This window comes from Zea mays, chromosome 5 (genome assembly GCF_902167145.1).
Source record: "Zea mays cultivar B73 chromosome 5, Zm-B73-REFERENCE-NAM-5.0, whole genome shotgun sequence".
In the NCBI taxonomy this organism is placed as follows: Eukaryota; Viridiplantae; Streptophyta; class Magnoliopsida; order Poales; family Poaceae; genus Zea; species Zea mays.
Genome location: NC_050100.1, coordinates 67,981,769 through 68,053,251, shown reverse-complemented (window position 1 = coordinate 68,053,251; position 71,483 = coordinate 67,981,769). Strand labels below are relative to the sequence as shown.

The 71,483-nt window shown below is 44.6% G+C and overlaps 3 protein-coding genes across 4 annotated transcripts; 2 read left to right on the top strand and 1 right to left on the bottom strand.

Moving 5' to 3' along the window:
- The first annotated feature begins 30,637 nt into the window (after positions 1 to 30,637).
- LOC606412 (protein disulfide isomerase 4) lies at positions 30,638 to 41,719 on the top strand. Its single transcript, NM_001112287.2, has 11 exons — positions 30,638 to 31,509; positions 37,010 to 37,175; positions 37,273 to 37,391; positions 37,572 to 37,652; positions 38,156 to 38,242; positions 38,327 to 38,401; positions 39,265 to 39,333; positions 39,446 to 39,526; positions 39,818 to 39,952; positions 41,276 to 41,332; positions 41,436 to 41,719. Exons 1-11 carry the CDS (start codon positions 30,832 to 30,834, stop codon positions 41,571 to 41,573), a joined length of 1,686 nt encoding a protein of 561 aa, NP_001105757.1. The 5' UTR covers positions 30,638 to 30,831; the 3' UTR covers positions 41,574 to 41,719.
- LOC103626501 (wings apart-like protein 1) lies at positions 32,309 to 37,003 on the bottom strand. Of its 2 annotated transcripts, XM_008646916.4 has the most exons (4): positions 36,007 to 37,003; positions 35,055 to 35,388; positions 34,682 to 34,794; positions 32,309 to 33,652 (listed from the first exon to the last, which is right to left on the bottom strand). In XM_008646916.4, the coding sequence occupies exons 1-4, from the start codon at positions 36,187 to 36,189 to the stop codon at positions 33,617 to 33,619; spliced, it is 666 nt and encodes a 221-aa protein (XP_008645138.1). In that variant the 5' UTR covers positions 36,190 to 37,003; the 3' UTR covers positions 32,309 to 33,616. The 2 variants fall into 2 exon arrangements, with proteins under 2 accessions (XP_008645138.1, XP_008645136.1); XM_008646914.4 differs by lacking the exon at positions 32,309 to 33,652 and having other exon boundaries at positions 34,444 to 34,794.
- A 1,360-nt stretch (positions 41,720 to 43,079) lies between the features above and the next one.
- Positions 43,080 to 53,170, top strand: LOC103626500 (uridine kinase-like protein 3). The gene is made up of 16 exons (NM_001351769.1): positions 43,080 to 43,246; positions 43,357 to 43,524; positions 43,685 to 43,776; positions 43,945 to 44,014; positions 44,110 to 44,225; positions 44,592 to 44,688; positions 45,223 to 45,302; positions 45,485 to 45,679; positions 49,897 to 49,980; positions 50,059 to 50,119; positions 51,467 to 51,527; positions 51,944 to 52,037; positions 52,107 to 52,179; positions 52,374 to 52,456; positions 52,734 to 52,924; positions 53,000 to 53,170. The coding sequence occupies exons 2-16, from the start codon at positions 43,365 to 43,367 to the stop codon at positions 53,007 to 53,009; spliced, it is 1,467 nt and encodes a 488-aa protein (NP_001338698.1). The 5' UTR covers positions 43,080 to 43,246; positions 43,357 to 43,364; the 3' UTR covers positions 53,010 to 53,170.
- Positions 53,171 to 71,483: the final 18,313 nt, after the last annotated feature.

Here is a 71,483-nt window from a genome sequence, read left to right as displayed (position 1 = left end):
TTGGCTCCCTTTTCATTGTTGGCTTGCTTGTTGGCCTTGATGGTTATCATCTTTCCGCTTTTCTTCTTCTTGATCAAATAAGGTATATCCACCTTTTTGTCCACCTTGTTAGAGTAGGTGTTGGAGATCTTTCTTGTTGGCTTTGCTTTTGCTTTTCCACGGTCTTCACCTTGCATTGGTAAGACTTGTGGCCTTCCTTGTGGCATAGCCAACAAACCATGATTTCTCCATCAACCGGCTTGTTCACTTCCGCAGTGGTGTTATCCGACTGATGTTGGGTTTGTTTAGCCTTGACTTTCTTGTCATACAAGGCCTTACCAAGGCGAGCCACTTCTTGCCTTACTTACTCATTTGCCATTGCAATCTCATACGATGTCACATCTGGTTTCAGAAGGTAAATTGAATGCGACTGATGTAGGTTCTGCGCATGTGTATTTGGTGGTACATCTGAACTGGCCGATTGTGTTCGCTATTATTGGGGCGCCACGCGGTAGCCTTGGTGCGGTCCCGGACTGTCTGGCAGGGGAAGCCGGACGGTCTGCATAAGGGTCGGGCTGTTTGGGCAAAAGCTCAGACGGTCCAACCATGTCCACGGGCGCCGATCTGCCAAGCAGGGACGACAGCGGTGGTATTTGCCCTGGATATGAGTTCATCGGCATACCATATAATGGATGGGGTTGTTAATCTCCATTTGTCACCGATGTATTAGACATAGATATCCTGTTACTAGTTTCATATGATGGAAAACTAGGAGCAACATACTTCTCCAATGTACACGTTAATTTTCTAATTGATTCTTCTAACCCTCCAATCTGTTGTTTCATTTGATTCTGCTGATGATCTACATATTGTTTAATAAATTTGATGTCGTCAGGTTTACTTACGTTGGGGACTTGAAGCGAAGATAGAAGAGATGCGACGTCGGTCTCTCCATATTTGACAACTTTCTGGTGGCGATCCACCGTGTATTGTGACAAGAATTTCTCCTTCGCTTGACGCATGTAGTCCTCGTATTGTTGTTACTCTTCGGCCGTCAGACTTTCAACAACTGGCTTCAGGATATTGTCCAGGGAGATATCGGTGTGATCTTTAGAACCGGCCATTTAAGGGCCTAATTTTTAGTAGATCTAGACACATGTCCCCGGTGGAGTCACCAAAAAGTGTGTTAGCGCCGATTCGGGCGCCAAACACTAGAAAGGACCGCCTAGTGGTGCTCTCTGCGGAAGCGCGGATGGTCCGCGGCACAGGGCCAGACGGTCCGCGACCTGGCGCAGGAGCGACTCCTCCTCTGCGTATGTCCGAACGATCCGTGCCTGGGACTCAGATGGTCCGCGATGGCGTAGAGGGTCTTCTTCGTAGAAGACCTAGATCTTGCCTCATGGGAGGAACCCCGTCGGGGAGGAGATATCGTAGGGCGTGTCTTGGTGTCGGCAGGCCATCCAAGATGCCTCTAGTCGATGTAGGGCCGAAGAGAGGTGAAGATTTGAGGTAGAAGGAGGCTAAACTAGGACTAAACTAGAACTACTCCTGATGCATAAGGTAAAAACGAGAAGTAGACTTGATTTGATCGATTGTGGGGGGTTCAATCGACCATAGCCCTTCATCTATATAAAGGGGAGGTCTGGATCCGCTACAGGTCATTTCCCGAGCTAATTCCGCGATTTTAGCTAACAAATTGAGCAAGAAATTCGAAACTCTAACCGATTCTGCGCACGCGCGGACCGTCCAAACCGCACACCGTCCGGCCTCAAGGCTGGACCATCCACGAGGACGTTTTGTGTGCTCAACAGTTCCTACACTTGGTTTCATGCGTTGCAAGGATTATTTTTCAACTTGGTTAACTGGATGCATGTGCTACATGTTTCAGATCCACAACTACAAGGTCACTTACTGGCGCCTTGTTCTTGTCATTTTTACACGTTCTTTTGAACTGGTGCAGACATCCGCTCATTAGTTTTAAGAGGAACATTAGTTGTCGTAGCTTTGAACTAGTTCTGATGTGCTACCATAATTTTGATGCACCCATTGTGTGCTGCACTTTACGAATCCATGCTTCACTAACGAATTAATGGATTTATAAATCTAGTACATTCATGTAGCGTTGTTGTTGTTTGCAAACGACTAATAGTATTAGATGTACTAATCCGTGCTAATTTGAGTGTTTACATTCAATTTTGTACTCACCACATCACTCAACATCAGATGGATTCGCCTGACTTCGTAGCTGACAAGGCCATAGGCATGATGCAGCAGCTAGGGGAAAACCCTGTCCTGGAAGAGATCTGACCTCTTTTGATGTTGAAAAACATAGCTGGTTTCCTTCCTAGACCATGACTCTTTGATGTGCCAAGAAAAGAATGAACAGAAAAGTGTACATGAGTCATGTCCAGAAACGCTCACTGGTGAATTGTTCGACTTCCACGTCCTTCAGTGATTAGGCTTCCCAATTTAATGTTATTGGAGTTCTTGTAAGTGAAAGGAAAATATGCTCGTGGGCCATTTCTATTATATTTTGGTGATTAAGTGTCCAACACATATTGAGTGAGTAATTATGTACCAAATGATGGATGAAATGCAAATCGACAAAAAGGTATGGTTCTAGACTTAGTACATTGGTTTTTGTGTACTAATATATTTGTCTAAGTGCTAGAATCAAGAAAAGAAAATGATTGAAAAAGAGTTGGCTGTGTACAGCCAACTGCTGCTCAGTCTGGGTGTACCGGACAGTGTCCGGTGGTGCACCGGACAGTGTCCGGTGGTGCAGGCTGGGCTCTGGCGAACTGGCCACTCTCGGGAATTCGTTGGCGGCGTACGGCTATAATTCACCGGACTGTCCGGTGGTGCACCGGACTGTCCGGTGAGCCAATGGCCGCCAGCGCAACGGTCGGTCGCGCAATCCGCGCGCGACGCGTGGCCCCCAACCAACGGTCGGTTAGGGGCATCGGACTGTGTCCGGTGCGCCAACCAGCTCGAAGATCCAACGGTCGGCTGCGCCAGGAATGGAAGGAGATCTGCACCGGACATGCTACAGTGGTTGTCCGGTGCGCCACCCGACAGAAGGCAAGAATTGCCTTCCAAGAATGCCTCCAATGGCTCCTAGCTACCTTGGGGCTATAAAAAGGACCCCTAGTCGCATGGAGGAGGCACCCAAGCATACTTTGAGCATTCTAAATCTTCCACACTTCGTCTCCGCGCACTTGATTGACTTTCTTAGTGATTTGAGCTCCGTTCTAGTGGTGAACTTGTTGCGATTCATTCGAGCTCAAGTCTTGGTTGTGTGTGTGCGTATTGCTGCGGATTTGTGTGTGTTGCTTCCCTCCCTTACTCTAGTGCTTTCACTTTGATCTTTGTTGTAAGGGTGAGAGACTCTAAGTTGTGGAGATTCCTCGCAAACGGGAAAGAGTATAAGAAAGAAAACAACCGTGGTATTCAAGTGGATCATTGGATCACTTGAAAGGGGTTGAGTGCAACCCTCGTCCATTGGGACGCCACAACGTGGAGTAGGCAAGTGTTATACTTGGCCGAATCACGGGATAAATCATCGTGTCTCTTGTGCTTGTTTTCTTTGTGACCATTGTGTTTCACAAGGGCTCGGTCCTTAGCCACTTAATTCCATTGTGCTAACACTTAACCAAATTTTGTGGCTATAAGTTTAAGTTTTTACAGGATCACCTATTCACCCCCCCCCCTCTAGGTGCTCTCAATTGGTATCAGAATCGTTCTCTTCACGAAAGGGACTAATCGCCCGGAGGGATGGATCCTAAGGGAAAGGGGATGGTGGTCAACGACAAGGAGAAGGAGTCCTTCCTCAATGAGCCAAGGGACGACAAGCCCACTGACTCTGGCTCAAGTCATAAGAAGAAGGACGGGAAGAAGAAGAGGTGCATTAAGAAGATTGTCTACTACGACAGCGACGAGTCTTCCTCTTCCCCAAGAGACGACGACGACGAGAAAAAGAAACCGGTTAACTCAAACTTTTTATTTGATTATTCTCGTATTCTGGTTAACTCCAATGCTCATTTACTTTCAAATCCACTTGGGAAACCTCCGCACTTTGATGGAGAAGACTACTCATTTTGGAGTCACAAAATGTGTAGTCACCTATTCTCTCTCCATCCAAGTATTTGGGAGATTGTTGAAAATGGGATGCTTTTTGATAGTACTGACAACCCCATTTTCATTAATGAGCAAATCCATAAAAATGCACAAGCTACCACTGTTTTGCTAGCATCCTTGTGCAGGGACGAGTACCACAAGGTGAGCGGCTTGGATAACGCCAAGTAAATTTGGGATACCCTCAAGATTTCTCATGAGGGGAATGACGCCACCATGATCACCAAGATGGAGTTGGTGGAAGGCGAACTGGGAAGGTTCGCAATGATCATGGGGGAGGAGCCAACCCAAACGTACAACAGGCTCAAGACCCTGGTCAACAAGATCAGGAGCTATGAAAGCACGAGATGGACGGACCACGACGTCGTCCGACTTATGCTCAGGTCCTTCACTGTACTTGATCCTCATCTTGTGAACTCAATCCGTGAGAATCCTACGTACACCAAGATGACGCCCGAGGAAATACTCGGAAAGTTTGTAAGCGGGCGTATGATGATCAAGGAAGCAAGATACGTTGATGAGGCATTGAATGGACCAATGCCCATCTACGAGCCTCAAACTGTTGCTCTCAAAGCAACAAGTAGCAGGGAGGCGCTACCTAGCAAGGTGGCGCAAGTTGAGGCAGCCGGGCTAAACGAGGATGAAATGGCCCTCATTATCAAGCGCTTCAAGACCGCATTGAAGGGACGCAAGGAGTACTCAAACAAGAACAAGGCAAAAGGAAAGCGTTCCTGCTTCAAGTGCGGTAAGACAGGTCATTTTATTGCTCAATGTCCCGATAATGAAAATGACTAGGGAGACGAAAGACATGGGAAGAGGGAGAAAAAGAAGGCCTACAAGAAGGCGAAGGGCGAGGCGCACCTTGGCAAAGAGTGGGACTCGGATTGTTCTTTGTCCGACTCCGACGACGAAGGACTCGCCGCCTCGGCCTTCAACAAATTGTCGCTCTTCCCCAACGAGCGCCATACTTGCCTAATGGCAAAGGAGAAGAAGGTAAACGCTCGAGAAACTCCTAAGTACTCTACTTCTAGTGATGAGGACTCTAGTGATGATGAAGTAGATTACACTAGCTTGTTCAAAGGATTAGATAGAACTAAAGTAGAAAAGATAAATGAGTTGATTGATGCATTGAATGAAAAAGATAGACTGCTAGAGAGGCATGAGGACATCTTGTATGAGGAACATGACAAATTTGTTAGTGTTCAAAAGTCTCTTGCCTTAGAGATTAAAAGGAATGAATTACTATCTTCTGAGTTATCTATTTGCAATGAATCTATTTCTAGCTTGAAGATTTTGAATGATGATTTAAATACTAAGCTAGAAGTAGTTAATAAATCTAGTCCTTGTATAGAGCACGTTGTGATTTGTAATAGGTGTAAGGATTTCAATATTGATGCATGTGTTGAGCACCTTACTTCTATTGCAAAATTAAATGATGAAGTGGCAAGTCTTAATGCCCAACTTAATACTTGCAAAGATAACTTTGACAAATTAAAATTTGCTAGGGATGCCTACACCATTGGTAGACATCCCTCAATTAAGGATGGGCTTGGCTTTCGAAGGGAAGCCAAGAACTTAACAAGTCAAAGGGCTCACATTCTCAATAAGGAGAAAGGGAAGGCTCATATGGATAGTAGTAGTCAAAAGAATCATGCATTTATTTATGATAGAAAATTTTCTAGGAATGCTCATTATAATAGGAGTTATAATGCTTATGATTCACATGCCAGGATTGTTTCAAGTTCTTCTTTTGTGCATAGTAGGAATATGCCTAGAAACAATGTTGTTCATCATGTGCCTAGGAAAATGCAAAATGAATCTGCTACTGTCTTTCATGCCTGCAACACTGATTTTGTACTCTCATGTAAAAATAAGAAAGTGGTTGCTAGGAAATTGGGGGCCAAATGCAAGGGAGACAAGACTTGCATTTGGGTCCCTAAGGCTATTGTTACTAACCTTGTAGGACCCAACAAGAGTTGGGTACCTAAAACCCAAGCCTAATTTGTCTTGCAGGTTTATGCATCCGGGGTCTCAAGCTAGATTATCGACAGCGGATGCACAAACCACATGACGGGGAGAAGATGTTCACCTCCTACGTCAAGAACAAAGATTCCCAAGATTCGATCATCTTTGGAGACGGGAATCAAGGCAAGGTTAAAGGACTAGGAAAAATAGCTATTTCATCTGAGCATTCCATATCTAATGTGTTCTTAGTTGAATCGCTCGGGTATAACTTGTTCTCCGTTAGTCAACTATGTAATATGGATTACAATTGCTTATTTACCAATGTAGATGTGTCTGTCTTTAGAAGGAGTGATGGTTCATTAGCTTTTAAGGGTGTACTAGACGGCAAACTCTATTTAGTTGATTTTTCGAAGGAGGAGGCTGTTCTAGATGCATGCTTAATCACTAAGACTAGCATGGGTTGGTTGTGGCATCACCGTCTAGCACATGTTGGGATGAAGAACCTTCATAAACTTCTAAAGGGAGAACATGTGTTAGGTCTAACCAATGTAACTTTCGAAAAAGATAGACCTTGTGCAGCTTGTCAAGCAGGTAAACAGGTGGGAAGTTCTCATCAAAGCAAGAATGTGATGACCACATCAAGACCGTTGGAGCTACTTCACATGGACCTCTTCGGACCCATCGCCTACCTGAGCATCGGGGGAAGTAAGTATGGTCTTGTTATTGTTGATGATTTTTCCCGCTTCACTTGGGTATTCTTTTTGTAGGATAAAACGGAAACCCAAGGGAACCTAAAGCGCTTCCTAAGGAGAGCTCAAAACGAATTTGAACTCAAGGTGAAAAAGATAAGGAGCGATGTGGCGGAACTGCCCGAATTATTCCGACTTAAGTGCCTAAGTCCCGCCTTAGAGGCTAGACTACACTTAAATGGGAATAACCCGTCAATCCCTCGGATCTAGTCCGACTAGGCCACTAACAGGATCAAGTACCACAATCTCACTCGAAGGTGAGTCACAGAGCAAATCCAATAAAGCATAAAACCATACATGAAGGAGTATTGAATTATTACATCACCATCGGAGTTTCGCAAAAGTAGTCATCATTGTTCGACGTGCAGCGGAATAAAACTAACGGTAAATAAACAGAGAGATGGGGAAGCCTGTCCCGTCACTCCTCATGATCCTCCTCAGCCGAGGTAGGGTCCCACTCGACAGTCCAACCCGGTGGCAAGATGGACGGCCAAGTCACTCCAGCAACCATGTCCTCCAGAGAACCTGTAAAAAATTGTGCCACAAGCAAGGCTGAGTATACTAATACTCAGCTAGACTTACCCGGTGTGAGGAGTCTACTCCTCTACCTCTAGACATGCAGCTGTTTGGCTGTGGGGTTTGGTTGCCAAAAGCACTAGCTGAGTTTCTAAGTCAAGTTTTAACTTTGCCAATTTAAGTGTGACTCTCTTAAGGCTAAATGTGTACATACATAGTAGCAAACATTTTTAGCAATCAACATCTTGTATCGTCTCAGCACAATTCCACTTATTACTCAATGTAGCAGCATGGATCAAGCAGTCTCATTAGCTGCGAGAAGCAGACGATTCGAATCGAATTTTTAAACCTTGCAAGGTAAACCTAAACACACGACATGTAGGGGCACTCCGTCCCCACACACATCAACTGTCCCCATCGATTCCCTGGCAACAGATCAGGGCTTACCGCCTTGGCGTACAATGCCTCACTAACCCCGACTGCCGTCGTGCAGTGACCGCACTTATACCCACCATAACCGGAATGGGAGACCACGTCTCAGGTCGCGTGAGGGGATATGTCTGCGGGCAGGTTCACTCAGGTACTAGGCTTACCGATTTACCATATTTCTCGGTATGTGTTTAGTACGTTCAAACGCTTGACTCACGGTACCACACCTTAATCCTTATTCCAATTTTTATCCCGTGGACAACCAATCCCCATGGATTGTTGTCCACAAACCAGCATCATTATGATAAGAAAGTGGATACAATCAATTTCCTGACCTCGCGCGAGTGCTAGAAAAATCACTCGACTTCTACCGAGATCCTAATTAATAAAGCAGCTACTCGACTTAGCATACTAGTATTCATCTCAATGGGATTCCTGAGATCATGCAACTAGGGTTTCAAACAACTCCTACACTTAAGTGCACATTCAATCCTACAATCAATAAGTGTAGTAAAATAGCATAAATAACAGGTTATGCATAAAACCGGGGCTTGCCTTCCAAAGCTGGGGCAGGCAGCTCCTCTGGTACAGGCTCTGGTGCTGGATCTGGGGCTACCTCCTGAGCAGCTCCTTGCTCCGGCACGAGGACGTACTCTCCGTCAGCAAGGTTACAGTCTATCGAATGCAATGAACATGTATGTCATGACTATGCAGGATTAATAACATTATGCTAAAAAGAAAACTAAGTTAAATAGTAACTTAGGGTTTCTTGGTCATGCGGGGCTTCCAGTGGGTTATGCTTATTACTTTTTAGGCTTAGGTTTTTATTGTTGAAGATAATCATAGGGAATTAGGATTGCCTTTTTATATACTTTCGTGGACAAGTTATAAAGAGTTTTTTAGGATGGCACTAATTTCCTGTTATTCACATTTCCTTTTCTTTATTTTCTACTTATGGTTTCTAGGGTAGGTTTGAACTACGACAGTGGTTTAATATTTCCAAAAATTCTGTAAAAATTACAGTGGGTTTCCATTTGCTATTCTAGCCTGATTTAGGAAATTGAGGCTTAAAATATAGAGGCTATGCTTTAGACAAAAATAACAAGAGTGGTGTAAAATGGGCCACTTTACACTACACCTCCTAATTAGGGGTGGGTTCTGCCCTAAAGGTTATTTTTGCTGGCATCTAATAGCAATAATAGGCTTCTGTGCTACAAATCACAGAAAGCTAAGGGATGGTCATTTAGCTATGATTTTCTAAAGTTAAATGTCAAAAAGGCACTTTGTACTACATTATTATTTGAAAAATGTCAAACAGCAGATTTCATATTTTTCCTAAGTTCTTATTAACAAAACATTAGTTATCCCAAGGGTTGGGGTGTTTTCACCTTGGGGTTATTTTTGTAGGGTTTTTCTAAGTTTTCTTTGTTTTATTAAAATAAAAGGTATCCTACTTATTTTATACTAAACCAGGGTATGATAGATTTTTCCAGTGAACTACATTGAATAAGTACCCTAACAAAAATAGGGGTGCCCTCTGGTTCATTATTTAAATCACATTTTCTATTTTTCTTAACCTTAAGCATATTGTAAAATAAGTGGTAAAAACTAACTTAATGGGGTTGACAGAGAGATTTAGCATTTTTAATTAGGTCAGTAGGTGGACATAAGCTTCTCCAAATTTTTCTAACCCTAGCCAAATAGTACAACTATTTTTCTTTCTATTATTGAGCTTTTGGTCAAAACTATAATTAAATCAGAACTTTAAAGTTTTCTATAGTACATAGGGGTTTTATATTTTTCTTAAGTAGGTTACATTATTTAAAGTCTGACAAAATTGGTTTGACCAAATTTGGATGAACCAAACAGAAGTTATGGATTTTTAAAATTTCTGTTCAATTTAAAATCAGGTTTAATAAGGTTTTCTGAAAAAACAGTTTACACCGAGGTCCCTGGGTTAAAACTAAATCAACCCACTCAAATCTACCCCCGCGCCACTATTCCCCTGAGTCGCTGACAGTTCAAAAAGCCCCCTGACTTTCTATTCCTCTCACCCGCGGTCCTTCTCCCAATGTAAACAGTACCCACGGGAAAGAAAAGGGTGGCGCGGCTTACCGGCGGTGTGAGGGGTCCGGCGAGGGGCGGGGTTGGCTCGGGGAGGTTCTGGCGGTCACAGCGATGTACGGTTCGACGACGGGGATGGCCGGAATCGCTCGGTCCTCGCGTGCAGGCGGGTGTTCTCGTCGGCGGCGGGTGTGCCGGCCAAATCACGGTGATCTGGTTCAATCCAAGGGCACGGTGAGCTTCACGAGGTGACGTAGAGACCGTGTGCACCTGGAATCGGAAAATGGTTCAATGGATTACCCGGTCCACGCACTCCGGCGGGGTTGTGCACTCCGGCGACCGTGGACTGGCTTCTCCGGCGAAGCAGACTTCGATTCCTTGCTCTGGGAGCTTCACTGGGGCGTGCACACTCGTCTTAGAGGGTTGGACAGGGTTGGGAAGGGCTAGGCTGGCCGGTCTACGGCGGCAGTGGCTCGGGTGGCCGCGGACACGCCGCGCACGGGCAAACGGCGGCGAGTTTAGCTCCGGTGAGGTTTGAGCGTGCGCGGAAGAGTGTGGTCGACGCCTGGGGGGCTTTATAGGCGCGGGCGTGGGCCATGGCGTCGGCTGGCCGTTTGGCGCGACGCGGGGCACGCGGGGGCGCGCGCGGGCGTGCTCTGGCGAGCTCAGAGCGCGTCGAACACGTGGCTCGTTGCTTCTGCCCGTGTTCTTCCCTCTGCTGAGCGGCCAAAACGTACGAATCTTGCCCTACCGCCTGTGGGAGATCTCTTCCCTGCACCTAGAGCTACCTAGTTCATGTGAGTTCCAAGAGTAGATGTGGTCGGGTTAGAGAGATATGGGGGTGGGAAGTCGGCTGTGTCAGACATGTCCAAACCAAGACAAAAATGGTGCTAAGTCATGTCAAACGCCCTAGGGTAGGTGTCACCTCTTTCCAGGACATTCTAGGGTTAATTTGGCGCCACTTTGTCAATTGGGTCGAAGTGTTTTGAATTTTGGATTAAGGTGAACATGTGGGATCTTTGTTCAAGGGTTAGTTTTTTTGACTTAGGCAAATTCTGAATTTCCTCTTGTGCTCAACCTTGGGTGAACTATTTGGGGCTTTTCTGAATTCTTTTTGGGGTTACTTTCTTACTACCATTTGTAGGTTATGAAGTATACTACAACTTTTATATTTGGCCCAAGCCATGATCATAAGGTTTACATGACCTTTTGATCCTAGCTTCAAATAGGGTTCCTATTGCCCAAGAGGGGTTTGCTTTAGGGTTTTGGGAAATTCCCCCCTTAGATGTGCATGACAAGCTATGACATGATATCCAAGATGGTTGGCACTTGTTTAGGACCTTGAATTCCAAGTTTGATGCACTTTGCCCAAACCAATCCACATGTGATAATAGGTTAAATGGGGTAGCCCTGGGTGGACACCCTGAGTAACACCTGGGGTGTTACAGCCCTCCCCCCTTAAAGGAATCTCGTCCCGAGATTTGAGGTAGAGTCCCTTGGAGGGGTGCCTGAAGGTGTGTTGGTGCTACTCTTTCTTTATACTCAAGTTTCTCTTATTAACTGCTCTTCGAATGTCATTCTCTTTGCAACTTCAGAAGGAAGCCCTTTTTAAGTTAAATCCACAACTTAGAATATCCTTGTTATCTAAGTTTTTCTTAAAATTGAATTCAAAGGGCAGGTGGGGGTGGGGTCTTTGGGTTACGTACCGACTCCTTTGGGTAGAAAGTCGGGGAAGCGAGAGCGTAGAAAATCCTCAGTCTCCCATGTAGCTTCTTCTGCTGAATGGTGACTCCACTGAACTTTATACATTCTGACTGATCTTGCCCGAGTTGATCTCTCCTTCTGGTCTAATACCTTGACGGGGTACTCTTGATAGGACAAGTCTGGTTCTATCTCAATGTCTGGTTCGGGCAGCACTTCAGTGGGTAGGCGAACACATCTCCGCAGTTGAGATACATGGAACACATTATGAACTGCTGACATGTGAGGTGGCAATCCCAATTGGTAGGCTACGGGTCCACAAGCTTCCTTGATCTCGTAGGGTCCAATGTAACGAGGAGCTAACTTGCCCTTGATCCCGAATCTCTGGACACCCTTGGTGGGTGATACCTTAAGATAAACATGGTCTCCCACCTCAAACTGTAGAGGCTTCCGCCTCTTGTCATGATAGCTCTTTTGCCTGGCCTGAGCAGCTTCTAGGTTCTTCTTGATAATTCTGACCTTTGCTTCTGCTTCAAGTACCAAATCTGGCCCAAAAATTTCCCTCTCTCCTGCTTGAGACCAATTCAATGGGGTCCTACACCTTCTCCCATATAAGGCTTCAAAAGGTGCCATCTTCAGACTGGACTGATAGCTGTTATTGTAAGAAAACTCTGCCAAGGAAAGACACTTGTCTCAATCCTTTCCGTAGTGCAGTGCACATGCTCGCAACATGTCTTCCAAAATCTGGTTCACCCTTTCTGTCTGGCCATCGGTTTGGGGATGATAGGCTGAGCTTCGTATGACCTGGGTCCCAAGTGATTCCTGCAATTGTTCCCAAAATCGTGCCACAAATGGTGCTCCTCTGTCTGAGACTATAGTCCTTGGTATCCCATGCAAACGAACTATCTGGTCAATGTAGATCTCTGCATACTTCTCTGTCCTGTGGGTGGTGTGCACTGGCAAGAAATGAGCAGTCTTAGTTAATCTGTCCACAATAACCCAAATAGAATCATGGTGCCTGGAGGTATTGGGCAATCCCACTATAAAGTCCATGCAAATGTCCTCCCATTTCCAAGATGGTATGGGAAGGGGTTGCAAAGGGCCTGCTGCCTTCAAATGACTAGCTTTGATTCTCTGACAGGTATCGCACTCGGATATGTACTTGGCAATTTCCCTCTTCATTCTGGTCCACCAATATAAAGATCTGAGATCATGGTACATCTTGTTACTACTAGGGTGCATGGAGAATTTGGAAAGGTGAGCTTCATCCAGTATCTTCCTTCTGAGCTTAGGGTCCTTGGGAACAACTAATCGATCTCCAAACCATAGAACTCTCTTGCTGTCCTGACGGAAGCACTTGTATTTTTCTGCCTTTTGCTTGATCATTTCCTTAATCATCTGAGCACCCTTATCGTCAGTCTGTGCCCTGACTATTTGCTCTTGCAATGTGGGCTCTACCGAGATATAACTTAAGTCACCCGAAGAAACAACTTCCAGGTTCAGCTTGCACAGCTCATCACACAGGGTGGTAACTCTCGCATCCATGCTCATGCAATTGCACTGAGCCTTTCTGCTCAAGGCATCTGCCACAACATTGGCTTTGCCAGGATGGTAATGCACTTCCAAATCATAGTCCTTGATTAACTCCAACCATCTCCTCTGCCTCATGTTCAGATCTGCCTGAGTGAAGATGTATTTGAGACTCTTGTGATCAGTGTAGATGTTACAGTGGGCTCCCATCAAGTAGTGTCTCCATATCTTAAGAGCATGAACCACAGCTGCCAATTCCAGATCATGCGTAGGGTAGTTCTGCTCATGGGGTCTGAGTGCTCGGGAAGCATAAGCAATCACTCTATTATCTTGCATCAAGACACATCCCAATCCAGTACCAGAAGCATCACAATAAACTTCAAATGGCTTGGTGTTGTCAGGTTGAGCCAGCACTGGGGATGTTGTCAAATGCTGCCTCAAAGCATGAAAGGCATCTTCGCACTTTTGGCTCCAATCATACTTGACTCCCTTTTTCAACAGTTCAGTCATTGGTTTGGCAATTCTGGAGAAATCCGGAATAAATCGTCGATAATACCCTGCCAATCCCAGAAAACTTCTAATTTGCTTCACTGTAGTCGGGGGTTTCCAATCCATCACCTCTTGTACCTTCTCAGGATCAACTGATATCCCATCCTGGGAAATTGTGTGACCCAAGAATTTAATCTCCTTCAGCCAGAATTCACATTTAGACAACTTGGCATACAACTGATGGTCACGCAGTCTCTGAAGTACAGTATGCAAATGTTTGGTGTGCTCGGATTCATTCTTGGAATAGACCAGGATATCATCAATGAAAACGACCACGAACTTGTCTAACTCTGGCATAAATACTGAGTTCATCAGGTACATGAAATAAGCCAGGGCATTGGTCAGCCCAAAAGACATCACTAAAAACTCATACAGCCCATATCTGGTGGAGAAAGCCGTCTTGAGAATATCACTGGCACGGATCTTGATCTGATGGTAACCTGAGCGAAGGTCTATTTTGGAGAATACCTTGGCTCCCACTAGCTGATCAAACAGAATGTCAATGCGGGGCAATGGGTATTTGTTCTTGATAGTCACCACATTGAGAGGGCGGTAATCAACACACATTCTCAAACTCTCATCCTTTTTCTTCACAAATAATGTTGGGCATCCCCATGGTGAAGTACTTGGGCGAATAAACCCCTTGTCCAACAACTCTTGCAATTGCTTTTTCAGTTCTGCCAATTCCGCGGGAGGCATCCCATAGGGTCTCTTGGAGATAGGAGCAGTCCCGGGTTGCAATTCAATGGCGAACTCAATGTCTCGGTCAGGTGGCATCCCTGGCAATTCATCCGGAAACACATCTGGGTAGTCACAGACCACTGGGATCTTTTCCACTGGGGACTCTATCATAACAAAGGCACAAGAACGGGTGCATCCCTGGTCGGGCAGATATAGCGTGGTTTCACCACAAGTTGGTGAGTGCACCTCAATGGCCCTAGCTGCAATATCCATCACGGCCTGATTTCTGGTCAACCAGTCAGTTCCAATATGATATCCACACTATCCAACCCCAAAATGAGGAGGTTGGTTTTAATTATCAGACTACCAAACTTTATAGGAACATTCTTGTTAATTTGGTAAGTGGCAACCCTGCCTCCTGGTGTTGAAATTGTGATACCCCCATTGGTGTGGTAAAAAGGTAATTGGCACTTGGCACTAAATTTGGCACTGATAAAACTATGTGATGCACCAGAATCAAAAAGAATAATGGCAGGATAATTTAAAACTGTAAAGATACCAGTCATGACAGGTGCTCCCTCGGGGATATCAGTCATGGTGGTGAAGTTCAGCCTGCCCTGCCTCACTTGCACCTTCTGCCTCTTGCCTTGGTTCTGATTAACATTCTGCCCCTGCCTCTGCTGGTTCCTGGGGCAATTCTTGGCATAATGTCCGGTGTTGCCACATGTGAAACACCTGTTATCATTTGCCTGGCGGTACTGCTGCTGCTGCTGGTTGTTCCTCTGAGCTGGAAACTGGGTGCGGTTGGGTGCCTGCTGCTGCTGCTGTGGTCGGATCACCCATCTCCCTTGCTGCTGCTGGGGTCCCCTGCTCTGAGTGTCGGACACAATCCTGAAGCGTTGTGGCTGAGCTGAAGGTCCTGCCATAGGGGTCTTCCTCTTCTTTTCTGCCTGTCGAGCTGTAATGCAGTCCTCCTGGGAGATAGCCATGTTGACCAACTCATTGTAACTGTTGGCCCTGACGGTGTTGAGATGGTCATGGAGCTTAGTGTTGAGCCCCCTCCTGAACCTGTCTCTCTTCTTCTCATCCGTATCTGCGTGATATCCAGCATACTGGCACAAGTCATTAAAAGCCTGGGCATACTGCAACACTGTCCTGTTGCCCTGAGTGAGTGCCAGAAACTCGTTGAGCTTTCGATCCATAATCCCGGCTAGTATGTGGTGCCCCCTGAAAGCTGCCTTGAACTCCCTCCATTCCACCTCTTGATCCTCTGGCTGCATGGCAAGAAAATGGTCCCACCAAGTCCTTGCGGGTCCGCGAAGCTGCTGGGTGGCGAACCTGACTTTAGTGACCTCTGAGCAAGCTCCATGGAGTAGCGGGAATTTGGATTCCACCACTCGCAATCACACATCTGCATCAAGTGGGTCCTCTGCCCTTGTGAACAATGGAGGCTGAGTACTGAGGAACTCCTGGTAGGTAGCTGCCGCGGGGTGACGCTGATGGTCTCCACCACCATAATGCTGAGGTGGTGGCTGACGCTGAGCTAGCTGCCTCAAGATCTCATTCTGCTGAGCCATTAGCTCCTGCAGAGTGGGAGGCGGTGGAGGAACGCGCTCATTCTGGCCACGACGCTGCCTCCTGGCCATCTGAAAAACCACATATATACTTAACACCATATCTCCAAGTTCAAGGTTTAATCGCGGCGAAAAGAGTCAAAAGCAAAATGATAGATTCCAACTTAAACAAAAAGGATTTAAAAAGGCATAAATTTTTCCTTCCAAATTTAAAACTGATAACAGCATCCATCAACATGCTTCCAAGAGAGTTTATCATGGTTACATCATTTGTCCCAAAAAGACTCAACTCTATCTAGCCTAGTACCCCAAGGGTGCAAAAGCTAAGCTAGCTGCGAGGAGCCCTACCATCACCGACTTCTAACTCTGTCCCTGATACCTAGTGAGCAAACGAGGCAACACTCGACTCAGGGGAAGGTGGTCTCCCTGAGCCAGCAGTGTCCACACTAGAGGCAGGCTCCTCTCCTCCCTCGATGTCGACGTCCTCGTTGGCCTCCAAATCCTGGATCTCCTGGTGATGCATATCCAAGTGCTCATTAGCCTCGGCAAGCTGCTGCTGGGTGTTAATGAGCTGATCCTCGAGAACCTCGATGGTGTTCTCTCTGGTCCCTACCAATTCCTCCAACTCTTGGATATCAGTGGATAGCTGCTCCACCTGCAAGTCCTTTTCCACCATTTCAATGGACAAATCAACCACAAGCTCCTCCCTGTTGTCCAATGTAATCTTTGTCGCCTCCAATAGTGCCATCAGATGGGACATCGCCTCACCGCGCATTACTTGCACACGGTACAGAGCATTCATGCACCGTACGGTCAAGTGCGCAGTCTGTCCTGGGTAGATGGCCCAGATATCCTTGGCATGCTCCACCCTATCCTTCCACATTGGGTCGTCCTCCCTTTCGGCGGGGAACAAGCCAATGGGGTGGGTAGCCAGCTCCAAAGGATGGAATCCGCAGAAAGTAGTCAACCCATGCAGAGCGATCGCCTCGATCGTGTCCTCAGCTCGGTATCCAAAAGACTCGGAGTCCAAAGAGCGCCAGCCTGGCTGCAGGGGATGAGGCTCCAAGGTCATCCTCACCCTACAGCGGGGCACTCGGTGCTTCTCGAACTGCTGCACCGCGTACTGAGGGGGTGTCGTGTATCCGGCCCCCTGAAGTACCTCCCACAAAATGCGGGGAAAGCCCTCTCGTGCAAGCCCGTCAGTGTGGGACAGTGCGTTTCCGTCGTCTGAGGATCCGTGGGAAGTCATGTGTGTACGGTTAAGCGTAAGTAAAAGAAAAAGAATTATAAAAAGAACAAGAAAAATAAGACTCGACCTTTCTCTAGTTGAATGAAATGGTACTGGGGAACTTAGTTGGTCATAATTTAAGTCCTTACTACTTTTCCATTTGTTTAATTAAAGGATGCATGCATGCTCGTCCTGAACGATCTCACAACAAGATAAAGGGAATAGGGAAGAACTCCCATCCTGTAAAAGTGGCCTGTAGGGCCTAATCACTTAGCCACCTAGCTACCCTTCTACCATCCTAAGGCTTCACGTCCTAGGTCTACCCTGCTCGTCCTACTATCTATCCAACATTGTTTCTATCAAGTTTTACTTTTGGAAAAAGATGGTATTTACATTTTATTGATTCCTCTGTGGTGGTACAAGCTCCGATACCAGCTGTGGCGGAACTGCCCGAATTATTCCGACTTAAGTGCCTTAATCCCGCCTTAGAGGCTAGACTACACTTAAATGGGAATAACCCGTCAATCCCTCGGATCTAGTCCGACTAGGCCACTAACAGGATCAAGTACCACAATCTCACTCGAAGGTGAGTCACAGAGCAAATCCAATAAAGCATAAAACCATACATGAAGGAGTATTGAATTATTACATCACCATCGGAGTTTCGCAAAAGTAGTCATCATTGTTCGACGTGCAGCGGAATAAAACTAACGGTAAATAAACAGAGAGATGGGGAAGCCTGTCCCATCACTCCTCATGCTCCTCCTCAGCCGAGGTAGGGTCCCACTCGACAGTCCAACCCGGTGGCAAGTTGGACGACCAAGTCACTCCAGCAACCATGTCCTCCAGAGAACCTGTAAAAAATTGTGCCACAAGCAAGGCTGAGTATACTAATACTCAGCTAGACTTACCCGGTGTGAGGAGTCTACTCCTCTACCTCTAGACATGCAGCTGTTTGGCTGTGGGGTTTGGTTGCCAAAAGCACTAGCTGAGTTTCTAAGTCAAGTTTTAACTTTGCCAATTTAAGTGTGACTCTCTTAAGGCTAAATGTGTACATACATAGTAGCAAACATTTTTAGCAATCAACATCTTGTATCGTCTCAGCACAATTCCACTTATTACTCAATGTAGCAGCATGGATCAAGCAGTCTCATTAGCTGCGAGAAGCAGACGATTCGAATCGAATTTTTAAACCTTGCAAGGTAAACCTAAACACACGACATGTAGGGGCACTCCGTCCCCACACACATCAACCGTCCCCATCGATTCCCTGGCAACAGATCAGGGCTCACCGCCTTGGCGTACAATGCCTCACTGACCCCGACTGCCGTCGTGCAGTGACCGCACTTGTACCCACCATAACCGGAATGGGAGACCACGTCTCAGGTCGCGTGAGGGGATATGTCTGCGGGCAGGTTCACTCAGGTACTAGGCTTACCGATTTACCATATTTCTCGGTATGTGTTTAGTACGTTCAAACGCTTGACTCACGGTACCACACCTTAATCCTTATTCCAATTTTTATCCCGTGGACAACCAATCCCCATGGATTGTTGTCCACAAACCAGCATCATTATGATAAGAAAGTGGATACAATCAATTTCCTGACCTCGCGCGAGTGCTAGAAAAATCACTCGACTTCTACCGAGATCCTAATTAATAAAGCAGCTACTCGACTTAGCATACTAGTATTCATCTCAATGGGATTCCTGAGATCATGCAACTAGGGTTTCAAACAACTCCTACACTTGAGTGCACATTCAATCCTACAATCAATAAGTGTAGTAAAATAGCATAAATAACAGGTTATGCATAAAACCGGGGCTTGCCTTCCAAAGCTGGGGCAGGCAGCTCCTCTGGTACAGGCTCTGGTGCTGGATCTGGGGCTACCTCCTGAGCAGCGCCTTGCTCCGGCACGAGGACGTACTCTCCGTCACCAAGGTTACAGTCTATCGAATGCAATGAACATGTATGTCATGACTATGCAGGATTAATAACATTATGCTAAAAAGAAAACTAAGTTAAATAGTAACTTAGGGTTTCTTGTCATGCGGGGCTTCCAGTGGGTTATGCTTATTACTTTTTAGGCTTAGGTTTTTATTGTTGAGGATAATCATAGGGAATTAGGATTGCCTTTTTATATACTTTCGTGGACAAGTTATAAAGAGTTTTTTAGGATGGCACTAATTTCCTGTTATTCACCTTTCCTTTTCTTTATTTTCTACTTATGGTTTCTAGGGTAGGTTTGAACTACGACAGTGGTTTAATATTTTCCAAAAATACTGTAAAAATTACAGTGGGTTGCCATTTGCTATTCTAGCCTGATTTAGGAAATTGAGGCTTAAAATATAGAGGCTATGCTTTAGACAAAAATAACAAGAGTGGTGTAAAATGGGCCACTTTACACTACACCTCCTAATTAGGGGTGGGTTCTGCCCTAAAGGTTATTTTTGCTGGCATCTAATAGCAATAATAGGCTTCTGTGCTAAAAGTCACAGAAAGCTAAGGTATAGTCATTTAGCTATGATTTTCTAAAGTTAAATGTCAAAAAGGCACTTTGTACTACATTATTATTTGAAAAATGTCAAACAGCAGATTTCATATTTTTCCTAAGTTCTTATTAACAAAACATTAGTTATCCCAAGGGTTGGGGTGTTTTCACCTTGGGGTTATTTTTGTAGGGTTTTTCTAAGTTTTCTTTGTTTAATTAAAATAAAAGGTATCCTACTTATTTTATACTAAACCAGGGTATGATAGATTTTTCCAGTAAAGTACATTGAATAAGTACCCTAACAAAAATAGGGGTGCCCTCTGGTTCATTATTTAAATCACATTTTCTGTTTTTCTTAACCTTAAGCATATTGTAAAATAAGTGGTAAAAACTAATTTAATGGGGTTGACAGAGAGATTTAGCATTTTTAATTAGGTCAGTAGGTGGACATAAGCTTCTCCAAATTTTTCTAACCCTAGCCAAATAGTACAACTATTTTTCTTTCTATTATTGAGCTTTTGGTCAAAACTATAATTAAATCAGAACTTTAAAGTTTTCTATAGTACATAGGGATTTTATATTTTTCTTAAGTAGGTTACATTATTTAGAGTCTGACAAAATTGGTTTGACCAAATTTGGATGAACCAAACAGAAGTTATGGATTTTTAAAATTTCTGTTCAATTTAAAATCAGGTTTAATGAGGTTTTCTGAAAAAACAGTTTACACCGAGGTCCCTGGGTTAAAACTAAATCAACCCACTCAAATCTACCCCCGCGCCACTATTCCCCTGAGTCGCTGACAGTTCAAAAAGCCCCCTGACTTTCTCTTCCTCTCACCCGCGGTCCTTCCCCCAATGTAAACAGTACCCGCGGGAAAGAAAAGGGCGGCGCGGCTTACCGGCGGTGTGAGGGGTCCGGCGAGGGGCGGGGTTGGCTCGGGGAGGTTCTGGCGGTCACAGCGATGTACGGCTCGACGACGGGGATGGCCGGAATCGCTCGGTCCTCGCGTGCAGGCGGGTGTTCTCGTCGGCGGCGGGTGTGCCGGCCAAATCACGGCGATCTGGTTCAATCCAAGGGCACGGTGAGCTTCACGAGGTGACGTAGAGACCGTGTGCACCAGTAATCGGAAAATGGTTCAATGGATTACCCGGTCCACGCACTCAGGCGGGGTTGTGCACTCCGGCGACCGTGGACTGGCTTCTCTGGCGAAGCAGACTTCGATTCCTTGCTCTGGGAGCTTCACTGGGGCGTGCACACTCGTCTCAGAGGGTTGGACAGGGTTGGGAAGGGCTGGGGTGGCCGGTCTACGACGGCAGTGGCTCGGGTGGCCGCGGACACGCCGCGCACGGGCAAACGACGGCGAGTTTAGCTCCGGTGAGGTTTGAGCGTGCGCGGAAGAGTGTGGTCGACGCCTGGGGGGCTTTATAGGCGCGGGCGCGGGCCATGGCGTCGGCTGGCCGTTTGGCGCGACGCGAGGCACGCGGGGGCGTGCGCGGGCGTGCTCTGGCGAGCTCAGAGCGCGTCGAACACGTGGCTCGTTGCTTCTGCCCGTGTTCTTCCCTCTGCTGAGCGACCAAAATGTACGAATCTTGCCCTACCGCCTGTGGGAGATCTCTTCCCTGCACCTAGAGCTACCTAGTTCATGTGAGTTCCAAGAGTAGATGTGGTCGGGTTAGAGAGATATGGGAGTGGGAAGTCGGCTGTGTCAGACATGTCCAAACTGAGACAAAAATGGTGCCAAGTCGTGTCAAACGCCCTAGGGTAGGTGTCACCTCTTTCCAGGACATTCTAGGGTTAATTTGGCGCCACTTTGTCAATTGGGTCGAAGTGTTTTGAATTTTGGATTAAGGTGAACATGTGGGATCTTTGTTCAAGGGTTAGTTTTTTTGACTTAGGCAACAAATTCTGAATTTCCTCTTGTGCTCAACCTTGGGTGAACTTTTTGGGGCTTTTCTGAATTCTTTTTGGGGTTACTTTCTTACTACCATTTGTAGGTTATCAAGTATACTATAACTTTTATATTTGGCCCAAGCCATGATCATAAGGTTTACATGACCTTTTGATCCTAGCTTCAAATAGGGTTCCTATTGCCCAAGAGGGGTTTGCTTTAGGGTTTTGGGAAATCCCCCCCTTAGATGTGCGTGACAAGCTATGGCATGATATCCAAGATGGTTGGCACTTGTTTAGGACCTTGAATTCCAAGTTTGATGCACTTTGCCCAAACCAATCCACATGTGATAATAGGTTAAATGGGGTAGCCCTGGGTGGACACCCTGAGTAACACCTGGGGTGTTACAAGCGACAACGGGTCCGAGTTCAAGAATCTTCAAATGGAGGAGTACCTTGAGGAGGAAGGAATCAAGCACGAGTTCTCTGCTCCCTACACACCACAGCAAAACGGTGTGGTAGAGAGGAAGAACAGGACACTTATAGACATGGCGAGGACGATGCTTGGTGAATTCAAGATGCCCGAACGGTTTTGGTCAGAAGCTGTGAACACAGCTTGCCACGCCATAAACCGAGTCTACCTTCATCGCCTCCTCAAGAAGACGTCGTATGAACTTCTAACTGGTAACAAACCCAACGTTTCATATTTTCGTGTATTTGGGAGTAAATGTTACATTCTAGTGAAGAAAGGTAGGAATTCCAAATTTGCTCCCAAAGCTGTAGAAGGGTTTTTGTTAGGTTATGACTCAAATACAAAGGCGTATAGGGTCTTCAACAAATCATCGGGTTTGGTTGAAGTCTCTAGCGACGTTGTATTTGATGAGACTAATGGATCTCCAAGAGAGCAAGTTGATCTTGATGATGTAGATGAAGATGATATTCCAACGGACGCAATTCGCACCATGGCGATTGGAAATGTGCGACCACAGGAACACAAAGAGCAAGATCAACCTTCTTCCTCAATGACGGTGCACCCCCAACTCAAGATGATGAACAAGTTCCTCAAGATGAGACGTGTGATCAAGGGGGAGCACATGAAGACCAAGTTGTGGAAGAAGAAGCACCACGGGCCCCTCCCACTCAAATCCGAGCGATGATTCAAAGGAATCATCCCGTCGACCAGATTTTGGGTGATATAAGCAAGGGAGTAACTACTCGCTCTAGATTAGCTAATTTTTGTGAGTATTACTCGTTTGTCTCTTCTATTGAACCTTTCAGGGTAGAAGAGGCCTTGCTAGATCCGGACTGGGTGTTGGCTATGCAGGAAGAGCTCAATAACTTCAAGCGAAATGAAGTTTGGACCCTGGTGCCACATCCAAAGCAAAACGTTGTGGGAACCAAGTGGGTGTTCCGCAACAAGCAAGACGAGCACGGAGTGGTGACAAGGAACAAGGCTCGACTTGTGGCAAAATATTATGCCCAAGTCGCAGGTTTGGATTTCGAGGAGACTTTTGCTCCTGTGGCTAGGCTAGAGTCTATTCGCATTCTATTAGCCTATGCCGCTCACCATTCTTTCAAGTTGTTTCAAATGGACGTGAAGAGCGCTTTCCTCAATGGGCCAATCAAGGAGGAGGTGTATGTGGAACAACCCCCTGGCTTTGAGGATGAACGGTACCCCGACCATGTGTGTAAGCTCTCTAAGGCGCTCTATGGACTTAAGCAAGCTCCAAGAGCATGGTATGAATGCCTTAAAGATTTTCTAATTGCTAATGCTTTCAAGGTTGGAAAAGCCGATCCAACTCTTTTCACTAAGACTTGTGATGGTGACCTATTTGTGTGCCAAATTTATGTCGATGACATAATATTTGGTTCTACTAACCAAAAGTCTTGTGAAGAGTTTAGCAGGGTGATGACTCAGAAATTTGAGATGTCGATGATGGGCGAGTTAAACTACTTCTTTGGGTTCCAAGTGAAGCAACTCAAGGACGGCACCTTCATCTCCCAAATGAAGTACACGCAAGACTTGATCAAGCGGTTTGGGATGAAGGACGCCAAGCCCGCAAAGACACCAATGGGAACTGACGGACACGTCGACCACAACAAAGGAGGTAAGTCCTTTGATCAAAAGGCATATCGGTCCATGATAGGCTCCTTGCTTTACTTATGTGCTAGTAGACCGGATATCATGCTTAGCGTATGCATGTGTGCTAGATTTCAATCTGATTCAAGGGAGTGCCACCTAGTGGTCATTAAGCGAATTCTTAGATATTTAGTTGCTATGCCTTGCTTCGGGATCTGGTATCCAAAGGGGTCAATCTTTGACTTGATTGGATACTCGGACTCTGATTATGCCGGGTGCAAGGTTGATAGGAAGAGTACATCAGGGACGTGCCAATTCCTAGGAAGGTCCCTGGTGTCTTGGAGTTCTAAGAAACAAACTTCAGTTGTCCTATCCACCGCTGAGGCCGAGTACGTTGCCGCAGGACAGTGTTGCGCGCAACTACTTTGGATGAGGCAAACCCTCTGGGACTTTGGCTACAATCTGAGCAAAGTCCCACTCCTATGTGACAATGAGAGTGCAATCGGCATGGCGGATAATCCTGTTGAACACAGCCGCACAAAGCACATAGACATCCAGCATCACTTTCTGAGAGATCACCAGCAAAAGGGAGATATTGAAGTGTTTTATGTTAGCACCGAGAACCAGCTAGCCGATATCTTTACCAAGCCTTTAGATGAGAAGACCTTTTGCAGGCTGCGAAGTGAGTTAAATGTCTTAGATTCGCATAACTTGGATTGATCTATAGCATACATGTGTTTTATGTCTTTGATCATGTTCCTTTATGTATTTTATTGGTTATGGTGCTCAAGTTGTGCCAGCAATTCCCGGACCTCCAAAGTCCAAGTGTGAGTGATGCACATATTTAGGGGGAGATGTGCTACAACTTGACCCTTTGAAACTAACCGTGTGCTTGAGTTTACTCAATCTAGTCTTAAAGGTGGATTGAAAAGGATAGGTGAACTTGTACCATGCAAGACTTCCACTGCACTCCGATAAAAGGGTAATTTACTCCAAGTTCATCTCCATGCTCTTATTGCCTTTTTACTCGTAATTGAAGATTTTGGTGAGGCAATGGGGTTTAGGGGCCAAGATTGATCCCGTTTTGGTGCTTAATGCCAAAGGGGGAGAAAATAAGGTCAAAGCAAATGGATCAGCTACCACTTGGAATTTTTGAAAAAGAGTAGAGTAGAACTTTTGATTTGTCAAAATAACTCTTACTATCAAAATTTGGTCTCTTGTGGGGAGAATGTTTGTCTATGGGAAAAAGGGGGAGTTTTTGGCTCTTAATCATTTTTAACTCTTGGATTATCTCTCCTTGTGTCTAAACATGTGTGTTTAACTTAGAGAAAGGAAAATGAATTTGATTTGCAAAAACAAACCAAGTGGTGGCGAAGAATGATCCAAATATGTCAAATCTTGTCAAAGACTATTTTTGTTCTCAATTGCCTTGATGTTGCACTTCCATTTGTTGCTTTTTGATGTGTTGGCATAAATCACCAAAAAGGGGGAGATTGAAAGGGAAATGTGCTCGTGGGCCATTTCTAGTATATTTTGGTGATTAAGTGCCCAACACATATTGAGTGAGTAATTATTTACCAAATGATGGATGAAATGCAAATCGACAAGAAGGTATGGTTCTAGACTTAGTACATTGGTTTTTGTGTACTAATATATTTGTCTAAGTGCTAGAATCAGGAAAAGAAAAGGATTGAAAAAGAGTTGGCTGTGTACAGCCAACTGCTGCTCAGTCTGGGTGCACCGGACAGTGTCCGGTGCGCCAGGCTGGGCTCTGGGGAACTGGCCACTCTCGGGAATTCGTCGGCGGCGTACGACTATATGTCACCGGACTGTCCGGTGGTGCACCGGACTGTCCGGTGAGCCAAAGGCCGCCAGCGCAACGGTCGGCCGCGCAATCCGCGCGCGACGCGTGGTCCCAGCCAACGGTCTGCTGGGGGCACCGGACTGTCCGGTGCGCCAACCAGCCCGAAGATCCAACGGTCGGCTGCGCCGGGAATGCAGTGGCTGTCCGGTGGTGCACCGGACTGTCCGGTGCGCCACCCGACAGAAGGCAAGAATTGCCTTCCAAGAATGCCTCCAACGACTCCTAGCTACCTTGGGGCTATAAAAAGGACCCCTAGGCGCATGGAGGAGGCACCCAAGCATACTTTGAGCATTCTAAATCTTCCACACTTCGTCTTCGCGCACTTGATTGACTTTCTTAGTGATTTGAGCTCCGTTCTAGTGGTGAACTTGTTGCGATTCATTCGAGCTCAAGTCTTGGCTGTGTGTGTGCGTATTGCTGCGGATTTGTGTGTGTTGCTTCCCTCCCTTACTCTAGTGCTTTCACTTTGATCTTTGTTGTAAGGACGAGAGACTCCAAGTTGTGGAGATTCCTCGCAAACGGAAAAGAGTATAAGAAAGAAAACAACCGTGGTATTCAAGTGGATCATTGGATCACTTGAAAGGGGTTGAGTGCAACCCTCGTCCATTGGGACGCCACAACGTGGAGTAGGCAAGTGTTATACTTGGCTGAACCACGGGATAAATCATTGTGTCTCTTGTTCTTGTTTTCTTTGTGACCATTGTATTTCACAAGGGCTCAGTCCTTAGCCACTTAATTCCATCGTGCTAACACTTAACCAAGTTTTGTGGCTATAAGTTTAAGTTTTTACAGGATCACCTATTCACCCCCCTCTAGGTGCTCTCAGTAAGTGTCAACAAGTTTGTAAATAATGTCCTAGCACTAGTTCCGTAGTTGTTGTCAATAATGTCATGGATGTCAGCATATATGTTCCAACGGGTATGGGTCATATGTATGTGAAGTGAACTATGTTATGCAATATGTGATTCCTCAATTTTGATGCTTTGTTATTTGATCAAGTTTATGTGTATTGGTATATGTTGTGAGCTCACCATATGAACTTGTACTTTCATGTCTAAATTAATGTTGTGTGCATTCACCTATTCTTGATAAGAACTGGTACTTTGGTGTCCACCTGCCTAAATTGTTGTCTTGATGTCATCGTTGTACTCATAGATGGAAAAATCAGAAAAAATTATAGCCAAGTGGGACACTACAACTGCTACGATATACAATTAAATATGTGTAGAAGAGATCCATGCATACAACATGCCCCAACACTTTCTAAATGCTGAAGGGTATGCAAACTGTTGGGGACTACCTTGCCGAAGGTCCTCGAAATGTCTTATCTTTGGCATAAGCAAATGTGTTTCAGGCATGTAGCAAAGGATCTACCTTGACGAAGTAGCATAAAAAGAAGCTTCGGTTAGGCGCACGTTCGACAAGGGCACACTCCAAAGCTATGGATTACAGTACAAAACAGAGATAAGGGAGAAGCTAAAGACTTGCGTAACAAGAAAGAAGATGAAAAGATTGTGAAGTCCATGTAATATTTGCGTATGAGATTTGTAAGCTTCGTGGGTATATATGTAATTTTGTACAAAGTTGTTCCTCTTCTCTATAAATAGAGGAACAATGACATGCATAAGTTCACCTCGTTAGTGCTACATAGCTTCGTTTGTGTCCGCTTCCAAAGTATCTTCTTATCTTCCTTGTATTAGGCCGAAGGTATGCTTGTAATTATGTCTTTTGTAAAAAAAGGTGAAGTAATGAATACCAAGGCAATAAGAAGAGTGACATGCTTTACTCTTTAATAAATATCTTCACACTTATTTACATTTCTTCGTATCCAACACCTTCTTCCTTTGATTATTCTCTTCATAGCACAATTGAAGGAAGAATTCAACATTCTAACATGTGTTGCCTTGTTTTGGTATCACGAAGGGATCGAAAGCAAGTGACCAACATTTGCACCCACCTCAGGTGATCACACGACCACAGCAAGTTACATCATGTCACCTAAGAAATCGACGACGATTGGTGATATCCTTGTGCCATTGGACCCAAACCAAGGAGATTGAGGGTCTTCTTCAAGATGCAAAGAATCAAAAGAGGAAGGCAATCACCAATGAACCAAGAGACGAGGAGCTTGATCGTGAGATCAGCAATCTTGAAGCTACCCACAAACAAGTTGAGAAGAGAAAGGAGAAAATGCTTCAACTTTCTGAACTTCAGAAGAAAATCGACAACACAACTGAAGAAATGCATCACATTATGCAAGACACTGAGCAAGACCACCAACACAACCATAAGGATCTTCGACATGAGGGCTACTATCATGATGACCCTCGTCACGAAGCTTTCAATTTCAACGATTTTTTGTATGATGAAGCTTATCCTCTGACACCCGGATTGCAAGCTATGCCATGGCCACAACTCTACAGGCCTCCCTAGCTCCCAATGTATGATGGTCTCTCAGACCCGAAGCAGTTCCTCATGAGCTTTGAAGCCACAATATCTTCTTATGGTGGAAATTCAGTAGTCATGGCAAAGTTGTTTGTCATGGCAGTCCGAAGTGTGGCCTAGACTTGGTACTCATCTCTTCGGCCAAGGACCATCACCTTGTGGCAAAAGCTTAAAAATATGCTCCTTACAAGCTTTCAGGGCTTTTAGACAAAACCAATCACTGCTCAAATCCTCTTTTAGTGCACATAGGACCATGACGAGTATATTCAGGCTTACGCCTGAAGGTTCCTTCGTCTAAGAGCCCAGGCTCCAACTATTCAAGATGACATCATCACAGAGGCAATGATCAAGGGGATTCATCCAATAGGCTTAATTTTGATGGAACCCAATAGGTCGCTCTAGTCTGGTTATCTTTTCACCTTGTTTTCCCTGAATTTTTGGGTAGTCATTGCTATTGCTATACATGGTTTTGGGTGCTGAGATAACTATTACACATGATTATTCTTTATTATTGTTCTATTTCTGTTCATGATAAGACTATTATTTTAATTGGAACATGGAGCTTAACTTGAGAAACACCTGCCACCACAAGGGTGGAATGGGACACCCTTGGCTGACTAACTAGGAAAGCTAGTGGAGGACTACCTTACCCGATAGGGGCAAGGGCAGTAGGGGAGTAGGCGTGTAGGGAGGTTCTCGGGTTGATTTTGCTGCGATGGCGGTCAGACGGAGGGATTCCTGCATTGCTATTCCTAGAAACTGTAGCGGGTTTTCTGAAGCTAGTGGAACTTTGTAAAGGCCTCGTAGTGGATCCCTAGCCATTCACCTCGACAGTGTCTAAGGGCCTTGTAAACCCTGGCGAGATGGGATACACGACTTGTGGGTATAGGGTACAACCTCTGTAGAGTGTAAAACTGGTACTAGCCGTGCTCGCGGTCATGAACAGCTCAGGACTCTCGCATGATTAATTTATGGAACTAAATTCAATATGTCATTTGCATCGCATTGGGATTTATTATTAATCTTGATCTATTATTATTCTGGTTTGGTATTTACTTACATTTAGTAACTGCTAATGAAATTTGACCAATTTATTAAAAGCAATGCTCCGCTTTAACCCCTATTGTTGATCAGCCTTACACTTCACATGAACTCCCACCTGGTGAGTTCATGCACATTATTCCCCACAACTTGTTGAGCTATGATCTTTTATGAGCTCACACTTGCGATATATAACCCCCACAGGAGAAGAACAGGTGGTCCAGGAGGAGTCGTACAATGAGGAGTACAAGTTGATGTAGGTGGTGTCTCCCATTCAGCTTTATGGCGCCATGGATGGATATTTAGTTCGCTTTATATTTATCATTTATTTTTGTAAGACTTTCGCTATGTAATAATGACATTTATGATATTTGTGATATTTATCTCTATACACTTTGTTATTACATGTGTTGTTCTTCTTTGGCGTACATATGAGACGCACCCGACTTTATCCCTTAAATCCGGGTGTGATAGTTTCCCGCATCCTTCAGCATTATTTTCATATGTATTTTCTAATACTTCATTGTGTATTCATTTGAACAAAACAATTTGTAATGCAAAGAAATATTATCTTGTTGATTCCGAACCGGAAGAAATACATTGCACCTTAAGGGATAGAAGTACCATATTTTCGAATGGCAACATAGAATACAACCTAGTGGTGCGAAAAGAGGTATTCAACTACGCGCACTTGTCCCTGAAGTATGTGATAGATCGATCATTTAGGGTGTTGAAGATAAAGTGGTGAATCTTGTCGTTGCCTTCATTTTCGATGCGGGAGCAATCTAAGATAATTACAACATGTATGGCATTGTATAACTTTATTTGAGACAGTGTCATACACGATCACGACTTTGATCATTTTATAGCCACCACAAGGCATGTTGATGATCTAGGGCTAGGTGATAATAGTGTGGCCCGTTTTATGAGTTAGACATGAGTGCATTTAAAAATTCTATTGGTACAACGTTAGTGTCGTAGCTAAAATTATGTACATGCAATCTAGATTGTTTATAATGGATAAAGCATGGGCTAATTTCCAACTGTGTGCTTATTAGTAGGACAAGTTACTTTTTATCATATTTACTTTTAAAATTTGTCATTTGAAAAATTAGGTCATCTAAACACCTAGATTCTAATATATTCTAACCAATATCTTTTTCCGACAGCCAGTTTGCAAATACCCATATTCTTACCGACCAGTTTTACCACATATCCAGCTTTTCAGAAAAAAGGTCGTAAAAAAGCCCATCCACTCTAAAAGCCGCTGTCGCCGTTATAGATGGCCAAAAAGCACGAGGCCCGTGAGCCCGGCACGAAGCCCGTTTTTTGGGCCCGGTCCGAACCCGGCACGGTAGAATAAGCGGGCGGGCTTGGACAGGAAACTAGGCACGGCGGGCTAGCCCGGCACGGCCCGTTTACCTCTAAGCCCGTTAAGCCCGGTTTTTTTACACTAAAACGTACTTACCGGCCCGTTTAGGCCCGCTGCGGGCCGGGCTTGGACAGAAAATTAAGCCCGCTGGCACAGCAGGCCCGGCCCGGTTTTTGGCCGGGCTTCACCGGGCCCGGCCCGGGCCGGGCCGGGCGGCCCGTTTGGCCATCTCTAGTCGCCGTTGGCTGTGGCTATGCTGCACTATCTTTTTATTGTAGATAATAAGTAGCTGCAGTGTTGTTCAGTTAAACTGTGTCCAAAAGTTTACATATAGTTACTAAAAACACTGTTTTACATCGTGGATTGTACTGTTCTCAGTGGATTAATAGAATTGGACGCTGGAGATAGACCCGCCGGAGAAGATGGCCTGCCCACTGCTCACAGTAGTCTAGTCCCTGCCCACCAAGTACGGATCTCATCTCACCAGCTGCCTGTGCAGCAGTCCAATTCCTCTTGCTGGAGCATACCAGAAGCAGAATCGGGTGAGAGGAAATGGGATCAACAAGAACGTCTCATCCATCTTTCCCGGTCCTCCTGCTCTTCCTCCTCGCTACCGCCGCCGCCGCCGGAAGCAACAAGGCTGAGGAGGTGGACGACCTCCAGTACCTTATTGACAACTCCGAAGACATCCCACCCAACGACCCTGACGGGTGGCCTGAGGGCGGCGGCGGCGGCGACTACGACGACGACCTTCTCTTCCAAGATCAGGACCAGGACCTCCCAGACTACGAGCCGCAGATCGACGAGACCCACGTCGTGGTCCTCACCGCCGCCAACTTCTCCTCCTTCCTCGCCGCCACCCGCCATGTCATGGTTGAGTTCTACGCCCCCTGGTGTGGCCACTGCCGCGAGCTCGCCCCTGAATACGCCGCCGCCGCCGCGCATCTCGCCGTCCACCACAACCAGACCGATCTCGCTCTTGCCAAGGCCGACGCCACCGAGGAAACCGACCTAGCCCAGAGGTACGACGTCCAGGGCTTCCCCACTATCATCCTCTTCATCGACGGCGTCCCCAAGGACTACAACGGCGCGAGGACCAAGGACGCCATCGTCGACTGGATCAACAAGAAGCTCGGCCCGGCCGTGCAAGATGTCACCAGCGTCCACGAGGCCGAGAGGATACTCACCGGGGATGACAAAGCCGTCATTGCCTTCCTCGACACTCTAACCGTACGAACAAACCATTACCCTTGTAAATTATTTTTTGTTCACTTCATTTTATTCCTACACTTTGACAGGCACAGACACCTTTCAAATCCAATTATTCTTCTGTTTAGTTGACAAGTGTCTGTACAACACATCTTAAACCTGAAAGGCACAACGGTTACTGTAGGATTTTTCTCAGAGGAAGGAACCAAGCCTGCTTCTTATATATAATAGACTAGGTGGATGCCCGTGCGTTGCAACGGAAACACATAATAATCTAACGTAGTCTGAAACAGATATAGAGCTGGAAAGATGGGTCCAGGAAATGAGGCGAACACAGATCCGAATTTCCCAGGATAGTGAAAATGACCCATGATTATTATAGAAAAACATAAGTATTCACATTCTAAGATATAAAATAGCATAAGAGTGGAACGAGGGCGTCCATACTGTCCGTTTCGTGGGCCTCGCTCTTGCCGCTCAAGCACGAAAGAAGTCCCAGCGTCGCGTTCTGGTCCTCGACACCATCCGCGATATGACCTCTCTATAATATATTTTGGCTTCTGTCATGATCGGCGCTTCGTTTTATCTTTAGTTTTCTGTAGTAGCTGATTATAATGTAATATTATTTATAAATTTATCATACTTAAGTATCCATGATACTTATTTGGTATCATAATTAGTATTATTTTATTATATAAATTTAATCATACTTAAAACTACTTTGATCTCTCTAAAAAATATAATTATTTAAACCGTTTTGGAACATAGAATTTGGGACGGAGTATATCACTGCACGCTAGTTTATCTGTACAAGACAATCTGCAATTGTACAGCGCTGTACAGACTTTTATTATACAAACAGAGTAAAGAGTGCAATACAACATCCGTCATCACACGCACGGGTTAAGCTCGGACGCTCGGCGGCGCCATGTCTGCAGCACAAGGACTGGACACCATGACTGAGCAGCTGCTGAGCTGCATGCAGGAGCGATCAGTAGGTGTCATCGGTGTCTGCCTCTTCCTCGTCGCTCTCCAGCTCTGCCATCTCAGCCAGCAGCGATCAGTAGGTGTCATCGGTGTCAGCGATCAGTAGATGTCATCGGTGTCTATAATCAGTTGCTGAACACATAGAAATAATCGCGCAGTGAAAAGATTTCACTGTTAAAAACCTCACACTATATATCAAATTCAGCAGTGTTCTGCTGCAGACTGGTATACCGTTATCTCGGCCACCACGATCGCGACAGTCGTTGCCATCACGATCGCCACTGGTATACCGTTACTCGCCATTTTTTTTTGCAATGCAATCTTCAGTAATTAACTTTTATGCCTGTAGTTAGAACTTCTGCCGCCACCGCTGCTGCTTGCGAGTTGCCATCTTCAGTCCTCGAAATGCCTTTCCAAGTCTCAAATCCGCCTCTACCAGTTACTGTCATTATCGATACTACTGTCTCTTTCAACTGTGCTTCGTATGCGTTTCAGGCTGGGTTGCATTCTTCTGGTTTGTTTGGTTTACCGCCAGAGAATGCCTGAGCCTGACGACTAAGCGAAGAACCGGCACCACAAGTCCATGATCTGAGCCAGTTTCTGGGTCGTAGCAGGAAACAGGGAAATGTACTCCATGTTGACGTGTTTGGAGAAGGCCAGCAAAGCTTTTATTTGCGTTGGGCCTTATTTGAGTTGAGCCTAGCCATGAGTTCCACGCTCTCTCCTCTTCCTCTACAGCACTTTGTTAGTCCACAACGCGTGCTACTGCTGCAGCAACAAGGCAACAGACGAAATGATGAATTCTTCTGTTTGTGTCTGGCCGAATGGTGTCCATGAAATGAGATCGCTGCAAGAATTTGCACTGATTTTTTTTATCTCTCTCCACCACCACGGACTGAGGATTGAGGAGACGCCACCCTGATGCTTATCTTCTTCCAGTTCGTAAACAGTAACCTGAACCTGAAACTTGCTCCAGTTTAGAACATGAAGCTGAACACTGCCGACAGTTTAGGCCCCTTTGGAACAAAGAAAAATTTTCTTGTGTTTTTGAACTAATTCCTGTGAAATTTCTATACCATGAAATTCCTGCATTCCAAATGATCCAGTTCAGGTTCATGTTCAGACTACCAGCATTGTCATTCTAAAGAACACCATGGCTACGAGTATTTGAACAAACCTGTAATTTGGAAACTTATTCTGTCAAAATCTAAACAACTATGGTTAGGAAGGAATCTTATTGCAGTTTGGAAGCAAACCCAACTACCCTAATTACAACAGCATGACCAGACACCACCTGCTAGCTTCTAGTTAATCGTTCTCGCATGATAGCTGTTTTAGCCTAAAAAGTAGCCCTAGGCCTAGACATATTCCAGAATGCTGCGTTTCTTTCTTTTCAGGTAAAGAAAAATATTTGGGTGGGTCTTAATTAAGAGGTAGTGTGCAAGCAAGATGTCTAGAAAGATAAAAAAAGAAAATACTGAACAGAACAAAAACTCAAAAAGACATCTATGTTTTATTCGGTTTTGTAAAGAGGTGGTCCATCATCATCTCACACCTCAAATTAATGTTTGGTTTAAGTATTGGAATAGGGTGATCTATCATCATCACATTCCTCATATGCACACAAATAGTATATGTATGGAGAATGAGATCATCCCACCAAATTCATATAGGATCACCTGATGATGGACCACCCCATCAAGGATAAGGTGATTCCTCGAACCAAACACCCCATTGATGACACTATTTGATGGGACTGTTAATAATCATCAGCTTGGGAGTATATGGGATGGGAAATTCAAATTTCAAGGCCTTCAAAGGATTACTTCATCATTTCTCCAAAGTTCAAAATGTATTGGTAATCACAGTAAGAGTACATGAACAACAACAACAAAGTCTTTTAGTCCCGAGCAAGTTGGGGTAGGCTAGAGTTGAAACCCAACACAAACCCAACAGTACATTTGAAATCTAAAACATTTCAACCAAAGCAATTACTGCAACATATCCTTGTCTTGCAACATGTTTTTTCATGTTGCTCAAAATAATATTCATCAGATTGCAGCTCCAAGTATACTGGAGCATGAATTGTACAAGGCTCAAAAGTTAACCATCCTTTACCATAGCAGAACAAAATAACAAATAATGCCAATTTAATAGTTTTGTATAAACTGTTAGAGAACATACATACACACAAATAAGGTCTTACCTCCAGTTCTGAATGGCAATTCACCATGACATTAAAAATATCATCAAGGCCACCCAACTGCCTTAATGTTTCTTTGAAATTTCCTCCGAGTTCTAACACCATGTCAGATGTATCTGTAAAAATGTTATAGCACTTCAGACTGATGATGTGATGGCAAACCTTGCTACTAAATTAGGTTTATTAAATTAAAAGTAAGAAAAATACTCAAAGTTCTAAATATGACAACAATCAATAACAAGTGAGATAATAACCTGAGAAAATCATCCATGTAATGCTGTAAGATATTACTTATCTTATTATTTAATTTTATTGCTTTGACTAATAAAATCAGACCTAAAGAATCATGATCCAAAATTTTGATTGGAGAATTTACCCTCTAATGCAACAACAGACAAGCACGCCTTTTCCATTGTCAACAAAGCAAGCCACTTTGAACATAGTTCCGGCCTTGTTGTTCTCTTATAATCCCTGTCTGCTGGTTTGATCTCTTTGCAGCTTAAGAGGATTTCTTCAACTTTTGAAAGTATGTCCTCTGAACAAGAGTCCACATCCTTATTGGAACCGTTAAGCATCTGAAATTTACCGATTCCAAGAAGTTTGGAACCTATTGATGGTGCTTTGGCATCAACAACATTCACCGGAGGGTTTAACAATTTGAGGAGGAAATGGACACAAGTTTCTGAAGACAGCAAATTATTGTCTTGGACCTGAATAATAACAAAGGAAACAATAAGCAGAACCCGTATTGAAGTATTACTACCTGAGTTCCACAATCTAGTGCCATCAATCAAATTCTAAAGGTTGACCATTTGTATGCCTGTAAGGTTAGAGTTACATAGATTCACTATATAAAAATATCATTAGAGTTATCATTCGAATGCCTCCATTAAGTTGTACCAATGGATAAAGTTGCATCTCATAGACAATGAAAAGTCAAAAACTTTATTAAGTAGAAAAGAAAGGAAGTGGTTTTTTAGAACAAAAGCAGGAGATCTGTGAGTCATTAAGAAAAAAAGATAAAAGACTTGATATAATATATTGATTGATATATTAATCCGTCGGCGGATGAATCTGTAGTTCATGGATTTGGACAATAGTCGATTAATTTATTAATACACAAAAAATAAAATAAGTAGAGGAGGAGCCTAACCAGCCTAGCACGTACAAGTTTAGAATAGAAAACAAATAAACAATCCAACATCATATTGAGGGAGCTCGTTCATGTCTCCGTGGACAAATAAAAAAATGCTAATATGCTACAGAATTGACAGGCCCTAGATTAGAATAGAATGTTGTGTGCAGTTTACTGCAAAATCAAAACATACCTCAAAAGGCAAAACAATGGATTGGTCCGTTGGTTCCTGATTGGGCTGCCGTCGACGGATGAATCTGTAGTTCATGGATTTGGTCGAAGTCGAAGGAAGAGGTTGGAGCTGTGCCGGAGGCTCTGCTTCTCGAGGACACCGCCGCTTGACCACCGTCCACCGGGATGATGTTCTCGCCCGCATATCCAGTGGGGAATAGATGCCGCCAGCGCCGATTGGTGATGGAGGGGTCGGGTCGGCCCGCGATCTATCCTCGGGTAACGGAGGTGACTGTCTTCTTCATGGAGAAGGCGAGGTCCAGCGGGGAGGACACACGACACGCGGAGAGGATGAGTCGGCTCATGTGAGCATCGATGTCGGCCGTCTCCCACGAGTTTGGCATGGCAGATGTGGTGTCCTCGGCTGCAGGCTCCATGGCTTTATGTGCGCTTGCGATCTTGAGCTAGAGGGCGGAGAGACTGGAGGTAGGGACGAGGGCAGCCATGGAGCCTAGGCATCGGGATCTGGAGGAGGAGAGGCGTTGAGGAGTATTGCGGTGCGTGCGGCGGAGGATGCGGGGGACGCCGAGACGGACGGGCGGGTGGGATGTGAGAGGGGCGTGGGGAGAGGAGAGGCATCGCATGCGCGGAGGGGAGGCGGAGGCACGTCGCGCACGCCGGGAATCGCGGCGTGGTTGGAGCGGCCGAGCGCGCGCGGAATCCGCGGATGCAGCGCGACGCCGGCGGAATCGCGACGTGGCTGGGGTGCGCGGCCGAGCGTGTAGGGAGACAGGGGCGGGGGCAGTCTACATTTGGCCCTTAATAGTTAGTAGAGATTACTATTTTTTTTCCACACTTCAATAATACATCCAGCAAGTAAGGTTAAATGTTCTACTTCCATGTCCTGAGGACCAATGTTAATGGCTGAAAATAACTCGCAGCAGCAAAAAAGATTAGTAGATTCCATGTCCTTGGACCCTTTTTAAATTATTATGGGAACTTTCTTCTTTTCAAATGCGATATAGGGTGCTCACAGTGACGAGCTTGCTGCTGCTTCAAGGCTGGAAGATAGCATCAACTTTTATCAAACTTCGATTCCTGATGTTGCTAAGCTTTTCCATATCGACCCAGCAGCAAAGCGTCCATCCATAGTATTACTGAAGAAAGAGGAGGAGAAGTTGACCTTCTATGGTAGTTGCCTTCATCTCTAAATCATTCTTGATTTCAGTATTAGCTTAATTTCATTTTTTTGCACCTATTAACAGATATAATTCAATGTGTGATGCAGATGGAAAGTTTAAAGCATCAGCCATTGCTGATTTTGTGTCTGCTAACAAGCTTCCTTTGGTTACCACACTAACTCAAGAAACTTCCCCTTCTATTTTTGGCAATGCAATCAAGAAGCAGGCACGTGATGTTGCCTACAGTAGGATCTCTTTTCTACATTCTAAGGGAGTGTTTGAATGCACTAGAGCTAATAGTTCGTTAGCTAAAAAAATTGCTAGTGAAATTAGCTAGCTAACTATTAGCCATTGTTTGTCCATATATTTTCCTTCACTGAGATACTGTCTTTGTTTTGCAAGTCAGATTTTACTATTTGCTGTTGCAAGTGAATCCTCAAAATTTCTGTCCATCTTTAAGGAAGCAGCAAAGCCATTTAAGGGAAAGGTAATTCTTTCTGTTTGTTAGAGTATATTTGGTAATTAGGGTTGTAATCCAGTATTGTCATATGTGTCTAGGGAGGCAACTTTCCCCCAAAGTCTTTATATATGCTGCCCAAGAGGCTTAATTGATTTAATCCCACGCTATTAACCTTAGTCTAGCCGCTTGCAATGCTCCCGCTATGACTGTGGGGGCATGTTAGAGTATGTTTGGCAATTACGATTGTAATCTGGTATTGCCATGTATGTCTAGGGAGGTATTCCCCCAAGTTTCTGTACTCTCTATATACGGCCCAAGGGGTTCAGTCTAATCACACGCGATTAACCTTGCTTACACTGTTGACCCACTAATTTTGTTTGAACTTCTATCCTTGACTTTGTTCCATGTTCTATGTTCAAGTTAATTTCCAACACATTGGTTGTTTTTCCTTGTACTTCTTTTGTTCTTATTGCTTCTTGGTGTTTGAGTGTTTTGTTAATCACAGATGAGGTGTGTTCACTTGTATGCAGCTATTATTTGTCTTTGTGGAGCGAGACAATGATGAAGTTGGTGAACCAGTTGCCAACTACTTTGGTCTTACTGGACAAGAGACCACAGTAATACCTTTTTTCTTACATTATTAACCTGGTTTCATGTCTTTATATTCTCACCTTGTAAATTCCAATTGCGTTCTGCTGCAGGTTCTTGCTTACACTGGTAATGAAGATGCTAGGAAATTTTTCCTTGATGGCGAGGTGTCACTTGAAGCCATTAAGGTAATTGCTGAATATGAAATGCACCGTATGACTATTGCTAATGGTTAACACTGAGACTGAGTATTCATTATGTTACTAAATTTAAGCTGATTTTTTACATGAAAAAACAGCAGGTGAAGCCACCACTGTTAGGCTTTTAAGCTGATTTGTGTGTTTCACTAACCATTACTTGACTTAGGCTTTCTGTTCATGTGTTCTTTTGTTGAGTAAACTGCATCAACGGTGTCATGTCCAGGCCCTATAAGCACCGTAAATTCAGATTTGATCCAAAACTTCTTAAGTGTGCCACTCAAGTACAAATCTTCTTAGGCCGTCTCCAACAATACCACCTCACTTGGCCATAAATGATCCTTTTAATCATTTTGCATATGTGGAGGGGAGAAGGAAAGGAGAGGAAAGCCAGCTACTAGTTACTAGCTAGTCTATACACACTTAAAGAAACATGCATCATTCAATACCCCTATTATGTGGACTCATATTAATTTTGAAGAGTGTGCTGTAGGCAGTCCATTTTAGAGCTAATGTAATGTGCTATATATTTGTTACATGGACAATCTTGTAGCTAGTGACTATCTACACTGTTTGAGAGTTCTTAATGAATACGTACTTGCCTATCTGGCACACCAATGTGATCCTCTCCCCCCTCCACCTCATAGATAGGTACACTAACCTCTCATGAACAAATTGCAATGCTCTGCATCTGCCAAAATTAGCACTAAACTGTAGGATTTATTTTTAATCAGTGCACTGGCGACATTTCAGTATTTTGTCACTTTTGATGTGGGATTCTGCTAGTGCTAGCGTGAGGGGCTGGGGAGTTGGTGACATATTTTTATACCTACAATGTTTTGGCTCATGCACAGGACTTCGCTGAAGGTTTCTTGGAAGACAAACTTACACCATTCTACAAGTCTGAACCAGTACCTGAATCTGTGAGTCTCAACTCATGAGAATTATCTCTCAACTCATGAGAATTATCTGATATATCCCCATTCTTCGCTCAGTTCGCATTACTGAGACATTATACATTGTCTTTGCGCACAGAATGATGGGGATGTCAAAATTGTTGTTGGAAAGAGTCTGGATGTAATAGTTTTGGATGAATCAAAAGATGTACTTCTGGAGGTATGTTCCTGGCAGTTCGGCAGACATGTGAGAAAGGACATCAGCATGGTTGCCCCCACTTTGAGGGTTAATTTCCCCTCCTTTTTATTTCACTTTGCGCCATTGCCCCAGCTGTTCCCAATATGTTTTCACCATTGCTGCTACTTTGCTTACAAACTAGGGACAATGTTGCAAAGGGACAAAAGGAGCACAAACTCAGATTTAGGTCTTAAAGTGGGGACAGCCATGCATTTATCTCTATGAAAATATGACTTATTTGTTATTAATAACGACACGCCGTTTTGGATACAGATATATGCACCGTGGTGTGGGCATTGTCAATCACTGGAGCCTACTTACAACAAACTAGCCAAGCATCTAAGTGGAGTTGACTCCCTTGTGATAGCCAAAATGGATGGTACTACCAATGAGCATCCACGTGCAAAGGTTTGTATTACTGCCGTAGATGGTTGGTTTTGGCTGACCATCCATTTTTTTTGAAAAATATTCTTTTTTTTCTTTATATTTATCATTTTTAAAACTTATCTCAGATGTTATTTTGATAATTATGTTTTTGTAACTTATGTCACTAGGATTTATAATGGATGTATGATTTATAAAAAAATGTAATGCTAGAAATGTCTTGTATTTATTTTATTCAATGCCAACTTAATATTTTTGAACATATCTGTGTTCATGGTTTATAGTGTAGTGCACACGGATTCTAAAGCTAGCACTGAAAAAACAACATCAAGAGGAGAACTAAGTTTGGGAGCCTCTGCAATGTCTAAACTTTTTCTGGTTATGTCATTAGTAATCATGACACGCGAACAACATTTACACTTATTTTATGCTCAAAGTTGCATTGTCTTATGATGGATAAAAGAATATGATCTGTTCCGGGTCTGCTGCTGTATGCATGCCAGAGTGTGTTTACTGGGCACTGGGCACTGGCCATCTCTGTGCCAGGTAGTATATGAGAATCAGTAGGGTAGATCCAGTGTCAGGAGGCTCTCACATGAGTAGGGTCTAGGAAGGTATAAACCGAGACAATCCAGTGCTGGAGGCTCTCACATGTGTGGAGACTTAGTGAGAAGCTCTCGCCACTGCACCAGGCCTGGAATTAATATTTTTTGGTAAATGGTAACTTGGAAGCAATGACTAGGGGGCAGTGAGATCGTTATCTTATACCGTGGCATCCAGCCGAAGTGTGTGACAAACCACCGTGGAGGTGAAAGGGAGTCATTCCAATTCGGAGAGGCAGTTAGTACGGATCACTATTTCCAACAGGGTTCGTTTTGCTCTCAATCCATGTGGATTGGATATGATTGAGGCCTTGTTCGTTTGTGTCGGATTGCACCCGGAATCGTTCCACCTAAGGCCTTGTTCGTTTCTGTTGGATTGGTGGGTCGGAACGATTCCTGACCGGATTGCTTCTCTAATTTATATAAACTTTGATTAGCTGGAACGATTCCGGGTGCAATCCGACGGAAACGAACAAGGCCTAATTAAAGTTTATATAAATTAGAGAAGCAATCCGGTTAGAAATCATTCCGACCCACCAATCCGGCACAAACGAACAAGCCCTGAGTGAGTTTAAATACTAAAAAAGTCAAAAATTTTCATAGTTTTTTCCAATCCATATGGGATATGAATAACCGAACGTGGCTCTTACTGTAGACAATTTGGTAGTCTCCTTGGGTTTTCTTCTTGAATTTCAATTTTACTAGCATATTTGCATGACACGATACCTGGGTTCCTGTGTTACAGTCTGACGGATACCCAACAATTCTCTTCTATCCAGCTGGGAAGAAAAGCTTTGAGCCTGTAAGTGCTTATCATTTTACCTGTTGATGTGTGGTATCCTGTAATCACATTATTCTCAGCAGTGCTATCTTTATGAACATTGACTGATTCGATGTGTTGGTAGGTCACGTTTGAGGGGGAGCGGACAGTGGTAGATATGTACAGGTTCATCAAGAAACATGCTAGCATCCCTTTCAAGTTGAAGCGCCAGGAGTCAAGAAGGGAGAGCATCCAGACGGATGGTGTCAAGGACGAACTGTAGGGCAGGTCATGCATTGATAGATAGCTGAGTTTTGAATTTTGGTTTTATAAAATTAGGTCCGCCACCGAATTTCGCGTTTTCAGCTTAAACATCACCTAAATCTGTTTCTTTATATTATACTATATTAAAGCACCAGTTTCAACCGTAGTCCAGCGTCAATATTTTTCAAAAGACCTCCTACATTTTTTTAGAATCAACTCTCACTCCTATAATTTCTTTTCTACTACTATAATAGGAGAGTTATGTAAAAAATAAGTTAAAATTATGTATAAATGAGTGTTTGAATCTTGGTTGATGACTTCACATTCACATCAACCTAATAAATAGAAAACATATATTTTGTATTTTATTAAAATAAAATTTATTATATGTTATATATATATATATATATATAAACCGTAACAATATACAGACATATAACTAGTATAGACTTAAACATAGAGTGCATATGACTAGTAGAGACTTAAACATAGAGTATATGCTCATACAATTCCATTTACGGGGTGTTTGGATCCCTTCATTTTAGAGAAATTGGAATTCCCTCAATAAAGTAACTTATTTAGTTTGGAATTTGACATTCCACCAATTTCCAAAGTTCATATATAAGCATATCACAAATTCATGGGGTGGAGGGTGGAAAATGATTTTATGCATTAGTAGAATTTGTTTCTACTCTGTAACTTACATGACACTTTTCTTTTCACTCCTCTATAATAAAAATGTAACACATAAATATCCCTAACATCTTGCTAATAATAGTATACAAATATATTTTGCATAACATCGAATTAGCTTAATTGATATATGCCTAAATTATTATTATTAGAATGAAATTCAATTCCAGTGATCCAAACGGGGCGTAACGGGGCGTTATATAATTTTAAATATGGGGAGCAGGGAGACGTGAACGTAAAAAAAATGCTTTACACAGTAGATAGAAGAAGAGATAGAGATTTTCTCCTAAAACTTTTAGATCTACATAAAATATTAGCATGGTTTGTAATCCAGGTCCAAATTATATTTCATTTAGGATATGACTAATAATTTTTTTTGTTAAAATACAAATAAATTTTTAATATATTTAATATACAATTTATAATAATACTTTTTAAGACAAATCACTATTAGGTTTTTAACTAAATAATAAAGCAGTATTTATAGTTAAAAACTTTATAAGTTTAACTTAAACTTTATCAAATCGACCTATAATTTAGACCTGAAGGAAATATTAAGTAGAAGAATATAGAACGTAAACAGTAGAAAATATAAGTCTATAGCTGTAAGCATACTAATTTATTAGTTTAATACGAGATTTCGGATTTCTCTTCTGGCCGTCATCGAAACTATCAAAAAATTTATGTGAAATTTAGCCAAAAATTTCTGTGAAATTTAGCCAAAAAATTGAACCTAATAATTTAGCCGAAATTTTGAACCTATCGAACACAACATATATCTTTCTTTCTTTTTGTGTTTTATTAAAACAAAAGTTTATACAAGCCACAATGCACATACATGTATTCTTGTAGGCTCCCTCTCATCTCTGCACACCTCCCGCCGCGCCGACCACGCGCCTTTCCCCTTTTCCTCTCCCCCAGATCCACCCGCCGCGCCACCCCTCTCGGCTCCTCCCAGGCGGCGTCGGCCCTTTCCTCGCCCTCCTCCGTTTCTCTCCGGTAAAAAAAGAAACATCCTTGCTTGCCTGATTTGCGATACCTCTAAAGCCAAATCTTTGTTGGCATACAATTTATTTCGGATTTGTTTGACGCTCACACTCCCCTGCTAGGCGTATATATGGGTTCGAAATCGGTAGATGAGGTGCTCGATGCCGCCGCCGGAGTCCATTGCTCTGCTCTCCGTCTGGACGGTCCCAACGTCCAGTTTTCCGCCTCCTCCGAGGAAGAACCAACGACGTCTGGCCTGGAGAATGGCCATCAGGAGCCCTTTGTTATTGGTCCGTATATATACTTGATTGGTTGATGCCATGGACTCTCTCCCTATCTTTCTGCGCCTAGCCTAATGACAATTCAGTAGGATGTATGCCAATTGATGAGTATAGCGTAGATCGATGTTGGCCCTGAATGCAGCATGCCCTAATGTGGTATTGGGTACAGGCGTTGCTGGGGGTGCATCGTCAGGCAAAAGTACCGTGTGCAAGATGATCATTGATCAGCTCCGTGACCAGCGCGTTGTGGCTGTTACACAGGTTTGTGCATTACTGCTTGGCCTCATCTTGTGGCATATGTGCAAAGTAGCATGGTACTGCATTGGTAGGCACCAAACTATGCCCTCTTCATGCTAGATTATCACATTGCCATGTCACACTGTTTCCAGTCTCTTATAACTACAAGCAATGAGGTTACAATATTTGCAGGAGTCCTTTTATTATGGATTGACGGATGAAGAATTAGTCCATGTTCATGATTATAATTTTGATCATCCAGGTCGAATTCATCCTTACACAAGAATTATATTTACTATCCTAGTCCCAAGAGTTCTGCACTGAATGTGCTGCTGTATCTATCTTTTCCTATTTCAGATGCATTTCATACAGAGCTACTTCTCTCTTGTATGCAAAACTTGAAACATGGCAAAGCTGTCGACATCCCTAATTACAACTTCAAGACATACAAGAGTGTACCAAATGCAAGGAAGGTAATATTTTAAGTTTAGTGCAATTCTTAATAATCAACCTGACTGGTAAACTGATCGGCCTTTATGAGCCTCTGAATACAACATTACATTTTCAAAAAGAATATCTGCACATTGTCCTGAATAAGTTATATTGTTTTGTATGGTCCCAATAATAACCTGCTCCAGATTTTTTTTGTGAAAAACTACAATTTATGGTAAGTACCTGATACACTATTTGCTATTTGTACAACCGCTTATTTCTTCACATCGATTTCGTATTGTACATTTAACAGAAAACATTTGCTTTCTGCTGGTTTGTTTACGTTATTTATTCATCAATGCAATACTTGATTTATACAAGCAACCCTAATTTAAAACTGTCGCCAGGTTAATCCTTCAGATGTTATTATTTTGGAAGGAATTCTAGTTTTTCATGATTCACGCCTCAGGGATTTGATGAACATGAAGATCTTCGTTGATACAGGTACAAATATTTGCTTATAAGTTGATGATGTTTTCTTCTGTCTCCCTTGCCTGTTGATATTCCAGAAGTTCCCAATGCACAAGCATTGATTCCTGACTATTTTCTGAACTAGAAATGCATCATTGTTAATAATTTTCTGCCCTTTATCCAAAAACTTGAGACTATGAATCATTTCATTTATAAGTCCACTTGTATGAATACTTATATTTTGAGTCATTCATGTTAACGTGGTGTACTATAATCTTACTGAGCTGATAGAGATTTTTTTCTTTTGTCCTGAATTCTCAGAATTTTTTTAATGCACAAACCGCACATGTTGTGTTAGATCAGGTTACTTGTTTATTGAAGATATCATCAAAGTTAACTTAAATTATGAATCCAGAAATACTGATTTTTTATCATAGTTTTTTGCTTCCTTACCATATGTTGAACATAGTACTTTGTCAGAGTAGCCTATAGGCTTTCAAAACCCACTAATTGGTTTCATGGCCATGAGGTATTTTTTGTTATAACACTCACTTATTGATTTCTCAGATGCCGACGTACGGTTAACAAGGAGGATCCGTCGTGATACCATTGACAAGGGTAGAGATATCAAAGCTGTGTTAGATCAGGTTACAAAGCTTCCTCTATTGCAATTTTTGTTGTGCATCAAATCTAACAACATTTAGCGGGTCTTGATTCTATAGCATTTTCATCTAATATAATATTCTTGTCTTGTTGCATAGTGTACATTAAGCTATCTGTTGTCTACTCATTCTTATCATTTTTTGGCTAATAAAACACTTTTCCACAGTACTCAAAATTTGTTAAGCCTGCTTTTGAAGACTTCATCCTCCCAACGAAGAAGTATGCTGATATTATCATCCCACGAGGTGGAGACAATGATGTGGCAATTGATCTAATTGTTCAACATATTCGGACTAAACTTGGACAGCATGATCTTTGCAAAATACACCCCAATTTGTATGTAATTCAGACTACTTATCAGGTACCTAATGTAAAACATTCATTTTTATTTTTCTGAAAATTTGTTTGCTGTTTGATTGTAAACGGAGAACTGTAGAGGCATTGATGCATAGAGGCATCATAATATTGGACAATAATATGGAGGTAGAGGGAGGCCAAATTTGACTTGAGGACTTGAAGGGATGTGGTATCCCAAAAGAGTTGTGTTTGGATAGGTGTGCTTGGAAAGAAGCTATCCACATACCGTGATTAGACCTTTTTCTCTTTTAGTTCTCTCAGATCCTTTTTCCTCCCCTTTCTCTTTCTCTTTTTGGTGACTCTTGTTGGGTTTCAACTCTAGCCTACCCCAACGTGTTTGGGACTAAATGACTATGTTTTTGTTGTTGTTCGTTGCTTGCTGTTTGATGTCCCTGTAGTTTGTATGTACTCTCTGTAGAGAAACAGAGTTGAGGGCAATTGGCCACACCTCAATGAGAGGGGGCACCTTCTATTATATAGAGCTGGCTGGCCTGCTTTACAAGGCAGGGATAATTCCCCTGATTTATCCCTGATTTACATCTGCTATATCTAGCAACTAATCCCTGATTTACATCTGCTATCTATAGCAGCTAGGATTCTATCCCTGATTTACATCTGCTATCTATAGCAGCTAGGATATCCACAGATGGCATATTCTATTGCCTAACACCCGCCCGCAGTCGCAGCGGGAGGCTCCCGGACGCAAAGACTGGATCGAAATTCTCGAAAGAGTGCTGTCGGAAGCCCTTTAGTCATGATGTCGGCGAACTGGTGAGAGGAGGGCACATGGAGAACCCGAATTTCACCAAGGGCCACCTTTTCGCGGATGAAGTGAATGTCGATCTCGATGTGCTTCGTTCGCTTGTGGTGGATGGGGTTGGCCGTCATGTAGACGGCGCTGACATTGTCGCAGAAAACAACTCCGGCAACACCAGCACCAACAAACGTGTTCCCTGGGGCTTTAATCCCTGGACTGGCGAACGTGTGGCCCCTGGAGAGCGTGTCACCCCTCCTGGACAGCGCCGCCAGGGAGGTTCTGGTGCCCAGGCTGGGCGCACCCTGGGCATTCTCGGGTCTTCCCCGCAGGCCCACACCGCCTTCGCTCCACTCCAGGCGTCCTCCAGCAGCTCCAACACCTCCACCAGCACCTGGGATGCAGCAGGCCTCATCGCTGCCCTGCAAAACATGCAACTTCAGGGCAACTCGCCCTGGGTTGTTGACTCCGGCGCCTCTACGCACATGACGTCCTCGGATGGTATGCTTACTCAGCGCCTTCCCCCCTCCATCTCCTCAATAACAGTAGGTAATGGCACTAGTATACCTGTTATGTCTAGAGGTCATTCCGTCCTTCCTACACCTACAACAAATTTTGCTCTTAATAATATCCTTGTCGCCCCATCCATAGTCCGCAACCTGGTATCCGTTCGTCAATTCACTCGCGACAAGAATTGTTCCTTTGAATTTGACGCCCATGGTTTCTCTATTAAGGATCTCAGGACGGAACGCGTGATTCTCCGTTGTAACTGCGACGGGGACCTATACACCATGCCTGCCTCCACACCTGGCGCTCCACCTCATGCTCTCCTGGCTGCATCGTCAACTCTCTGGCATCAACGTCTCGGTCACCCCGCCCCCGCCGTTTTAGAGCGTCTCAATAAACTTCATGTTATTTCCTGTAATAAAGTACAACACTCCCTATGTCACTCATGTCAACTAGGCAAGCATACGCGTCTACCTTTTAGTTCTTCGCATTCCATAACTCATGCACCCTTTGAACTCGTTCACTGTGATGTATGGACTTCACCCATCAATAGTCTGTCTGGTTTTTCATATTACTTGGTCTGTTTGGATGATTACACTCACTACTGTTGGGTTTTTCCGCTCCGAAAAAAATCTGATGTCCACCAACACTTAGTCGAGCTTGCTGCCTCTGCCCAAACACAATTCAGCCTCCCCGTCAAATGCTTTCAGGCTGATAACGGCACTGAATTCGTAAACACTGCCACCATCAAATTCCTCGCTGCTCAAGGCACTCACCTTCGCCTCTCCTGCCCCTACACATCTCCCCAAAATGGCAAGGCTGAACGTATCATCCGCACACTCAACAATTCCATTCGCACCATGCTTCTACATGCTTCCCTACCACCCACATATTGCCTGCTACCTCCATAATAGGCGCCCATCCTCCTCTATTCAGCATGAAATTCCCTATACTCGTCTGCATAATCAACCACCAACTTATAGCCATCTGCGTGTTTTTGGGTCTCTATGTTACCCCAACATGCAAGCAACCTCTAAACATAAGCTCGCCCCTCGCTCCACGGCATGCATCTTCCTAGGATATCCTAGCTCACACAAAGGTTACCGCTGTCTCGACCTATCAACCCGTCGCATCATCATCTCTCGCCATGTCACATTCGACGAGACCACCTTTCCCTTTGCAGCCACCTCAGACGTCTCGTCCTCTGCTTCCCTAGAATTCCTCCTCGACGACGATATGGTTTCGGTGCCCTGTCCTACTGTTGTTGCAGGTGGGACTCCATCCTCGACGCCCGTGGTTGCTCCATCCCACTCGGATGTTGAGCAACCGCCCCCAGACGTTGCAGCCTCACATGACTCGCCTTCTGCGACACCGGGCGGGCGTGGTCCCGTGCCCCCGCCTGGACCCGACGTGGTTCCCTTCCCACGAGTCTACGTCCGTCGTTCCCGTACGACGTCTACGTCCGAGCCGGCAGCTGTCCCAGCAGCCCCTATGACTTCATCGCCTCCGCCGTCGCCGCGCGTCACTCGCACCATGACGGGTGCCATTCCTCGTGTCTGCTATGAGGGGCTGGCGGCCACGACGTCATCCTCACCATCGCCGCTTCCGACAAACTACCGCAGCGCGCTGGCCGACGCTAACTGGCGTGCCGCGATGATGGATGAATATCAGGCCCTCGTCGACAACAACACCTGGGAGCTTGTTCCGCGGCCCCCCGGAGCCAACGTCGTAACGGGGAAGTGGATCTTCCGGCACAAGTTCCATGCCGATGGGTCCCTTGCTCGCCACAAGGCTCGCTGGGTTGTCCGTGGCTTCTCCCAGCGCGAGGGCGTTGACTACGACGAGACCTTCAGCCCGGTTGTCAAACCGGCTACCATACGGTCTGTACTCAGCATCGCTGCATCCCGCGCCTGGCCCATTCATCAACTGGACGTGAAGAACGCCTTTCTTCACGGCCACCTCGAGGAGACCGTCTACTGCCAACAACCGCCAGGATTCGTCGACCCTGGCGCTCCAGATCACGTCTGCCATCTGCAGAAGTCCTTGTATGGCCTGAAGCAGGCTCCGCGGGCATGGTACCAGCGCTTCGCCACCTTCGTCCGGCACCTCGGCTTCGTCGCCTCCATCTCCGACACGTCTCTTTTCGTTCTACGAGAGGGGACAAGTCTCGCCTACCTACTGTTGTACGTCGACGACATCATCCTCACCGCCTCGTCGTCGGCCCTGCTACAACGCATTATGACTCGGTTGAGCTCCGAGTTTTCCATGACGGATCTTGGCGCCCTCCACCACTTCCTCGGCATCGCTGTCACGCGCTCCTCCGATGGTCTCTTCCTCTCCCAGCGACAGTACGCGGTCGAGCTTCTTCAGCGCGCAGGCATGGCTGAGTGTCATCCGACATCGACACCTGTTGACACTCACGCCAAGCTATCTGCGACCGACGGGGATCTACTGTCAGAGAAGGATGTATCAGAGTACAGGAGCTTAGCGGGGGCTCTCCAGTACCTGACGTTGACTCGTCCTGATCTGGCATATGCTGTTCAGCAGGTGTGCCTCTTCATGCACGCCCCGCGCGAGCCTCACCGTGCGCTGGTCAAGCGCATCTTACGCTTCGTCCAGGGGACTCTCTCCTCGGGTCTTCACATTGGCACCGGGTCTGTCACCAAGCTGACTGCCTACTCTGACGCCGACTGGGCAGGCTGCCCAGACTCTCGACGATCCACCTCTATAGCAGCTAGGATATCCACAGATGGCATATTCTATTGCCTAACACTCTCCATTCCAAACCACAAGTTGTTTTTGTCTTTTATAGTCATAGTGTATATTTAGGTACATTAACAAGTACTACATACCTAGAAAAGGCAAACCGACTACAGTTTGGAACGGAGGAGGCATGGATATGCAATTCCGTAATTACTGTTTTGTATAACTCTTTCATTGTTCATGCTGTTTTGTTTCAGATACGAGGCATGCACACAATAATAAGGGATGCTGCCACAGCAACACATGATTTCATATTTTATGCTGATCGGTTGATTCGACTGGTCAGTATATAAATGTTTTTGATGAGTTACCTTTTATGTGGGTTTGCATGGTATCTTAAAACTCTTTGTGGAAAATAGGTTGTGGAACATGGTCTTGGTCATCTTCCTTTTCAGGAAAAGCAGGTCATCACTCCGACTGGTAAGCAGGTCCTCTGTATTTGGTTCCCTGTTTTCTTCGTGCATATAAGTTTTCTCTTAAAATGAAATGAGAGTACATGTTCATGATAATGTGGCTAAATATAAAGCTTATGTAGTTATGTGATTGTTGAATCCTGACAACAGCATGCTCTATCATCCTATTTGGTACTTTGATATGATCCATTCTTGTTAGCTAATTCATTAGCTTGCACATGAGCAAAAAACAATGATCATTTGCTTAGAATATCTAATTTCATATTCGGAGTTAGATCGAAAAACTTGAACAATATTTTTACTGGTCCAAGTAACGAGGTTGCTATGTCTGTAGTACTAGCATAGTGTTTCTTTGACTGGCACACTAATTTATACAGATGATTGGGCAAATTCTGGGCTAAAGTGTGAACTAGACTTAGAGATGGCAATGGGGACTCGATCTCCGATTCCTCACGAGGAATTCCCCTATTAGGGGATGGTGATGGGGTCAATTTAATTCCCGCGGGGATCGAAATGGGGAAAATTTAGTCACTGTTGGGTTTCGCGGGGACGGGGAACCATCTCCTGTCCTCATTCTCATGTCCCCAACTCCCCATTCTCAGTGTACCCACCCTGCAAACTTCTCGTACTCTAAATTAGTCCTTTGGCTTGTTATAATTCTACAAGAAACTCAACATATAACCTAGTATAAATAGCGAACTAAACTCTAAAGTAGATTCCTATTGTAATTTTAAATCTTGCTTGTTCAATTTATCTTGATTTGACATAATCGATTTGCATTTGCCTCCAAATGTTGCATTTTGTAATGGGGACGGGTTCCCGTAGGGATAAATTCTTCGTGTGGGACACGGACCGGGGATGGTAGAAAAAGCTCTCCCATTGAGCATTCGCGGGGACGGGAACAAGGAAAATTTTCTCCCCGCGGGGATGAGGAGCCATCCCCTGACAGGGAATTCCATGTTGCCATTCCTAATTAGACTTGCTAGTTGTGTGGCCAGAATACCGGCATAGTTTTTACTTGATTGACACACACTAATTTATACAGATGATCAGGCAAACTCTTTGCGTGTGAATTAGACTTGCTAGTTGCTACAATGATTTGTCTCGCGCACGCTTGTTTAGTGTTGCTTGCTTACTCGGAAATCCCTGGTTTAGAGTCACAGGAAAACTTTTGCATGGTTGCTACAAATAGAAAAAAGTGATTGTTATTGCTTGCTAGTGGGACATCGGTTTATCTCTCTGCAGTCCATAATTTTGCTGTCTTGTAGCTTAAGTATTTGATGGAATTACATCTGTTTGTATTCTCTGTGGTTAGTACTTTATATTTTCTCGGCGCACTTTATTGTGTATGCAGGATCTGTTTACACTGGTGTGGAGTTCTCCAAAAGGTTGTGTGGTGTCTCAGTGATCAGGAGGTACCAACTTTTCCTAAACAATATATTCTTTGTATGCTTGTTTAGGTTCTAACCGAGTTAATGACTTAGGCACTCACAAAAGGAGGAAAAAGGCTATGTATAGTATAACAGTGATATCATTATGTTGATACTGTGTCCTAGACAGCCTGCGAATTAATTATTTTTGCTGCATTGATACTGTACAAATGCTCTGCACTTGACCATATTGAGAACTTTGTTGCTAGTCCCATTTATCTTTGCTATATGATATTGTTCACTGTCCCTACAAATACAGTATGACTTTATCTATAAATATTCATTATTGAACCACTCAACATTCATGCACTAGAATTCAATTCATCACAAGAACATGTATGATCCCCCCTATCCTTGAATAAAGTGTACTCTGCAAATGATTTGCTACAACTGCTTTCCAGTGGCGAAAGCATGGAGAATGCGTTACGAGCATGCTGTAAAGGTATAAAGATTGGGAAGATTCTTATTCATCGGGAAGGAGACAATGGACAACAGGTCTGATTTATCAACTTTTGCCATGTGTTAGGGTGAGTCAAATTACTAAGATCTATTTTTTTTTTGCAGCTCATCTATCAAAATTTACCAAAAGATATTGCAAATAGGCATGTTCTTCTGTTGGACCCCATATTGGGAACAGGTTCATTTTTTATTCCTGTTCACTGGACGGCACCACCTTTCATGTCAATTAAATCTTATAAAATTTTCAATCTCTCTTCCATGCACATGAGTACCATTTTGTTTGATTACATTAGCAAAACAGCACTGCACTAGAAGTTACATTTTTTTAATATTTCTTGTTATCTCATTCAGTCTCCATTTTATCCTGATCAGGAAATTCAGCAGTTCAGGCCATCTCCCTTCTATTGAAGAAGGGTGTACAAGAAGCAAATATTATATTCCTTAATCTTATTTCAGTAAGTCTTATGAAGTGCTGAGCATTTTCTTGGTTTTGCGGATGTATATAACTAGTCTTTGGAGCTTATTTATAGGATTGATGTATCATCCTTGCACCCCCTATTGTAGTACCATGGTTTACTGAGCTTGGTTGTCTTCTAGCCTTTTCATCTGAACTCTCCATTGTAACTAATATCACAGAAGCAATTTTGTAACAACTGTATCTGTGAAGTGTGTACATGATGGCGTGTAGCGCGTAGTGGCTTGGAAATCTAACTCATCAGTTTGCTCTTACAGGCGCCCCAAGGAGTGCATGTGGTGAGCAAGAGATTCCCTAGAGTGAAGATCGTTACTTCGGAGATTGAGTTTGGTCTAAATGATGATTTCCGTGTTGTGCCTGGGATGGGCGAATTTGGAGACAGATACTTTGGAACAGATGATTATCAGTCATCGACGCCATTCTTTTGTGACGATAAAAATCGTGTCAGGTGAGATTCTATTTACTTTGCTACTAGCTCAAATTTTTGCCGCTTAACTAGCTCACCCGGCCTGCAACCGTGCAGGCTCTTGTGACATGAAGCCATGGCTGCGGCGTATTCTCCAATTTTTGAGAAACTTATATCAGCATTCCAAACTCTAGAATGCCATCATAATGTTTTCATTACCAGACACTGTACCATGGAACATCCAGACAGAAATCACCTCTTAATATAATTGGATTTGTTCCATTTTTATTTTTTTTGTCCCAGTTTCGAAAGCAGCCTCTTGTTCAGCTCATTTTGGCACTCTACACAATACATATCGTGTCCTCTTCAGCAGCCTCTAGAGGACGAAATGTATGTTGTTTTGGATTGGACCCAAGGGTTTGATGTTGTGGCCTTGTGATGATCCATAGTTCAAAAGTTAACCCCAAAGGAGTTGGCATCCTGTCATCTTGTTTGATGCTAACTAGTACGGTAGTACCAGCATTCGTAACACTAGCAGCTCAACTGTGTTTTTTTAAAGGTGCTAGAGAGCGTGGATAAGAAGGTGCGACGATGAATCTTTCATCGGGAGCTAGCCTCCTTGCATGGAGCCATGGACTCTACCGACCTAATTCCAAATGATGCAGCTACTCTAAAAACGAAAATTCACCCCCTCCTCTCTTTTTAACATGTGGCTGAGTGACTAAATTGTTATGTTTGACATGCCAGAACAAACAACAATCCGAGCGGTCATGAATCTAAAATTTGCGAAAAAAAATATGATCCTACATAAGTTACTCACGGGTGTTGTAAATCTAAAGAAACCGTTCTTTGTAAGTGTTGACACCTTTTTCGGGTGCCAAACACTCAACAAGAACCGGTGGCGGTGCTCTCTGCACAGGCGCGGACGGTCCGCGACCAGGGACCGGACGGTCCGCGACCTGGAGCAGGGGCAAAGGTTCCCTGCCTGACGGCCGGACGGTCCGCGCCTACAGGCCGGACGGTCCGCGCGTGCGCAGGGGGTGGCGAAGGTCGCCGGCGGCGTCTGGATCTCGCTCCCGGGAGGGACCCCGTCGGGGAGGAGAGATCCTAGGTGTTGTCTAGGCTCGGCAGGCCGACCTAGACTCCTCTAATCGACGTAGAGTCGAAGAGAGGCGGAGAATTTGGAGATTGAGAGGCTAAACTAGAACTAGACTAGAACTATTCCTAATGCGTAAGGTAAAAACGAGAAATAGACTTGATTTGTTCGATTGATGGGGGGTTCAATCGGCCGTAGCCCTTCATCTATATAAAGGGGGAGGTCTGGATCCGTTTCCAACTGTTTCCCGAGTTAATCCCGCGGTTTTAGGCAACAAATCCCGCGAGAAACTAGGAACCCTAACTGACTCTGCGCGCGCGCGGACCGTCCGTGCCGCCACCGTGGACCGTCCGGACCGCAGACCGTCCGGCCTCAGGGCCGGACCGTCCGCAAGGCTCATTTTAGCCTTCAACATATGCTCCCTGCCTTTTGGTGAAGGTTAACGAACCAAAAGCATATGAACTAAACCTGATGTAAGTCATCGGCTTTTCAAAATAGAGATCATTCAATAAAGCACCAATGTATAAAGGCCGTTTTGGATTGTATCTTTCTCGGCCATGACCATTTCATTAATGGATCAAAATAAATAGAATGGAGGTGCCCCCCAGCCTGGATAGACAAAGGGACTATACATGTACCATGCATTCATCACCATGTTATTCCACATTTGGGTAGGACAATATACCGACGATGAATAAACGGGTGGAAAGTACCCTGGTCTCATAGGATGAACAGACGATGCTTGTCGCGTCGCCTTTTGGGCCATTTTGTTCGGCCGTTTCGTTTTAGTAGGTGACCGGGGTTTCTTTGTTGACCGATCACGTGGAATGGTCTTTTTGCTAGCATTTTTGGAGAGCAACTGATCAAAAGTAGAGTCAGCTTTGATCAGTCGACCATTTGTGCTTCGCCGTTGTGTCTCCTTCCCTTTTAAGGTTTTGTGTGGAGGCTGACACCTTTGGGCATAGGCGGACTGTCCGGCAGAGTTAGCCGAATCGTCTATCTGAACACCGGACCGTCCGCTCGTAGGTGCCAGATCGTCCGTGATGCTCAGGACAGGCTGTCGTGCTTGACTCATTAATTGTGCCTGCCCCCCGGTGCCTCCGGACTTTTTAGCCTTATTGCCCGGAGCCTTTCGAACAATCTCCTTTTGTGATATATTCGACGTGCGAGGACTACCAATGATTATGTCTTTGCTTTTGCCTTTATCGGCCATTTCGGGCCGAACTAAGATCTTTTTGCATGCGATATCTATTGTATTAACAGGAAATGGTTGTGTGTCCACTTGCATTTCCTGAAAAGCCAATCGGCCCTCATTTATGGCCGATTGTACCTGTCGACGAAAAACATTACAGTCATTGGTGGCATGAGAAAAAGAATTATGCCACTTACAATAAGCACGTCTCTTTAATTCATCTATAGGAGGGATAGTATGAGTTAATTTAATGTTGCCATTTTTAAGTAGCTCATCAAATATCTTATCGCATTTGGCAACATTAAAGGTAAATTTAATCTCTTCTTGCTGATTCTTTTGAACCGGCTGTAAGGAAGAACATGCTGAAGATTTGGCCTTTGTTGGCCAAATAAACTCAGCGGTATATACATCTGCGGATTCATCATCTGAACTATCACGCTCTATTAGATGTATAGTACGGGCGGCCGATTTTGATGTCTCTTTAAATCGGCTTTCACAGGCTAAAGCCCGCTGATGTAGCTGGGCTATCGAAAAGAACTGGGTCCCATCTAATTTGTCTCTTAAGTAGGATAGCAACCCATTAAAAGCTAACCCTGCTAGCTCTTTGTCTGCGACATGGATCCGAAAGCATCGGTTTCTAGTGTCCCGGAACCTCCGGATATAATCATTAACCGATTCTTCGCGTCCTTGTCGAACTGAAGCTAAGTCAGCTAGTCCTAATTCATATTCCCCGGCAAAGTGAGAGCACCTAGAGGGGGGGGGTGAATAGGTGATCCTGTAAAACTTAAAAACTTAAGCCACAAAACTTTGATTAAGCGTTAGCACAGTTAATGCCAAGTGGCTAGAGAGAAGATCTTGCACAATACGATAACCACAAAGAGTTCAACACAGAGAAGACACAGTGGTTTATCCCGTGGTTCGGCCAAGTACAACACTTGCCTACTCCACGTTGTGGCGTCCCAACGGATGAGAGTTGCACTCAACTCCTCTCAAGTGATCCAATGATCAACTTGAATACCACAGTGTTACGCTTTTCTTTTCTTATCGCGTTCGCGAGGAATCTCCACAACTTGGAGTCTCTCGCCCTTATACTTGAAGTTCACAAAGAAGCACGGAGTAAGGGAGAGAAGCAACACACACAAATCCACAGCAAAATGCGCACACACACGGCCAAGAATCGAGCTCAAAAGACTATCTCAAAGTTCTCACTAGAACGGAGCTCGAATCACTGAGAATGACAAACGAATGTGCAAAGACTGAGTGTGGATGATCAAGAATGCTCTAAGGTTGCTTGGTGAACTCCTCCATGCGCCTAGGGGTCCCTTTTATAGCCCCAAGGCAGCTAGGAGCCGTTGAGAACAAATCTGGAAGGCCATCCTTGCCTTCTGTCGTCGGGCGCACCGGACAGTGTCCAGTGCCCGATTTCCTTCCTTGATTGGCGAAGCCGACCGTTGGCAGACTTGGAGCCGTTGGCGCACCGGACATGTCCGGTGCACACCGGACAGTCCGGTGCCCCCTTCTAGCCGTTGGCTCGGCCACGTGTCCCGCGCAGATCGCGCGGTCGACCGTTGGCCTGGCCGACCGTTGGCTCACCGGACAGTCCGGTGCACACCGGACAGTCCGGTGAATTTTAGCCGTACGCTGTCGGCGAATTCCCGAGAGCGGCCACTTCACGCCGAGTTAGCCTGGCGCACCGGACACTGTCCGGTGCACCACCGGACAGTCCGGTGTGCCAGACTGAGCTGAGTCTTGGCTGTTCACAGCCAAGCCTATTTCACCTCTTTTCTTTTCTTCTTCTTTCTGTTTCTAACACTTAGACAAGTATATTAGTACACAAAACCATTGTACTAAGGCTTAGAAACATACCTTTACTCTTGATTTGTACTTTGTCCATCCATGAGCATAAATTCACATTTAAGCACTTGTGTTGGCACTCAATCACCAAAATACTTAGAAATGGCCCAAGGGCACATTTCCCTTTCAATCTCCCCCTTTTTGGTGATTTATGCCAACACAACATAAAGCAGCTAGAACAAGTGCAAAATCACTTCAAATAAAACTCAAATTTATTTTGATTCAATTTTGGCATATATGGATCATCCTTTGCCACCACTTGGTTTGTTTTTGCAAATCAAACTCAAATCTCTATCTCTAAGTCAAACACACATGTTGAAGCATAAAGAGAGTCATTACAAAAGAGATTGATCAAAGATTTCAAAAACTCCCCCTATTTCCCATAATCAACACTTCTCCCCACAAGAAGCCAACTTTTGACAAAAGAGACAATGCAAGAGTTTTGACAAACCAAAAGCTCTATTCTACTATTTTCAAAGTTTCTCAAGTGGTAGCTGATCCATCTATTGCTTTGGCCTTTATTTTCTCCCCCTTTGGCATCAAGCACCAAAACGGGATCAATCTTGGCCCTTTAACCCCATCGCCTCACCAAAATCTTCAATAAGAATACAAAGGCAATAAGAGTACATGAGATGAACTTAGAATAAGTTACCCTCTCATCGGAGTGCAATGGAAGTCTTTCATGGTCCAAGTCCACCTGTTCCCTTTCATTCCTTCTTTGAGGCTAAAACAACTAAACTCAAGCATATGGTTAGTCTCAAAGGGTCAAGTTGTAGCAGAACTCCCCCTAAATATGTGCATCACTTACACAAGGACTTGTGAGGTCCGGGGAATGTTTGTACAACTTGAGCACCACACTAAACAACAAAATGCAAAAAGGAACATGATCAAAGGCATAAACACATGTATGCTATAAATCAATCCAAGTTCCGCGAATCTAAGATATTGAGCTTACTACGCAACCTGCAAAAGGTCTTCTCATCTAGAGGCTTGGTAAAGATATCGGCTAGCTGGTTCTCGGTGCTAACATGAAACACTTCGATATCTCCCTTTTGCTGGTGGTCTCTCAAAAAGTGATGCCGTATGTCAATGTGCTTTGTGCGGCTTTGTTCAACAGGATTTTCCGCCATGCAGATAGCACTCTCATTGTCACATAGGAGTGGGACTTTGTTCAGATTGTAGCCAAAGTCCCGGAGGGTTTGCCTCATCCAAAGTAGTTGCGCGCAACACTGTCCTGCGGCAACATACTCGGCCTCAGCGGTGGATAGGGCAACGGAAGTTTGTTTCTTAGAGTTCCACGACACCAGGGACCTTCCTAAGAATTGGCACGTCCCCGATGTACTCTTCCTATCGACCTTACATCCAGCATAGTCGGAATCTGAGTATCCAACCAAGTCAAAGGTAGACCCCTTTGGATACCAGAGCCCGAAGCAAGGTGTAGCAACCAAATATCTAAGAATTCGCTTCACCGCCACTAAGTGACACTCCTTAGGAACGGATTGAAATCTAGCACACATGCATACGCTAAGCATAATATCCGGTCTACTAGCACATAAATAAAGCAAAGAACCTATCATGGACCGGTATGCTTTTTGATCAACGGACTTACCTCCTTTATTGAGGTCGATGTGTCCGTCGGTTCCTATCGGAGTCTTTGCGGGCTTGGCGTCCTTCATCCCAAACCGCTTTAGCAGATCTTGCGTGTACTTCGTTTGGGAGATGAAGGTGCCGTCCTTGAGTTGCTTCACTTGGAACCCAAGGAAGTAGTTCAACTCGCCCATCATTGACATCTCGAATTTCTGCGTCATCACCCTGCTAAACTCTTCACAAGACTTTTGGTTAGTAGAACCAAATATTATGTCATCGACATAAATTTGGCACACAAACAAATCACCATCACATGTCTTTGTAAAAAGAGTTGGATCGGCTTTCCCAACCTTGAAAGCATTAACAATTAGAAAGTCTCTAAGGCATTCATACCATGCTCTTGGGGCTTGCTTAAGTCCATAGAGCGCCTTAGAGAGCCTACACACGTGGTCGGGGTATCGTTCATCCTCGAAACCAGGGGGTTGCTCCATGTACACCTCCTCCGTGATCGGCCCATTGAGGAAAGCGCTCTTCACATCCATTTGGTACAACCTGAAAGAATGGTGAGCGGCATATGCTAGCAAGATACGAATTGATTCTAGCCTAGCCACAGGAGCAAAAGTCTCCTCAAAGTCCAAACCTGCGACTTGGGCATAACCTTTTGCCACAAGTCGAGCCTTGTTCCTTGTCACCACTCCGTGCTCGTCTTGTTTGTTGCGAAACACCCACTTGGTTCCCACAACATTTTGCTTAGGACGAGGCACCAGTGTCCAAACTTCATTGCGCTTGAAGTTGTTGAGTTCCTCCTGCATGGCCAACACCCAGTCCGGATCTAGCAAGGCCTCTTCTACCCTGAAAGGCTCAATAGAAGAGACAAAGGAGTAATGCTCACAAAAATTAACTAATCGAGATCGAGTAGTTACTCCCTTGCTAATATCACCCAGAATTTGGTCGACGGGATGATCCCTTTGAATCATCGCTCGAACTTGGGTCGGAGGTGCCAGTTGCGCTTCTTCCTCCATCACTTGATCATCTTGTGCTCCCCCTTGATCAAGCGCCTCCACTTGAGGTACCTGTTCGTCATCTTCGGTTGGGGGATGCACCATAGTTGAGGAAGAAGGTTGATCTCGTTCAACTTGTTCCTGTGGCCGCACTTCTCCAATCGCCATGGTTCGTATAGCTGCCGTCGGAACATCTTCTTCATCTACATCATCAAGATCAACAACTTGCTCTCTTGGAGAGCCATTAGTCTCATCAAATACAACGTCGCTAGAGACTTCAACTAAACCCGATGATTTGTTGAAGACTCTATACGCCTTTGTATTTGAGTCATAACCTAACAAAAACCCTTCTACAGCTTTGGGAGCAAATTTAGAATTTCTACCCTTCTTCACTAGAATGTAGCACTTGCTCCCAAATACATGAAAGTAAGATACATTGGGTTTGTTACCGGTTAGTAGCTCATACGAAGTCTTCTTGAGGAGGCGATGAAGGTAGACCCTGTTGATGGCGTGGCAAGCCGTGTTCACGGCTTCCGACCAAAAACGCTCGGGGGTCTTGAATTCTCCAAGCATCGTCCTCGCCATGTCGATTAGCGTCCTGTTCTTCCTCTCTACCACACCATTTTGCTGTGGTGTGTAGGGAGCGGAGAACTCATGCTTGATCCCTTCCTCCTCAAGGAACTCTTCCACTTGAAAGTTCTTGAACTCGGACCCGTTATCGCTCCTTATCTTCTTCACCTTGAGCTCAAACTCATTTTGAGCTCTCCTGAGGAAGCGCTTGAGGGTCCCTTGGGTTTCAGACTTATCCTGCAAAAAGAACACCCAAGTGAAGCGGGAAAAGTCATCAACAATAACTAGACCATACTTACTTCCTCCTATGCTCAGATAGGCGACGGGTCCGAAGAGGTCCATATGTAGCAGCTCCAGGGGTCTTGATGTTGTCATCACATTTTTGGTGTGATGAGAGCCTCCCACTTGTTTCCCTGCTTGACAAGCTGCACAAGGTCTATCTTTTTCGAAATGAACATTAGTTAGACCTATCACATGTTCTCCCTTTAGAAGCTTGTGGAGGTTCTTCATCCCCACATGTGCTAAGCGGCGATGCCACAGCCAGCCCATGCAAGTCTTAGCCATTAAGCATGCATCTAGACCGGCCTCTTCTTTTGCAAAATCAACTAGGTAAAGCTTGCCGTCTAGTACACCCTTAAAAGCTAGTGAACCATCACATCTTCTAAAGACATACACATCTACATTTGTAAACAAACAGTTATATCCCATATTGCATAATTGACTAACAGATAGCAAATTATATCCAAGAGACTCTACTAAAAACACATTAGAGATAGAGTGCTCATTTGAGATTGCAATTTTACCTAACCCTTTTACCTTGCCTTGATTCCCATCACCGAATATTATTGAATCTTGGGAATCTTTGTTTTTGACGTAGGAGGTGAACATCTTCTTCTCCCCCGTCATATGGTTTGTGCATCCGCTGTCAATAATCCAGCTTGAACCCCCGGATGCATAAACCTGCAAGGCAAATTTAGGCTTGGGTCTTAGGTACCCAACTCATGTTGGGTCCTGCAAGGTTAGCACAAATATCCTTAGGGACCCAAATGCAAGTTTTGTCTCCCTTGCATCTTGCCCCTAATTTTCTAGCAACTATCTTCCTATTCTTTCTACAAATAGCAAAAGAAGCATTTAAAGCATGATATATTGTAGAAGGTTCATTTACTTTCCTAGGAACATTAACAACATTTCTCCTAGGCAAATTATGAACAGCATTTCTCCTACCAACATTTCTATCATGCACATAAGAAGAACTAGAAGCAAACATGGCATGAGAATCAAAGACATTATATTCATTACAACTCCTATAAGCATTTCTAGATTGTCTCCTATCATGGTACATAAAAGCATGGTTCTTTTGCACACTACTAGCCATAGGGGCCTTTCCTTTCTCCTTGGCGGAGATGGGGGCCTTATGGCCTGTCAAGTTCTTGGCTTCCCTCTTGTAGCCAAGTCCATCCTTAATTGAGGGGTGTCTACCAATCGTGTAGGCATCCCTTGCAAATTTTAGCTTGTCAAATTCATTCTTGCTAGTTTTAAGTTGGGCATTAAGACTAGCTAATTCCTCGTTTAATTTAGAGATTGAAACTAAATGATCACTACAAGCATCAATGTCAAAATCTTTACACCTATTACAAGTTTCAACAATTCTTACACAAGAATTAGATTTACTAGCTACTTTTAGTTTAGCATTTAAATCATCATTAAAACTTTTTAACTTAGCAATAGTTTCATGACAAGAAGATAATTCACTAGAGAGCATTTCATTCCTCTTAATTTCTAGAGCAAGAGATTTCTGAGCTTCTACAAATTTATCATGTTCTTCATACAACAAATCCTCTTGCTTTTCTAACAGTATATTCCTATCATTCAAGGCATCAATCAATTCATTAATTTTGTCTACCTTAGTTCTATCTAATCCCTTGAATAAGCATGAGTAATCTATCTCATCATCATCACTAGACTCATCCTCACTTGAAGAAGCGTAAGTACTAGTATTAGGAGTGCTTACTTTCTTCTCCCTTGCCATGAGGCAAGTGTGACGCTCGTTGGGGAAGAGGGATGACTTGTTGAAGGCAGTGGCGGCGAGTCCCTCATTGTCGGAGTCGGACGAGGAGCAGTCCGAATCCCACTCCTTGCCAAGATGAGCCTCGCCCTTTGCCTTCTTATAGTTCTTCTTTTTCTCCCTCTTATTCCCTTGATCCTGGTCACTATCATTGTCGGGACAGTTAGCAATAAAATGACCAAGCTTACCGCATTTGAAGCATGAGCGCTTCCCCTTGGCTTTGGTCTTGCTTGGCTGTCCCTTGCGGCCTTTAAGCACCGTCTTGAATCGCTTAATGATGAGGGCCATCTCCTCATTATTTAGCCCGGCCGCCTCAACTTGCGCCACCTTGCTCGGTAGCGCCTCCTTGCTCCTCGTTGCCTTGAGAGCAATGGGTTGAGGCTCACGAATAGGACCGTTCAACGCGTCGTCCACATATCTTGCCTCCTTGATCATCATTCGCCCGCTTACGAACTTCCCCAGAACTTCTTCGGGCGACATCTTGGTGTACCTAGGATTTTCACGAATATTGTTCACCAAATGAGGATCAAGTACGGTAAAGGACCTTAGCATTAGGCGGACGACGTCGTGATCCGTCCATCGCGTGCTTCCGTAGCTCCTTATTTTGTTGATAAGGGTCTTGAGCCGGTTGTATGTTTGAGTTGGCTCCTCGCCCCTTATCATTGCGAACCGTCCAAGCTCGCCCTCCACCAACTCCATCTTGGTGAGCAAGGTGACATTATTCCCCTCATGAGAGATCTTGAGGGTGTCCCAGATCTGCTTGGCATTGTCCAAGCCGCTCACCTTATGGTACTCGTCCCTGCACAAGGAGGCTAGCAACACAGTAGTAGCTTGTGCATTTTTATGAATCTGTTCATTAATAAACATGGGACTATCCGTACTATCAAAGTGCATTCCACTTTCTACAATCTCCCATATGCTAGGATGGAGAGAGAACAAGTGACTACGCATTTTGTGACTCCAAAATCCGTAGTCCTCTCCATCAAAATGAGGAGGTTTACCAAGTGGAATAGATAATAAATGAGCATTAGTACTTTGAGGAATACGAGAGTAATCAAAAGAAAAGTTCGAATTGACCGGTTTCTTTCTCTCGTATTCGTTGTGGTCGTCGTCCTTTTGGGAGGAAGTAGACTCATCGCTGTCGTAGTAGACAATCTCCTTGATGCGTCTTGTCTTCTTCTTCTTCCCATCTTTGCGTCTGTGGCCCGAGCCCGAGTCGTTGGACATGTCATCCCTTGGCTCGTTGACGAAGGACTCCTTCTCCTTGTCGTTGATCACCATCCCCTTGCCCTTAGGATCCATCTCTTCGGGCGGTTAGTCCCTTTCTTGAAGAGAACGGCTCTGATACCAATTGAGAGCACCTAGAGGGGGGGGGGGGTGAATAGGTGATCCTGTAAAACTTAAAAACTTAAGCCACAAAACTTTGATTAAGCGTTAGCACAGTTAATGCCAAGTGGCTAGAGAGAAGATCTTGCACAATACGATAACCACAAAGAGTTCAACACAGAGAAGACACAGTGGTTTATCCCGTGGTTCGGCCAAGTACAACACTTGCCTACTCCACGTTGTGGCGTCCCAACGGACGAGAGTTGCACTCAACTCCTCTCAAGTGATCCAATGATCAACTTGAATACCACAGTGTTACACTTTTCTTTTCTTATCGCGTTCGCGAGGAATCTCCACAACTTGGAGTCTCTCGCCCTTACACTTGAAGTTCACAAAGAAGCACGGAGTAAGGGAGAGAAGCAACACACACAAATCCACAGCAAAATGCGCACACACACGACCAAGAATCAAGCTCAAAAGACTATCTCAAAGTTCTCACTAGAACGGAGCTCGAATCACTGAGAATGACAAACGAATGCGCAAAGACTGAGTGTGGATGATCAAGAATGCTCTAAGGTTGCTTGGTGTACTCCTCCATGCGCCTAGGGGTCCCTTTTATAGCCCCAAGGCAGCTAGGAGCCGTTGAGAACAAATCTAGAAGGCCATCCTTGCCTTCTGTCGTCGGGCGCACCGGACAGTCCGGTGCACACCGGACAGTGTCCGGTGCCCGATTTCCTTCCTTGATTGGCGAAGCCGACCGTTGGCAGACTTGGAGCCGTTGGCGCACCGGACAGTCCGGTGCCCCCTTCTAGCCGTTGGCTCGGCCACGTGTCCCGCGCAGATCGCGCGGTCGACCGTTGGCCCGGCCGACCGTTGGCTCACCGGACAGTCCGGTGCACACCGGACAGTCCGGTGAATTTTAGCCGTACGCTGTCGGTGAATTCCCGAGAGCGGCCACTTCACGCCGAGTCAGCCTGGCGCACCGGACACTGTCCGGTGCACCACCGGACAGTCCGGTGTGCCAGACTGAGCTGAGTCTTGGCTGTTCACAGCCAAGCCTATTTCACCTCTTTTCTTTTCTTCTTCTTTCTGTTTCTAACACTTAGACAAGTATATTAGTACACAAAACCATTGTACTAAGGCTTAGAAACATACCTTTACTCTTGATTTGTACTTTGTCCATCCATGAGCATAAATTCACATTTAAGCACTTGTGTTGGCACTCAATCACCAAAATACTTAGAAATGGCCCAAGGGCACATTTCCCTTTCAATCTCCCCCTTTTTGGTGATTTATGCCAACACAACTCCTCCATGCGCCTAGGGGTCCCTTTTATAGCCCCAAGGCAGCTAGGAGCCGTTGAGAACAAATCTGGAAGGCCATCCTTGCCTTCTGTCGTCGGGCGCACCGGACAGTGTCCAGTGCCCGATTTCCTTCCTTGATTGGCGAAGCCGACCGTTGGCAGACTTGGAGCCGTTGGCGCACCGGACATGTCCGGTGCACACCGGACAGTCCGGTGCCCCCTTCTAGCCGTTGGCTCGGCCACGTGTCCCGCGCAGATCGCGCGGTCGACCGTTGGCCCGGCCGACCGTTGGCTCACCGGACAGTCCGGTGCACACCGGACAGTCCGGTGAATTTTAGCCGTACGCTGTCGGCGAATTCCCGAGAGCGGCCACTTCACGCCGAGTTAGCCTGGCGCACCGGACACTGTCCGGTGCACCACCGGACAGTCCGGTGTGCCAGACTGAGCTGAGTCTTGGCTGTTCACAGCCAAGCCTATTTCACCTCTTTTCTTTTCTTCTTCTTTCTGTTTCTAACACTTAGACAAGTATATTAGTACACAAAACCATTGTACTAAGGCTTAGAAACATACCTTTACTCTTGATTTGTACTTTGTCCATCCATGAGCATAAATTCACATTTAAGCACTTGTGTTGGCACTCAATCACCAAAATACTTAGAAATGGCCCAAGGGCACATTTCCCTTTCACAAAGAAATGTTCATGAAATTTACTTTCTAACTCATTCCAGGAATTAATGGAATTAGGAGGCAGGGCGGCGTACCATGCAAAAGCGGTACCAGTAAGGGATAGAGAAAATAACCGAACACGAAATGCTTCTCCATCGGCCAATTCACCTAGGTGTGCTAGGAACTGGCCTATGTGTTCGTGTGTGCTTCTCCCATTCTCACCAGAAAACTTAGAAAATTCTGGTATCCTTGCCCCTTGTGGATATGGGACAGTGTCAAACCGGTGATTATACGGCTTTTGGTATGATTGCCCTACTCTGGCTACACTAACTCCGAACTTATCTCGAAATAGTTCGGTCATCTCTTCCCTAATTTTTTCCATTGCACCCGGTGGCAGACCACCGGACCCTGGGCTGTGGGGCTCATTTGGTCGGGTATTAGTATACCGACCTTCTTGCCGTGACCGATCGATAGTGTTGATCGGTCTGTGGTTGTATGGTACGTTATGGTTTAAATATGTAGAGGGCGAAACATACTGCTGTTGAGGTGTGTAATAATTTGGTGCATGGTGTGCAACAACAGGTCCTGCGTATGTGTATCCAGTTTGTCCGGTGGTAAATCCGAACTGACCGGTTGCGTTCGCCATTATCGGGACGCCATGTGGTAGTCCTGGTGCAGGCCCGGACTGTCCGGCAGGGAAAGCCGGACGGTCCGTGTAAGGGCCGGACGGTCCGGGCAGAAGCTCGGACGGTCCGACCGCGTCCAGGGTCACCGGTCTGCCAAGCAGGGACGGCGGTGGTCCTAGGGCGGCCCCAGACTGTCCGGCAGAGCAAGCCGGACGGTCTGCATATGGGCCGGACGGTCCGGGCAGAAGCTCGGACGGTCCGACCGTGTTCATGGGTGCTGATCTACCAAGCAGGGATGGCGGTGGTGGTACTTGTCCTGTATATGAGTTCATCGGCATACCATATAATGGCTGGGGCTGCAAATCCCCATTTGTTGCCGATGTATTAGACATAGATATCTTGTTACTAGTCTCATATGATGGAAGACTAGGAGCAACAGACTTCTCCAACGTACGCGTTAATTTTCTAATTGACTCTTCTAACCCTACAATCTGTTGTTTCATTTGATCCTGCTGCTGATCTACATACTGTTTAATAAATTGGATGTTGTCGGGTTTACTTACGTTGGGGACTTGAAGCGAAGATAGAAGAGATGCGACGTCGGTCTCTCCATGTTTGACAACTTTCTGGTGGCGATCCACCGTGTATTGTGATAAGAATTTCTCCCTTGCTTGACGCATGTAGTCCTCGTATTGCTGTTGCTCATCGGCCGTCAGACTTTCAACAGCCGGCTTCAGGATATTGTCCGGGGAGATATCGGTGTGATCTTTAGAACCGGCCATTTGAGGGCCTGATTTTTAGTAGATCTAAACACCGTCCCCAGCGGAGTCGCCAAAAGTATGTTGACACCTTTTTCGTGTGCCAAACACTCAACAAGAACCGGCGGCGGTGCTCTCTGCACAGGCGCGGACGGTCCGCGACCAGGGACCGGACGGTCCGCGACCTGGAGCAGGGGCAAAGGTTCCCTGCCTGACGGCCGGACGGTCCGCGCCTACAGGCCGGACGGTCCGCGCGTGCGCAGGGGGTGGCGAAGGTCGCCGGCGGCGTCTGGATCTCGCTCCCGGGAGGGACCCCGTCGGGGAAGAGAGATCCTAGGTGTTGTCTAGGCTCGGCAGGCCGACCTAGACTCCTCTAATCGACGTAGAGTCGAAGAGAGGCGGAGAATTTGGAGATTGAGAGGCTAAACTAGAACTAGACTAGAACTATTCCTAATGCGTAAGGTAAAAACGAGAAATAGACTTGATTTGTTCGATTGATGGGGGGTTCAATCGGCCGTAGCCCTTCATCTATATAAAGGGGAGGTCTGGATCCGTTTCCAACTGTTTCCCGAGTTAATCCCGCGGTTTTAGGCAACAAATCCCGCGAGAAACTAGGAACCCTAACTGACTCTGCGCGCGCGGACCGTCCGCGCCGCCACCGCGGACCGTCCGGCCTCAGGGCCGGACCGTCCGCAAGGCTCATTTTAGCCTTCAACAGTAAGAAAAACTAGTTGGAAACATGTGTTATAGCCTTGGTACTGCCATGTTTGACACAATAGAATAAACAAAAAAAAAATCTAGAAATCATAAACGTAGAATAGCGAAGAACGCATGTGATCTCGGATATTCGCGAGTATAGTAAATCCAAAGATCACTTGCGCGAGTATAGTAAATCCAAAGATCACTTGTGAGAACCTCAAATACCCGAGGTCTGTAAGGAAAATAGACATCGACCCATTTGACTAATTGATTTTGATGTTTGATGATCAACATAACATGTGGACTAATGTGTTTGCTCTTCGTCTTTTTTCGGCTTCGGCGTTGTCTCCTATCCAGGGAGGCGCACATTTACATTGCTGTCAAAGTACCCAAGTTTCTTCATTGCTTGCAGGTCTCTTTCTTTGAGAGTAGACCTACTAATCTCAATGTAACTCGGCTTCGAAGGCCTGTCCTTCGGCACCTCTTGAACAAGCCTTGATGATGACGAACCTCTCATGGCTTTGGAAATCGGCACTATGTCTTGACGCGCCTCCGATGATGTAGGCGTGATCAATTTAGCAGTGGAGCGGATCCTAACTATCTGTGAAGATCTGACTCAAAGATGCTACTACCGAAGCTAGTACGTAAAGTGGCAATAGAGGAAGTGCTTCGGAGGCACAGAAATTTTTTGCAGCAAGTGGCTCTGCGCAGTAAAAGTGACCCGCTACCACACCAACTCAGTCATTTTTATACTAAGCATCGGGTACAAAGCGACACGAGACGCGAATTTTTTTCCCGCGCAAATGCCCTCACCTTCTCCCTATCTGATGGTTACCAGTTCAATTCACTTTATGCTTTGTTCGTTTACACTAATCTAGCTCTGGATTAGCATGGATAGGAATTAAATCAATGTCACAATCTATGTCCTAAAATAATCCAAGACTACTTAAATTTTTTTATTCGGTTAAACTCATTATAGAATATAATCCAAGGGTTTTGGTATTTTATAAACTATGAAAAACATGATTCTATTCATAGCTCATTAGCTATGGAACAAATCTATGAAGATATTGCACAAGTTTATATTAGAATTCATGGATCAAAAGAATAACTAACTTTAAGAGACACATGCATTAGTTGATGGATTTAATCCTACCATGGATTAGGTGTGAGATATGGATTCACCTAATCCATAGCCGAATTAAATTCATGATGTGATTTCATCCCATGTAACCGAACAAGATCTTAGGGTTGTGCAGCACCTTCTCTAAGAGATGGAGGGATTGCCAATCTTGTGGATGAGCAGCGCCACGATCCTCGGGGGAAGACTCTATGACGTCGATGCGGACACCGAGCTTCCAGAAGTCACCAAGTTGTCGTGCGCAGAGTTGGAGTCTAGCATCCATGGACCCAAAGCGAAACTTGATTGGATTCATGAGGAAGTCCTTCATCCTCTCAGGGAAGATGACATGAGAATGGGATGTTTTCTTCTCTCTTTTCTTGAATATACTACCATATCAAACTAAGTAGCAATGCAACCTGCTATCTGATATAAATGGAACTCACGTGAAACTCTTACTAACACTGATCTTAAAATAGTCCATGTTTAATAGAACTCCATGTCTGAGTATCACAAAAGTCCATATAAATTAAACTCTTACTACCATATCCATGTATAGTTATAACTGTAGGCATCATATTTTACAAGATAAAGACACTACTAGGAAAAACATGGGGCAAAAAAATGACTCGATTGTAATGTCTCCCAAGCTTTTATTATTATATATGATCTTGCCTTAAAGGATAAACATATACAGCTGGTGGCTGCACCATGCCGGCCCCTAATAAATTGTTGGATCCACAGGTTCCAACAAATTTTATTTGTCACAACATAGTATTAATTAACCAGTTACCATCGCATAATTAAACATTATTTATATTTCTATTACACGGATGCGTGGCCTAGCAGGGATGATGGGATTGTCGATCTCAGCTAGGTCAAGCTAGCAGTTGGTAAAGCAGTAGCAACTAGGGGGGTCGTCGAAGCAAGAGCCGCCAGTGTTGCCACCGCTTTCGTTTCTGCATGTCTCGTCGCAGGAGAGGATGCCGGTGTCGCACTCGTCCTTATATGTGCTGCTCAGGTGCCTGCAGTTGCAGATGTCTGCCCCAACGGAGGCCATCTCTGCATGATGCAAGAATCACATATTTAATTAACCAACAAAATGAAGCATATAAGATAAAGAGCCATATGCATGACTTAATTAGCCTATGATATATATGAGCTTGTACATGTACTCCATCCATCCCAAATTACTGATTTGTTTCGGCTTTTCTAGTTACATTGGTTTAGGGTATGTTTGGGCCGCGCTGAGGAAACGACTAGACGAAACCCAAATACAGGATATACCCTAGGTGTCTGACATTGCAAATACCACATTGGTCTCACCCTTTTCGAAAGAGGGAGTTCAGTTGGTTATTTTCCAGATAGACCATAATAAAGCTCCGGGGCCGGATGGTTTCCCTGCTGAATTCTATCAAACCTTTTGGTCCTTGATAAAACCCAATCTCATGGCTCTGTTCGTTGATTTTCACAAAGGCGATCTCCCTCTTTATAGTTTGAATTTCGGCACAATTATTTTGTTGCCAAAATCAAGAGATGCAAAGACGATTAAGTACTTTCGACCCATTTGTCTACTGAATGTAAGTTTTAAGATCTTTACTAAAGTTCTTACAAATAGGATGTCAAGTGTGTCAAAGGAAATCATTGGCTCGTTTCAATCTTTCACTCCTGGTCGGAACATTCTGGAGGGGGTAGTAGCGTTACATGAAACAATCCATGAGTTACATAGGGAAAAAAATTAGTAGTGTTATTCTTAAGTTAGACTTTGAAAAGGGCTATGACAAAGTGAAATAGCCATTTGTGCAGCAGACTTTACGGATGAAAGGATTTTCTAGTAAGTGGTGCTCTTGGATAAATTCGGTCATGACTGAGGGTCATGTGGGTATAAAAGTTAATGATCGGGTAGGGGAAAGTTTCAAACAAGAAAAGGTTTACGCCAAGGTGATCCCTTGTCTCCAATTCTTTTTAATATTGTAGTGGATATGCTTGCCATATATTAATTAAAAGGGCAAAAGAGATTGGCCAAGTTGATGGTCTTATCCTCCACTTAGTTGATGGTGGGCTATCTATCTTACAATATGCGGATGACACTATGATTTTTATTGATCATGAGTTGGTTAAGGCAGAAACATAAAACCTCTGTTGCTAGCTTTCAAACAAGTCTCAGGCCTAAAGATTAATTATCACAAAAGTGAGGTTTTCTGTTTTGGCCAAGATAGAGATGAAGAGCCTCATTATATTGATTTGTTTGGGTGCAAAAGAGGGGAATTTCTGTTTAAATATCTTGGGATTCCTATGCATGTTAGGAAGCTCAACAATGGCGATTGGAAAATCATTGAAGATAAGTTTAAGAAGAAGCTTAGTAGCTGGAAAGGAAAGCTTATATCGGTGGGTGGTCGTCTGGTGTTAATCACTCCATCCTTACGAGCTTAGCTATGTTTATGATGTCGTTTTTTGAGGTGACCAGGGGAGTTTTACAAAGAATTGATTAATTTCGATCTAGGTTCTTTTGGCAAGGAGAAGAGCATAAGAAGAAATATAGACTTGCTAGATGAGACATCCTATGCGAACCTAAGGAACAAGGGGGGGGGTTAGGAATTCAAAATATTGACATTCAAAATAAGTGTTTGCTAAGCAAGTGTCTCTTCAAGCTGATTAATGAGATGGCATATGGAAAAATATTTTACGAAAAAATACCTAAAGAATTATACTCTATCTAAAGTAACATATAAGTAGGG

Bases quoted from the DNA above. Each gene is read 5' to 3' on its own strand.
- LOC606412 (NM_001112287.2), top strand. From the start codon at position 30,832: ATGGGATCAACAAGAACGTCTCATCCATCTTTCCCGGTCCTCCTGCTC. The intron at 39,334-39,445 runs GTGAGTCTCAAC...CTTTGCGCACAG, and splicing joins CTGAACCAGTACCTGAATCT to AATGATGGGGATGTCAAAAT. The intron at 39,527-39,817 runs GTATGTTCCTGG...TTTTGGATACAG, and splicing joins CAAAAGATGTACTTCTGGAG to ATATATGCACCGTGGTGTGG.
- LOC103626501 (XM_008646914.4), bottom strand. From the start codon at position 36,189: ATGCGGGCGAGAACATCATCCCGGTGGACGGTGGTCAAGCGGCGGTGT. The intron at 35,389-36,006 runs GTATGTTTTGAT...GTTATTATTCAG, and splicing joins CCATTGTTTTGCCTTTTGAG to GTCCAAGACAATAATTTGCT. The intron at 34,795-35,054 runs GTAAATTCTCCA...ACATTTTTACAG, and splicing joins GTCTGTTGTTGCATTAGAGG to ATACATCTGACATGGTGTTA.
- LOC103626500 (NM_001351769.1), top strand. From the start codon at position 43,365: ATGGGTTCGAAATCGGTAGATGAGGTGCTCGATGCCGCCGCCGGAGTC. The intron at 49,981-50,058 runs GTCAGTATATAA...TGTGGAAAATAG, and splicing joins CTGATCGGTTGATTCGACTG to GTTGTGGAACATGGTCTTGG. The intron at 50,120-51,466 runs GTAAGCAGGTCC...TTGTGTATGCAG, and splicing joins GCAGGTCATCACTCCGACTG to GATCTGTTTACACTGGTGTG.